At 45.8% G+C, this 72,089-nt stretch overlaps 3 protein-coding genes across 3 annotated transcripts; all 3 read right to left on the reverse strand.

The window, feature by feature from the left end:
- Positions 1–60: 60 nt before the first annotated feature.
- LOC124163020 (protein GVQW3-like) lies at positions 61–546 on the reverse strand. The gene has a single exon (XM_046539803.1). It carries the CDS (start codon positions 544–546, stop codon positions 61–63), a length of 486 nt encoding a protein of 161 aa, XP_046395759.1.
- Positions 547–10,984: 10,438 nt separating this feature from the next.
- On the reverse strand, positions 10,985–27,296 carry LOC124163021 (nucleolar protein 58-like). Its single transcript, XM_046539804.1, has 6 exons — positions 27,212–27,296; positions 21,560–21,819; positions 21,381–21,480; positions 20,728–20,789; positions 20,434–20,661; positions 10,985–11,209 (listed from the first exon to the last, which is right to left on the reverse strand). Exons 1-6 carry the CDS (start codon positions 27,294–27,296, stop codon positions 10,985–10,987), a joined length of 960 nt encoding a protein of 319 aa, XP_046395760.1.
- Positions 27,297–37,072: 9,776 nt separating this feature from the next.
- LOC124163022 (piggyBac transposable element-derived protein 3-like) lies at positions 37,073–38,986 on the reverse strand. The gene is made up of 3 exons (XM_046539805.1): positions 38,966–38,986; positions 38,534–38,692; positions 37,073–38,052 (listed from the first exon to the last, which is right to left on the reverse strand). The coding sequence occupies exon 3, from the start codon at positions 37,991–37,993 to the stop codon at positions 37,073–37,075; it is 921 nt and encodes a 306-aa protein (XP_046395761.1). The 5' UTR covers positions 37,994–38,052; positions 38,534–38,692; positions 38,966–38,986.
- Positions 38,987–72,089: the final 33,103 nt, after the last annotated feature.

The raw sequence follows: 72,089 nt of genomic DNA on the forward strand, positions 1-72,089 counted from the left end.
TTTCGGTCTTGGCGATTTCACGGTGTGCCATTCGGAGCTTTGCTGTTTCGACTCTGGGTCTTACTCAAATACCCAGGTTTCATCCTCGGTGACCACTTTGTCCAAAAAGTTGGGTTCGACTTGCAACCGTTCGAGCATTTCCTGCGCAACTGCCACGCGCCGCTGCTTCTGATCGTCCGTGAGCACTTTCGGTACAAGTTTAGCACAGACCTTCCTCATCATCAAATCTTCATTAACCATTTGAAACACGGTACCGTAGTTCAAATTCATTCCATCCGCGATGAGTCTAATGTTCAAGCTTCGGTCACTGTTCAAAACTTCCCGCAATTTGGCTAGATTTTCTTCGTTCCGCGACGTTGCAGGCCTTCTGGCACGATCATCATCTTCGCGGCCATCTTTAAACCGCTTATGCCACATAGCAACCATCGCACGTGACATCGCGTCTTCTTTGTAGGACTGTTGAAGCAACTGAAGCGTTTCCACGCCGTTCTTGCCTAGTTCGACACAGAATTTTATGGAATAACGCTGCTCCTTCAAACGCTGCATTTTCACTCTCGCGATGTTTCGACGTGATCAACAAACACTTTGCGCGTGATGCTTTCACTCCAGCGTTTCGCCGGCAATTGGCGATGATGGGTCGCTTACCTGAGACCCCCCTCCACCCAGCCAGGGCCACGTGACCGGTCTGGAAGCGCTCCGCTGCGCGAGAAAAAAATCAGTCTTGAAACTTTATTAACACACCCTGTAGTTTCTTAATTTTAGCTGACATTTGACATTTAGCTGAAAATTTTGTTGAGGCATATGTTAAATCACGCATTTAATTCTCGTTCGAGTCAGCTTTTTTCAAATTCGTTTGAACATTCAGTACCTAATATAAATTTTACTGTCTATTGACATGAGGAAACATTTCTGTTTAATGAGTGGAAATGGAAAGGTTTTCACCTGACCGAAAGGATCCATTGCACACTGTTTCAGATGTGGAGGCATGTTACTATCATTATTGATGGCAATTTTCAACACAGTGCCAAGACACTAAATAACCAGTTGTACTGGAAGTGAACACAGAGAAATTATCAAATCAATAATTACAAATTCTCCAGTCACAAAACATACACGACTGTCATTTGAGACTTTCTGTCTGCTTAAATTCCTACTTGAATATACCTAGCATAGCCACGCTAATATAAACTTAAGCCACTCTAATATAAACTTCAGCCACATTGTAACTGGAGATTTCGTACACCTGCAGTGCCTCCTGATTATGTTTTTAAGCCAATTTAATTAGGCTTCCCCAATTATGTTATACTTCCACATTTTTCAAATGTCTTGCTGTAACCATAGTCCACCACTTTGCTGCAAAAATCTACCACTGCGTCCCTCGCAGCATAGTTCTTGAGTAATTTATTGATGCTAAAGGTTATCAAATAATTGCGTGCAATTTGGCTTCCTATTCTCCTAGTTACCTTCACTATGTGCACTAGTCTTCCATTGGCACTCTCAAATGGAAACAAACTGTATACCCACAGAGGACCCATTTTTAATGCCTGTGTAGGCAAATGGCTGAGTAAATGTACATTATAGACCATGTTTTCTGAACCATATAGCATTTGATAGTCATCCACAAATCTTTTTAAAACGAAATCAGCTTCCTCTGCCTCCTCATGACTGATGGACCCTTTGAATAAAGTATAAATAGATGCCACCAATGTTCTAAAATGGTGAAAATACAGTTCCGGGAGGACATCTTTTAAACATGGTAAGCCATAGTACAGTAAAAACCCCCGCCACTCCTTTGCCTTCCAGTGGGAACGGTCACCCATTGGTCTAGGTTTTGGCATGATGGAGGGGGGTGTAATTCCTTACAGTATCTTGTTCACAGTCTTACTTTTAATCCTAACCCTTGTTAAATGTTAGCACCATTCGTGTACGCAAGAGAACTTATTACAGGTTTACCGGTATCACTAATAGCGTTATCAGAAGTAACTCCCGCAAATGAAACACTTTTCTTCGACTTAATGTTGTTCACAGCGAAATTCTCCCAAATTTTAACATTCTCAGCTTTCAGATATTCAATATCGTCAGCCATATTGGCGATAGAGAACTTGTTTACGCGGCAGTGAAAACACTTCCAAAACAAAAAATTGGCCTCATTCAAGGCTTTTAAATGGATTTCACTCATTCCAGAGCACGTTGAGTGAACTAAAACCACAGTAAATTAACTTTTCACTTGAAAAAATGGGATTTTGTCAGGAGCCAAAGATGTAAAAAATCTAAAGATGGAAGAATAGATATGGGACGATAACCATTGGTATCACTCTTTTTCCCTTCGTTATATATTGGTCTGACATTAGCTACTTTGAGATTTGATTACATGGTGCCATAGTCAACATTTAAGTTAATCCGGTGGGCAATTACAATATACATTGCTAGCGAGGATAGATCTTTTATTCGAATGTTTATGTCGTTATAAGTTTTTAGCAGTTCCTGGTACATGTATTCTGGGTCACTCTTTCCATCATCTGGCTCACCCTTTTGTAGCGTATGTAGGTGGTATTGGTACTGTAATGGTTCAACGTCGGTTGCCCGGATGAAAACCGCGAATACCACCCATAAATGATAAATCTCCTTAAGTTGCCAGTCAGGACGATTTATCGAAAGATTTAATTTAGCATTACAATAAATGCGGGGGATTCCCGTTCGCAGCTTGTTTCGTGGTGAAGAGATCAAAATTGTAGTAAGGCGCTTGACGACTCGGCGGCAGGTGAAGGTAGATAAATTGATTTCGTAGGAATACCTAAAGAAATGCAAGGACCTTTTCATTCAGCATTTGCACAAATATATTCAGAAATAAGAAACATCTTACATGAAATTTTTAACCTGATGAGTGAAAATGATTGGGTTGGTGATGAATGGATGAAATAATAAATGATTTATGCAATGGGCATTTGAAATTACCATGAAACAATTAAAAAAATATATCTAACAAAAGCATAAATGTATGCCGTTTAGCGAACTTATTTCAATTATTAGACTTCGTTACAGTTATTGTATCTGGGAAGTAATAAGTCTGTCCCAATTACACATTTAAGTTCCATTGCTGACTAAGTCTGAGCATAGTGAGAAAAATCACAGGCGTCGATGAATTGCACAAGGTGCCTTAACAGTGGCGCATTGCTGCATACGGGGACAAGTACTCGGACACAGGGGTGGTATCACTGGGGTCGGGGCAATATAACTTAACGTGGCCTGGATGACCACCGGATGACTCCATTCCTTGGTGCCGTGGTTCGGGCTGGACGCAGGCTCGTCTATCTTTGTGCGGTCTCCTATTTTCTCGGAGACAGCAATTTGCGCGGCCTGGCTGCCCCTGGAACCTCCATGGCGACCACCGTTGGATTCTGGAGTTGATCGTCCGACTTGGTTTCCCGTCGTACGCCGCTCGCTGCCTTATGTCTTCTGCCTCGTAATTTCACTTTTCTCTTGGTGCAACCACTTTCTGGATATCGCACAGTCAGTAGCACTATTAAGAATTCTCTCCTTTTCTTGCGGTGCATTCGGCTTATATAAATCTCCGAGGGAAAAGAGGGGGTTCCGACGCACACGCACACACAAAAAAGAATGAAAATAGGGGGATACCTTGGGCATTCGTCATAGCTGACCTTCACTCACACCGACTCACTCACATTCACTCCACCTTGCATACTTGGGTAAAAGAAAGGGGGGAGAAGATAGGAAACGGGTGAGGATGGTAAACGAGGGGGTGAAGGCCAGGGTTGGGACGGCCGCGACCGTCACAGTACTCACATCAGAAGTGTGACAAATGGCTGTGACCCCGCACGGGGGGAAGAGAGTAATCTCTTCCTTTGGGGAGCCGCGCCCCCACGGACCCGAGCCCACCGAGGAGACAAGCTCGTTAAAAAACCCCATCGCTCGCTCGGAGAGTGTCCAGACTGCATGTGACTCTGCTGTTCTGAGTAGCCGTAACATCTGGCGTCCAGAATCACCCACGTGTTTGCCGTGCGTGGAGACCCGTACATGGGGGAGAAAGAGATCCTGGTGGGTGAGTTCTCCGGCACCCAGCTGGGCGTCGGAAACCCGGTATGTGCCGGAGTTCAATACCCCACTTCGGCCCTGGATTCCCCGCAAAACGGGCGGCCGAGAAGAGCCCAGCTCGGTCAATCGGCTCCTGGCGGCTGGGGAGCTTGGCGGCTCCTTCCGAGCGTACGCCAGGACGGGTTAGTGCTGGAGATATGGGGGTCTCCGTAGGGCGGCCGAAGGCGTGTGGGTTCGGAGGGCCCCCGCGCTGGAGGTTCTAACCCAAAGAGACCCTCTATCGAAGGTTCCTATATCCCTCGGGTAGCCCTGGCGACCACACTGGATCTCGGTGTGGCGTCCCGAATGTGTGGCTCCGTGGTGGGTGGGGAGCCCAGGGGATGAATTTCTGTTTTGAGTCCATGGATAACAACTTTCTTCCTCCAACGAAAAGATCCCGTCCGGAAGTGGGTGGGGGAGAAAGTAAGTCTACCGCTTGTCGGAAATTCCTTGTTATGAGATGTGCTAATGATGGTGAGACCCTGACAAGTTCAGTTCAACAAAGTTTATTCCACGAGACAACATACATAAAATATGAACAATAACAATAACAGTAACAATATATACAACAATATCTCGTGGAGCTGTTTAGGCTCACGCCTCTTCAGCACTACTGGGGTTGAACACTGGTACGGGAGTGGTATCGGCCCGGCATTTGCCCTAAGGACGGCGGGAAACCCGTAAAACCGCCGTCAGGCCACCACGGTACAATAAACTATGAATCATTAACGTGCCAAGGATAAAATACGCCAATATGATAACAATAATAGAATATATACATGTATAACAAAATAGTCTTTCATCTGATTTCACTGGATGTCCAAATAAATAGTAATAAATAATAAATAAATAAATAGAGAGGTAGATAGTCTCTACTCTGTCACTGGTTTGGTCGCACTGGTATCACTGGGGGATCACGGGGGGAGTGGGGGCTGTGGGACGGTGTCGTCCTCGCTGGGGTGGGGGCTGGGTGGTTTGGTCTTCCGCTTCTTTTGCCTCCGTTTCTTGGGTCGCAGAGGGAGCCCTGGTATGATGGTCATCGTCGCGGGGGCGGGAATCACTGGTGAAATGGATGACGACGGAGGCAGTTTGACGTCGGGCAGGAATAGGTGCAGGTGGTCGCTGATGAATCTCGGAGCGGAGTATAGCTTCTGCTTGATGGACCTGGTGACGACTCCGTTCCCAGGAAGCATGATGTCTTCGAATAGTCGTGGGTTGTGCTCTGCAATCCTCCCTGCGGCGTTGCTCCGTAGCCGGCATAATCTGTGGAGGAGAGGCTCGATATTAGTTATGTTATAGACTTGCTTCCTGTTGGTGCGTGGGTGCAACAAGAAGGTCTGCCGTAGGACACGCCTTTCAAACGAGGCGTATCTCTGTAGGGAATCGTTGTACGGGAGTACAGCAAGTGCGGCGTACCCCATAACTGGTCTAATTGAAGACTTGTACAGGAGCAGGCCGCACCTCTCTGATACCCCGCGTCCCCTTGCTCGAACCGCGCGTATGCGATTACTCCTTCTGTTGCACCTCGCCATGATGTTTCCGACATGCTTCCTGAAAGTGAGGTTTTGATCGATTAGCACTCCCAGGTAGGTTGCTGTGGTGGACTGGTGGATCCTTTGGTTCCATAGCGTCACTTGGTGTTGTTGATGGTGCTTCTTCCCAAGAGGTTTGATGATGATCAGCTGCGTCTTCTTTGGGTTTTGCCTCACTCTCCAGTCCTTGAACCACTTCTCAAGGCGCGACAGCATGTTCTGTAAGTAGTTCTCTGCCGTCCGCGGTGTGAGGGCTGTGTAATCCATAGGGCTGTGTCGTCGGCGTATTGGATTACTTCCACGGGTTTTCTTTGTTTCCTGTCCGTGGGTATGTCGTGGCAGTACAGCGAGAAGAGTAGGGGGGACAGCACGGTGCCCTGAGGGACACCGGCTTGTAGGGGGAAAGCGGAGGAGAGCTGGGGTCCGACTCTAACCCTCGCGCTTCTGTTTCTGATGAAACAGTTTATAAGCCGCAGGAGGTCCTGTTCCATCCCGGGCAGCTTCTCTAGCTTGTACATAAGCCCGTCGTGCCACACGCTGTCGAATGCCCTTTCTATGTCCAGGAACAGTGCCGCTGTGTATCTGTTCCTGTTGATCCCTTCTGCTGCCGTGCTGGTTAGGAGAGTGAGGGGATCCGTGGTGCACCGGTGTGGTCTGAATCCATACTGTAGTTGTGGTAGGGCTCCGTTTTCTTCCAGTAGTTTGGTCAAGCGCTGCACTATAATTCTCTCGAACCACTTTCCGACGGTGCTGGTTAAGCTGATAGGTCGGTAGTTTTCAGCTTTCGAATTGTCCTTTCCAGGCTTGGGTATCATTACCATGGTCATTTTCTTCCAAGCCTGGGGACAGTATCCTAGTGCAAGCGCTGCGTTGAAGATATTCCGTAGAGGTGGTAAGCACGCTGGTGAGTGCATCAGATGTATGGCCTTTATACCATCGTCTCCGGGTGCCTTGTTTTTCCTCGGTTTAGCAGATGCCATGTCTTCCTCGGTGATGCTTCTGAGAATGCCCGTTCTTTCTTGTTCCTCAGGTATTTCTTCCCGTGGCAGGAATCTCCCCCTCTTCCATCTGGCGTGGAAGGCACAAGTTTCCATGTTCTTATTATTGAACAGGGAGTCTTGCATCGGAGAGTAGACGTCCTGCAGTACTCTCCGGAATTCTTCTGCCTTTTCTGCTGGCTCTGCTATCGGGTTGTCATCGGGACCCTTCAACGAGGTGTGCGTCTGAGTCAGCTGTCCCGTCAGCATCTTGAATTTTCTCCAGAACGCACCCCCGTCCCGGTAGTCGAGGTGTTTACAGGCATTTTCCCGGGCTTTTTCTTTTACTTCGATGGCATTTCTGCGTATCACAGCGTTTTGCCTGTTCCACTCTTGTTTGACCGCCGGGTCTCTGTACCGGATCCATTCTCTGTAGAGTGCCCTCTTTTCTTTGATGAGTCACTATATGTGGGGCGAGCGGCGGACAGGCGGTGTCAATTGTCTTCATCGGGATAGCAGTGGCGGCTTCGGCGAAGGCCCTCTCCACAGTCTCTATCGCTGCATCAACTTCCGTGACGTTGTGTAGCTCTCCGATGTCTCCTGTTTTAGCCTGTACTGTTCTGTTGAAGGCTTCCCAGTCCACCTTCTTCCAATCTGGTCTCTGGATGACGTAGTTCCCTCGCTGTTTCACCCACCTGAAAGAGAAAGAGAACGGGAGGTGGTCGGATGTAATGCAATCGTCTACGTTGACCTGTCCGCATAGAGGCATAAGGTCACCCGTGACGATTGCATGATCAGGGTTGAATGCTCCTCTCCCTATGGAAGTGGGGGAAGGGATGTCCAGCCGCACCATGGGACTGCGGAGGAGAAAAGAGAGGAGTTTGCGCCCATTGGCGTTAGTAGCGTGGTCCCTGAAGGCGTGATGGCGTGCGTTGAAATCCCCGAGGAGTATTGTGGGTTTCTTGCTGTCAGCGATGAAGTCCAGGAGCTTCATCGGTAGCGGCGCTCGTGGTCGACAGTAGAGCACGCAGATCTGCACGTCTCTTTGTCCAAGTCGCGCAATCGCCATCACTGCGTCGTTCCCTTCTGGCAGGCAGTTCTCCGGGATGTCTAGTTGTTTGGCGATGTCAGAGCGGATCAAGATTGCGACTCCACCGGATCGTGGTTTAGTCCTCGGGATGGTGAACTCCTGGAAGCCAGAGATTTTAATTTTAGTGGAGGGTTTGAGGAAGGTCTTCACCAGCCCCATGATGGCGACCTTCCTGCTCCTCATATGTTCCCGGAGCAGTGACCGTTTTTGGGCCACGGCTCCGTTGATGTTTAGGAACGACACTTTTGGGGACTGATTCATGTTAGTTTCCTAGTCTCGGCGCGTCGCTCCCGCGTAGGTCTTCCATCCGAAGATGGTCCTTGCCGCTACCCTGATGACGTCCGCAACCTCCTCTGCGACGCCGGGGTGAACGGTGTCCCGGATGACCTGCGACATGAAGCGGATCACCTGGCTCCTCGTCGCTGGCTGGTACCCTGGTTGTGCCTGTAATAGATCAGAAAAGAAATCTACTTCAGGGGCTTGGTCATGGCGCTGCTCTGCCGGGCGCTCAGGGCGAGCCGGGGAGACAGCGCGCTCACGTGTGCCCAGAGGCGGAGGGTGCCGGCCCTGGACACGAGTGGCACCATATTGCGGCGTCTGGGTGCGTGTGGACTTCCTGGTTCGGGTCGGGCGGGCCGGCTCGCATCGATACAGGCGGCCGTCAAGTGAGAAACCGCCGCTCAGAGTTCTCCCGCATTTCCTCCAACTGGCTGCTGGGACGATGACCCTCACGACGGTCGTCTTCCTCCGTCTCCGTGTGTAGATCCTCCAGGCCTCCTTCACGGGGATGTCCAACTCCAGGAGTCTCTCCACTAGGTGGTCCACTCTCGTGGCGTAGTCCACACCTAGAATGACAAAATGTACGAGTTCACTCACGGGTGTAGGAGATGGCGCGGCTGGGCGCCGTTCAGGGGGCAGATCGTATTGGAGTGGCTCCCCTATGGCATAGTCCAAACGTCTATATTCATGCCTCAGGGTCTCCACACCTCTACTATCTACGTTCACAATTGCGGTGCGCCGCTCCGTGTTGACGAAGATCCGGGCATTTGCAAGGTCCGGATAGGCCTGGCGCCAAGCTTGAAAGAAGCTGCGCTGACTGCAGGACCTTGGGAGACGGGCGATGCGAACTGGGAAGGTGCGGGTCGGGGGCGTGGCGGAGGTGTGGGGTGGTCTCGTGGCGGTGGGTGCCGTAGTTGGTGGGATGGTGCGAGTTGGGGCACCGGATGGCTGCCACCTCGTAACGAGGCTGAACGTTTGGCTCAGGATGGAGGGAGGGGTAGGCACTTGGAGAGCCATCAGGGATGGTAATGCAGCCACCGCAGTGGCCACGATGGTGGGGGTAGAGGTTGCCGCTGGGGTGATTGGTTGGAAGAGGGGGGGTGAGGCGAGCGACCTCATGGAGCTGTTGGGAAAGGAAGCCAAAGAGGAAGAAGCGGCAGGGGAGGTAGCTGCCTCGTCCGCTGATGGAGGGGCGTGAGCTGGGCTAGCCCTCGAACTAGGCCGCGCGGAGGGCACAGCAGAGTCCGGGGATTCAGGAGACTCGGCCTGTCCCCGCAGACGGCGGAGAAGAGATCCGGGCACCCGTTCCATCCGGCTTCGCAGGGGGGGATCCGGAGATCCGTGGTAAGGCCAGAGCCCTGGGGGAACCGCGAGACCTCAGGTTATAGATGGTCGGGCATGATAAGGGGCGGTTGGTGAGTCGCCCGGAGACTACTCGCTCCATCGTGCCGACTCTCAGATCTTACCAGGCTCCGTGACGCGGAGCCCGGCATCCGTGATGCGGAACAGTCTTGGAACAGGTTGGCCGTGACGCAGTGCAACCGAAGGCCTTCTCGTTATGCGAGCTAGTCGTCGACGGTCGTATTAAGCACCAAAAATACGGGCACCGATGCCGTTACGCGGCTGACCGGGGCCTTGAAGCAAGAGCGGGGTGGCTCTTATGCCAAGTCCCGCTTAGATCTGAGAGGCGCTGGTGCCTCTCAAATCAGGCCCCTATTCTTAGGCGCTGATGCCTTGTAAAACTTAGGCGCTGATGCCTTGTGAAAAACTAAGTTACTGGCCTTTGAAGCAAGGGCGGGGTGGCTCTTATGCCAAGTCCCGCTTAGATCTTAGAGGCGCTGATGCCTCTCAAATCAGGCCCCTATTCTTAGGCGCTGATGCCTTGTAAAACTTAGGCGCTGATGCCTTTGCGAAAAAAATTCGGAGCGAGGTGTAAGTACGGAAAAGGCCCTCTTCGGGTTCTTTCGGAAAGGCTACCAAGAACTTGTGGCTTAAGGCCCTGGTGTCAGGACCTCCCCTGACGGGGGAGGGCCGCCTAGCGCTGTGTTGTCCTCCCCAACCCCTGTGTACCTATTGGACTACTTGCCCGCAGACAAGCAGAATAGCCCCAACGATGATCGCTGCCCCACGGCTGGAGAACCCACCGCACGTTACGTGGGCGCCGTTAATGTTTGTGAAGGGGTGGTCCGTCAGCTGCTAACGAGTGCGTTAGCGTGCAAGCTTCAGGAAATGGTGACTCTCACCCTATGGCCAACGAGTGCGTCGGGGTAGGTCGTATGAGAGGTTTTGCGTGTACCAGCCGGCGATTGGAGGACCGAACCCTCTCCACTTGCAGACTTCGCTTGGGCAGATACTAGTTCCCCCGGGCGGGGGAATGCCCCTGCAGTCACAAGGGTGCAAACTTTGGGTTACCCGTAGGGCCCGCAGAAAGTTCCTTGCACTGGCCTAAAAGAGACAGGAGAGAAAATGGCCCCAAAAAGGACCAAGTAGCAAAGGAGAATAGGCTGCCTCCTTCCTCCTGGTGGTGGATTTTCTTCCTTCCTAGTCCGGTCCTTAGGTTGGTGGTCTTCCTTCCTGGTCCGGTCCTTGGCTCCTAGCCTTCGGTCGCGACTAGCGCTTCCTCAGGCGGTTTCCCTTGGTGGCGGTGTTGTCCTCCTTCCTTGGTCGGTCCTGGCTCTTGTCCCCTGTGGTAGAAGGTTAGCCGGCGCCCGACCGTATAGGCCCTTAAAAGGACCTTAAGCAAAGGAGAATAGACTGCCTCCCTCCTCCAGGTGGTGGACTTCCTTCCTTCCTAGTCTGGTCCTTAGGCTGGTGGTCTTCCTTCCTTGTCCGGTCCTTGGCTCCTAGCCTTCGGTCGCGACTAGCGCTTCCTCAGGCGGTTTCCCTTGGTGGCGGTGTTGTCCTCCTTCCTCGGTCGGTCCTTGCTCTTGTCCCCTGTGGAAGAAGGTTAGTCGGCGACCGACTGTGTAGGCCCTTAAAAGGACCTTAAGCAAAGGAGATTGGTGGTAGGTGGGTTAGCCCTGAGAGGGACTCTCCCTCCTTGGCACGCCTTGGCGGCTGTCCTCGGTTGCGGCAAGCGCTTCCTCGGACGGAACCTCCTTGGCGGGTGTTGTCCTCTCTTCTTGACGCGGGTCGTCGACGGTACGCTCGCCTCCTTGCCGCTGTCCCTCGATGAGGTGCTCCTCGGTGGTCCTCTCGGCGAAGTCTCCCTCGATGATCCACGAACTGCTGCTCTGACCCTGACAAAGGTGTCTCCCTTTCTAATAAGACGAGTTCTGTCGGCAGCGATACCCGGTGACTTAGAATCGGCCAAAAAATTAAGGGATGGATCACTGTTAATTAAAACCAGCAACGAAAAACAAAGCGAAAAGTTATTGAAAATGACAAAATTTAACGAAATACCCGTTAAGGTCCAGGTGCACCAAACACTCAATACATGTCGGGGAGTCATTTCGCATTAGGACCTGCTCTACGTCTCTGAAGATGAGATAAAGAGTGAGATCGCGTCTCAGGGTGTAATAGACTGCCGCCGTCTTAAGACAAAGAGGAACGGTGAGCTGATCAACAGCACGTCCGTCATCCTCGCTTTCTGTCGTGACAAACTTCCTGATAAGGTCTATGTGGGATACGAATCTGTTTCCGTAAGGCCATTCATTCCTAGCCCCATGCGGTGTTTCCAATGCCAGCGTTTCGGCCACATCGCTACTAGATGTGAGGGCAAGGCCACCTGCCCGCGCTGTGGCAAAGAGAAACACGAAGGTGACGCGTGCAACTCTGAACCAACCTGTGTGAATTGCGAGGGATCACATCCGGTTTACTCTCGAGATTGCCCCAAGATGAGAGAAGAGAAAAAAATAAAGGAGATAAAAACAGTGGAAAAGCTGCCATATAATGAAGGCCGGAAAAAATATAGAACACTCATCGTGCCTACGTTCTCCCGTTCGTATGCTGCCGTAGTAGATAGTGAGAAAAATAATAATACAGACCCCCGCACGGGGGGAAGAGAGTAATCTCTTCCTTTGGGGAGCCGCGCCCCCACGGACCCGAGCCCACCGAGGAGACAAGCTCGTTAAAAAACCCCGTCGTTCGCTCGGATAGTGTCCAGACAGCATGTGACTGCTGTTCTGAGTAGCCGTAACATCTGGCGTCCAGAATCACCCACGTGTTTGCCGTGCGTGGAGACCCGTACAAGGGGGAGAAGGGGATCCTGGTGGGTGAGTTCTCCGGCACCCAGCTGGGCGTCGGAAACCCGGTATGGTCCGGAATTCAATACCCCACTTCGGCCCTGGATTCCCCGAAAAACGGGCGGCCGAGAAGAGCCCAGCTCGGTCAATCGGCTCCTGGCGGCTGGGGAGCTTGGCGGCTCCTTCCGAGCGTACGCCAGGACGGGTTAGTGCTGGAGATATGGGGGTCTCCGTAGGGCGGCCGAAGGCGTGTGGGTTCGGAGGGCCCCCGCGCTGGAGGTTCTAACCCGAAAGAGGCCTCCTATCGAAGGTTCCTATATCCCTTGGGTAGCCCTGGCGACCACACCGGATCTCGGTGTGGCGTCCCGAATGTGTGGCTCCGTGGTGGGTGGGGAGCCCAGGGGACGAATTTTGTACGAGCGTATGGATAATAACTTCTTACCTCCAACAAAAAGATCCCGTCCGGAAACGAATGGGGGAGAAATGAAAATAATAAATTTCTTATAATGAAATGTCAGAAGGAAGGGGAAACACTAAAAAAAGTGTCCCCTTTCTTAATTCGTAAAGTCCTCTCTGCTACGGTCCCAGGTGATATAAAATCGGCCAAAAAGTTACGGGATGGATCCCTTTTGATCGAAACGGCAAACCAGGCGCAAAGTGAGAAGGTTCTCAACATGAAACTGATGCACGACATCCCAGTGACAGTGGAGGTTCACCGAACCCTGAACACTTGTCGGGGAGTTATAAGCCATTTCGACCTACTATATGTGGACGCTGACGAAATCAAACAAGAGATGGCATCCCAGGGAGTGTGCGACGCTCGTCGGATGACAACGAAACGGAATGGAGAAATAGTAAACACCACCTCTGTAGTGCTTACATTTACGTGTGACCGGCTCCCTGACAAAGTGTTCATAGGGTATGAATCAGTTCCCGTGCGACCATTCATACCAGCCCCGATGCGCTGTTTCCAGTGCCAAAAATTCGGCCACATCGCAACGCGATGTGAGGGCAAGGACAAGTGCCCGCGTTGCGGCAAGGACAAGTACGATGGGGACAAATGTGCTGAAGCGGCCTGCTGCGTGAATTGCGAGGGTACGCACGCGGCTTATTCTCGCGATTGCCCGAAAATGAAAGAGGAACGGAAGATTATGGAAATTGAAACTGTGGATAAAATATCTTACCTAGAGGCAAGGAAAAAGTTCAAAGCCCTTAGTGCCCCCTCTTTCTCGCGTTCCTTTGCCGCAATCGCCTCCGCTCCAGTTAAGAAGTGCACCATTTCTACACAGACGGAACCTGAAAAGCAGATAGATGTATTAAAAAAAAAACGAATGCGAGTAACAGCAACAATAAAAAAAACACCCCTAACACTTCCGTAGTGTCTCCCAAAAATACAGCAAAGAAAACAACCAGAAAACCTGACCAGCGAGAGAAAACTCCCTCTCCTGGTCCCTCCGGCAAAGGTATGGAACCGATGCAGGAGGACATAGACGAAGACCTCTGTATTTCGGACACAGAGATCGTAAAAGTCAGGAATAAGGGAAGGAAAAGTCGCTTGAAGCGATGATTCCACAGATTTCCGGGCTAATGCTGCTCCAAGTTTAAATATTTACATCTTTTTTTTCTGTTTTTATCTTTCACCTTTTTTAAACCTTTTTATGGCTTTTATATTACAATGGAATTGTAATGGATGTTATCGGCATAAGGAGGAGCTGGCTGTTTTAATAAATGATTTTAACCCTTTATGTATATGTCTACAAGAAACGCATTTTAAATCGACAGACCAGGGAATTTTAAAGGGATATAGTGTGACTAGGTTGGATGACTTGAGTGGGCGACGAGCCCAAGGTGGTGTAGCAAAAGCGGTCCGGGATACCCTACACACCTTCCGTGTGCGGCTAACCACCCCATTCCAGGCTGTGGCCGTCACCGTCCATGCACCCATGGAGGTAACGCTGTGCAACGTGTACCTCCCGGAAGATGCTCCGGTAAATGACAATAACCTTCAAGCCCTCATACGTCAATTGCCGCGACCCTATATTTTATTGGGCGACTTTAACGCTCATGATCCTCTGTGGGGCGGCCATTCTGCCCAACGCAACAGAAGGGGACGGATTTTAAGCAGCTTTTTCCGAGATTTTAACCTCTTTTTATTGAACAATGGCGAGAGGACACGCTTTAACTCCTTTAACGGAGAATATTCCTCCATTGATTTGTGCTTATGCACGAGCAGCATTTTTACAAGACTGAAACTGTCTGTCCATACGGATCTCTGTGGTAGTGACCACTTCCCGATTTTAATTAAATCTGACGAGATTAACAATACGAATTTTATCCGCAAGGGCAACTGGATTGTCCACAAAGCCGACTGGTCTATTTTTAGAAATTCTTTTAATTTCACGTACGATGCTCTTCGGGGCGGAACAAAGAACGTTGAGGTGCTAACCGCTAGCATAGTGGACGCAGCGAAACGTAGTGTCCCCTTATCTAAGGGCGCAATCCGTCGACCAGCGGTACCATGGTGGAATGAGGAATGCGCCGAAGCTATTAAGAAACGGAAACGTGCCCTCCGTATTTTTAATAAGTTTCCAACTGTCTCTAATCTTGCCTCCTTTCGACGACTCAGAGCAAAGGCCCGACTAATTATAAAGGAGTCAAAGAAGGCCTCCTGGATAAATTATGTATCCTCCATCAACCACAGGACTCCACTTGCACAGGTATGGCGTAAGGTGAGGAGCATTTCGGGTAGCAGCCAGCATCTAGGTATATCCTTCCTAGAAGTCGAAGGAAAGGTTATCACTTCTCCAGCTGCGATAGGGAACGTATTCGCCCAATTACTCGCCAAAGTGAGCAGCGACGAATGCTATGAACCTTCTTTTGCGATCCTCAAGAAAAGGCTCGAGAACGTCCCTATATCCTTTATGGAGCCTAAAACAACGGCAGACTACAATATGCCATTTACCATTTGGGAGCTGAAATCTGCCATCCAAGACTCCCACGACACGTCCCCAGGACCCGACGAGATCCACAATGCCTTCCTCCGAAATCTATCGGAATCGGCGTTGCTAGAAATCCTTGAAACTTTTAATCAGCTCTGGGCCAATGGGGATTTTCCTCCGTCCTGGCGGGAGTCCGTCATTGTTCCCATCCCAAAACATGGAAAAGACCGAGCTGATCCGAATTCTTACCGGCCGATTTCTCTCACCAGCTGCCTGTGCAAGTTAATGGAGCGAATGGTAACTCGACGTCTCATTTGGTGGCTGGAGCTTCGAAAACTCCTCTCTAGGATACAATGCGGATTCAGACGGAACCGTTCCACAATGGACCACTTGGTTAGAATTGAAAATTTCATCCAAGAAGCCTTCCTTCTCCGCCAACACGTAGTCGGTGTATTTTTCGACTTAGAGAAGGCTTACGACCGGGTCTGGCGACGTAAGATTCTACGCGTATTACGCGAGTGGGGTTTTAGAGGCTGTTTGCCCATTTTTATACAAAAATTTTTAACCAACCGTGTTTTTAAAGTAAGGACGGGACAGTTGTTGTCAAATTTTTACCCTCTTGACAACGGAGTTCCCCAAGGCTCCGTTCTGAGCGTGACGTTGTTCGCTATTGCGATCAACGACATAGCTCACTGCATCAAGGAGCCAGTGTTAGGGTCACTGTTTGTGGATGATCTCGCGATTTTCTGCAGATCATCTAGGGTCGTGAATGCATCGCGGATGGCGCAACTCACCATTAATAAACTTCACAAATGGACCCAAAATAACGGCTTCCTTTTCTCTTTGGAGAAAACAAAGTGCGTTCACTTTTCTCGCACTCGGGGCGTGCATGTAAATCCCACGTTACACCTAGGTGGTAGAAACCTCCCATTTGTGGAATCAGTCCGTTTTCTGGGGATGACCCTCGACCACAAACTCAACTGGAAGGAGCACATTAATTCTGTCAAGGTAAACTGTTTGAAGTCTTTGAACATTTTAAAGTTTTTAAGCCACGCATCTTGGGGAGCAGACAGCACCACCTTAATTTTACTTTACCGCACACTGGTGCGGTCGAAATTAGACTACGGCTCATTCGTGTATGCGTCCGCTCGCGAGACGTATTTGAAAGCACTTAATTCAGTGCACAACGCAGGTCTGCGACTATGCACTGGGGCGTTTAGGACCAGCCCGATTCCCAGTATATATACCGACGCAGGCGAGCCTCCTCTATGCTACCGAAGGACCTGGCTTCTTTGTAGCTACGTTTCCAAAATGTTAGCAATGACGAGTCACCCATGTTATAGTTTACTTTTTAAACCCCGTTTTATTAATGTTTTTAACCGAAGGACTAAAGCAACCAGACCAGTAAGCGTTCGTTTTAACGATTTTATTCGCGGATGCGAATTCACGCTACCTGAAGTGTATCCTGTTTCATTCTCGGAACACCCCCCTTGGATCACTCCCACTCCGGTGGTGAATATTCTTTCACGATCTCGACCGAAGTCTTCCACAACTCCCTCGGAGTACCAGCGTTCGTTTGCCATGTTCCGATGGAATCACCCCAACCTTACCCCCGTTTACACTGACGGTTCGAAAGATAACTCTGCTTGTGCATGTGCAGTGTTCTCCCCTATCCACGGGAACATCAGAGCAAAGCTTCACCCGATGTGCAGTGTGTACACGGCGGAGCTTTATGCCATAAGGACAGCTCTAGAAGCCCTAGGTGACCACGGCGGCTCCTTTGTCATATGCACTGACTCCAGGAGCTCGCTACAAGCCATCTCTGGCTTCTCACCCGTGCACCCGATCGTGCAAGAAATACACTCTCTCCTGCTGACCCTTTCGAGAAAGGGTTTGAATATCCATTTTCTGTGGGTACCGGGACATGAGGGGATAGCCGGGAATGAGATAGCAGACGCTATGGCCAAGGAAGCTCTGAATAACGAAGTTCTTGTCTCAACGCTGGTTCCCCACGAGGACTTACGAGCATCTCTAAGAAACGTGGTATTTGGAAAATGGAGGGAGTCATGGAGGATTCTAAATAATAACAAGCTCCGTGGCATCAAGGACATGGTAGCAGCGTGGCCCTCCTCAGCTCGTAGTAATCGGAGAGAGGAAGTAGTACTTACACGATTGAGGATAGGGCACAGCCCCCTGACCCATGCGTATCTCTTTACTGAAGAGAAGGAACCTCCCCAATGTGGGGATTGTAAATGTCCATTAAGTATTAGACACATCATGCTAGATTGTGTTAAGTACCGCGAAGCGCGAAGACGAAATAATCTAGGGGGAGACCTAAAAACCCTTTTAGGAGACCACCCTACCAACTTAATCTGTACATTTCGGTTTCTCAGAGAAATAAACATTTTTAATAAAATCTAATTATGTACACTTTCAACGAAGACATCAGATGCAGTAGATTACTTTATACATAACTTTTGTAATTAAATAGCACTGTAGTGGTGCAAAATGACCTTGCCGTCGACGCACCCTAAATCCAAATACTACTACTACTACTAGCACAGTAGTGGTGCAAAATGACCTTGCCGTCGACGCACCCTAAATCCAAATACTACTACTACTACTACTAATAATAATACAGACACGCAAGAGGAAAATAAGGCTACCAAGCCGGCAACTAAGAAGGGCAAACCGCCGGAAAAAAGGATGCTAGTCAGGGCTCTTCAAAGAAGAACGCAAACACAACACCCACCGTGGCCACGCAAAGCAGGCGTGGAAAATCTCAGTCCCCGGGTCCATCTGGTTCGCCTACGCGTAGCCAACCAGTCTATGGAAGAAGATGAATATATTTCTGAGTCAGAAATCATCCGGGCGACGGCTAAGGAGAGAAGACGCATTAAGCGTTGACTCTCCCTCTGGCAATTTTAAATTAATTTATCTATGTATTTAATTTATTTTTATCAATTTTTAATGGCTTTTATCATACAGTGGAACTGTAATGGTTTTTATCGGCATAAGGAGGAGCTAGACATTTTTATCAGAGATTTTAACCCGTCCTGTATATGTTTGCAGGAAACACGTTTTAAGGACACGGACAAGGGATATTTAAAACATTTTAACGCTTTTAGACTGGACGATACCAGCGGCCAACGAGCCCATAGTGGAGTGGCGGTTTTTGTTCGGGAGGGAATTTACACCTCCAGAATAAATCTTAACACACCTTTCCAAGCGGTAGCGGTGACGGTGCACGCTCCCGAGGCGATAACGGTGTGCAACGTTTACCTGCCGGAGGGTGCACCCGTCACCCGTTTTAATCTAGAATCCCTTGTTCACCAGCTACCTCAGCCTTTTATCATATTCGGAGATTTTAATGCTCACGATCGTCTATGGTGAAGCATCCCGGGACAGTGACCGCAGGGGACGTATTTTATCAAGTTTTATTAGTGACTTTAACCTATTTTTACTCAATGGCGAGAAAACCCGTTTTAACTCTTATAGCGGCGATTTCTCATCCATTGCCTTGTGTGTTTTATCGACTGGTTTTGGTCAATAAACTCAAACTCTCTGTGCATAAGGATCTTAGTGGGAGCGATCACTTTCCCCTTTTAATCAAAAGGAAGCAATATTTTGACCCCGATTTAGTAGACCAGGCCGTTAGACTGTCCGGAAAGCTGATTGGCATCGTTTTAACTCAACTTTTAACTTCGTGTGGGATAAAAACGACTGTGTAACAAACGTAAATCTTTTGACGTCCAGCATTATTCCAGCCGCCGAAATTAGCATACCACGATCTCGAAGCATCCTTCCAAGAAATGCGGTGCCATGGTGGAATGAAACCTGCGCAGAAACCATTAAAAAACGTAAGAAAGCTCTCCGAATTTTCAACAAGTATCCTACAGCAAATAATCTCTCCGCTTTTCGGCGACTGAGAGCGAAAGCGTGTCAGGTAATAAAGGACGCAAAGAGGACTTCTTGGATGAATTTTGTCTCCGGTGTCAACCACAGGACTCCACTTGCACAGGTATGGCGTCTGGTGAGGAGCATATTTGGTAGCAGCCAGCATCTAGGTATATCCTTCCTAGAAGTCGAAGGAAAGGTTATCACTTCTCCAGCTGCGATAGGGAACGTATTCGCCCAATTACTCGCCAAAGTGAGCAGCGACGAATGCTTTGAACCTTCTTTTGCGATCCTCAAGAAACGGCTCGAGAACGTCCCTATATCCTTTAAGGAGCCTAAAACAACGGCAGACTACAATATTCCATTTACCATTTGGGAGCTGAAATCTGCCATCCATGACTCCCACGACACGTCCCCAGGACCCGTCGAGATCCACAATGCCTTCCTCCGAAATCTATCGGAATCGGCGTTGCTGGAAGTCCTTGAAACTTTTAATCAGCTCTGGGCCAATGGTGATTTTCCTCCGTCCTTGCGGGAGTCCGTCATTGTTCCTATCCCAAAACATGGAAAAGACCGAGCTGATCCGAATTCTTACCGGCCGATTTCTCTCACCAGCTGCCTGTGCAAGTTAATGGAGCGAATGGTAAATCGACGTCTCATTTGGTGGCTGGAACGTCGAAAACTTCTCTCTAAGATACACTGCGGATTCAGGCGGAACCGTTCCACCATGGACCACTTGGTTTGAATTGAAAATTTCATCCAAGAAGCCTTCCTTCTCCGCCTACACGTAGTCTGTGTATTCTTCGACTTAGAGAAGGCTTACGACCGGGTCTGGCGACGTAAGATTCTACGCGTGTTACGCGAGTGGGGTTTTAGAGGCTGTTTGCCCATTTTTATACAAAATTTTTTAACCAACCGTGTTTTTAAAGTAAGGACGGGACAGTTATTATCAAATTTTTACCCTCTTGACAACGGAGTTCCCCAAGGCTCCGTTTTGAGCGTGACGCTGTTCGCTATTGCGATCAACGATATATATTTCAAATTCACATCCACGCAGGTCGCCACAGGCGAATATACATTCATAATAATATATAATAGAAATTGAAACAAAGGGATAGAAACATAAATACAGGACGATGACACTGTGGCGTGGAGATGGAATGAAGGCCGAAAACACATGGAAAAAAGTTCATGGTGAACTTGCATGGAGGTTAAAAATAAGTTAAAATGTTAGCGGTACCCACAACGAATAGATTGCACTGACGTATTGAACTTCAAGTGATACTATAACTATTAATTGTTTTCACACAGACTAAGGTAGCCTGTGATAATAGGAACTCAAAAAGTAAATACCCCAGGAAACATGCAATGAAAACAGAGCCAGGTAAACTTTTCTAACATTTATTTAACAATTTTCCTCTCCTCCATGGCAATTTTCTTTGCCTTCATTGCTAGCTTCTGCTCCTCAATTAAAAGTTTTCTTGACATCAACTCTAACTTCTTCTCCTTCAGCTCCAACCTCTTCTGCTCCTCCAGCTTCTTCTCCTCCCGCTTCTTCTCCTTCCGCTTCTTCTCCTTCCGCTTCTTCTCCTTCCGCTTCTTCTCCTTCCGCTTCTTCTCCTTCTCCTCTCGTCGCTTCCTCCTCTCCTCATCCCTCTTTTCTTCCCTCTCCTTATCCCTCTTTTCTTCCCTCTCCTTATCCCTCTTTTCTTCCCTCTCCTTCAACTCCACCCTCACGTTCCGCCACTCCCCCAGCAGCTCCTCCAACACCCCCTCCACCTTCCTCTTCTTGCTGGTCCCTGAACAGGTCAAATACAAAAATGTGGAATTAAGGCTCAAATCTCACCCACGAAAAGATTCCCAATAAACTTGACAATCTACAACAACCACTTTTGATTTGATGTCTTGAAATATGCTTGGCACACCGAGAACAGCATGGCAAAGCTGTTATAACAGGAACACATTTGTTGTACCATTAAGTAAAGCAAAATAACTAATTAATAATTAAAATGATAAAATAATTTCAGTACAAACTAAATCATATGCAAATAGCCATTAAATATTAAACATTTGCTTACAAATAGAAAATCTAGGAATTTGTTTGTTATAGATACTATGATGTAAGCTCCATTTCTTTAATTACTTGGTGATGGAAAGTCAGAAGATTAGTAGTTGATCTGCCTTTCGTTAATCCATGTTATTCAGGTCTTATACTTAAAGAAGACGTTACATTATCAATGACTAAGGACTCAAATATTTGTGCTTTTATTCATTGTTTGGCAGTTGGACAATAATTACGAATGGAACTTATATTGCTTGACTTGAGCATTATAACAATACATGCTAATTTATAGAAGACTTGATGAGCTATGTAAAAAGAATGAAGTTACCAGGACTCGTCGTCAAATTTTTAGGAGGTGGTGGACCCTCACTTCCTGCAGTGGCAGGAGCATCCACCCATGCCTTCTCTCCGAAGATGCTATCCATTACCTGTGAAGGTTCAGAAGCAGTTAATGATGAAGTCTTACACAATCATTACAACAAAAATAAAGTCACAACGTGAGCTCACCTCTAAGTATCGCCAATAGCACGATCCATTGCCAGGCTTCGCTTTCCTCGTCCTCACCTCCTTGTATGTGCGCTTGAGGCCACTGATCTTTGCCTGGCATTGGCGACCAGTGGCCGCTAGTCCTGCTTTTGAGGAAATAGCTTCTCCTATTTCCTCCCACACCTTATCATGACGCTTGCTACGGAAGGCACCCTCCTTCTCCCTATAAACTTCAAGGAGAAGCAGGGTGTCTTCGTGGCTCCAGGAGCATCCCAGGTTTTCTGGGAATGAAAGAAAATAGCCAGTATGAAAATACACTTTCCATAAAACAAATTATATATCACAGGTCAAAGGAAAATATCATTGACTTCAAGTAGGTATGGGGAAGAAGAGACAAATATCACAATAGGTATGTCTAGTATTCCTTGTATGCTTTTTTTTTAAGTAAGTACCTTTTATTGGTGGGCGAAGAGCCCAAGGTGGTGTAGCAATAGCGGTCCGGGATACCCTACACACCTCCCGTGTGCGGCTAACCACCCCATTCCAGGCTGTGGCCGTCACCGTCCATGCATCCATGGAGGTAACGCTGTGCAACGTGTACCTCCCGGAAGATGCTCCGGTAAATGACAATAACCTTCAAGCCCTCATACGTCAATTGCCGCGACCCCATATTTTATTGGGCGACTTTAACGCTCATGATCCTCTGTGGGGCGGCCCTTCTGCCCAACGCAACAGAAGGGGGCGGATTTTAAGCAGCTTTTTCCGAGATTTTAACCTCTTTTTATTGAACAATGGCGAGAGGACACGCTTTAACTCCTTTAACGGAGAATATTCCTCCATTGATTTGTGCTTATGCACGAGCAGCATTTTTACAAGACTGAACCTGTCTGTCCATACGGATCTCTTTGGTAGTGACCACTTCCCGATTTTAATCAAATCTGACGAGATTAACAATACGATTTTTATCCGCGAGGGCAACTGGATTGTCCACAAAGCCGACTGGTCTGTTTTTAAAAATTCTTTTAATTTCACGTACGATGCTCTTCGGGGCGGAACAAAGAACGTTGAGGTGCTAACCGCTAGCATAGTGGACGCAGCGAAACTTAGTGTCCCCTTATCTAAGGGCGCAATCCGTCGACCAGCGGTACCATGGTGGAATGAGGAATGCGCCGAAGCTATTAAGAAACGGAAACGTGCCCTCCGTATTTTTAATAAGTTTCCAACTGTCTCTAATCTTGCCTCCTTTCGACGACTCAGAGCAAAGGCCCGACTAATTATAAAGGAGTCAAAGAAGGCCTCCTGGATAAATTATGTATCCTCCATCAACAACAGGACACCACTAAATCAGGTCTGGAACAAGGTGAGGGCTATATCGGGAGCACGGCATGTTCACGGCGTTTCGTGCCTTGTATTTCAAGGTGTGACATTTCACACACCGAAAGAGATATGCGACGTTCTCGGGGAAGCGTTTGCCAAGACCAGCAGCGACGAGAACTACTCAGCAACCTTCCTGTCTATTAGGGAACGCTCCCCACACTTGAACTTCACCGAATCGCACGCAGCAGCCGGATACAATGATCTTTTTTCCTTATGGGAACTGAAGTCCGCCATAGCGGATTCCAAAGACACCGCGCCAGGAGTGGACGGTGTCCTAAACATATTTCTTCGGAATATACCGGAGAACGCGTTGATGGATATTCTCCATACCCTCAATCAAATTTGGGTTGAGGGAAGCTTCCCTACAGCGTGGCGGGAATCCGTAGTTGTCCCTATCCCCAAACAAGGAAAGGATAAAACAGACCCAAATAATTATAGGCCAATATCCTTGACCAGTTGTCTATGCAAGACCATGGAAAGAATGGTGAACCGTCGGCTCGTTTGGTGGTTGGAGCGTCGGAACCTTCTTTCCAATATCCAGTGTGGTTTCAGGCGAGGTAGATCCACCACAGACCACCTCGTGAGAACCGAAAATTTTATCCAAGAGGCTTTCCTTCTGGGCCAGTATGTCATAGCCGTGTTCTTCGATCTGGAGAAGGCGTATGACCGAGTCTGGCGCCAGAAGATTCTGAATACGTTACACGAGTGGGGCCTAAGAGGAAATCTCCCAATTTTTATCAAACATTTTTTAGCAGACCGTGTTTTTAAAGTAAGAATAGGTAATCATTTATCCGGACCTTTTACACAACATAATGGGGTACCACAAGGCTCTGTACTCAGCGTCACACTCTTCGCCATTGCGATAAATGACGTTACAGAATGCGTCAGAACACCAGTGATGGGCTCCTTATTCGTGGACGACTTGGCCATTTTCTGTCGATCGTCCACAATTGCCAGTGCCGCACGGGTCAGCCAGCTGACCCTTAACAGACTTGGGGAATGGTCGAATCGAAGTGGATTTCGTTTTTCCGCTGAAAAAACGAAATGTGTCCACTTCCATCGTAAGCGGGCACAAGTTCCTCCACCAGAACTTCGCCTGAGCGGCCGAATGCTACCTTATACGGATTCAGCCCGCTTTCTGGGTTTGATTTTTGACCGCCGCCTTAATTGGCGTGAGCACATTGAGTTTTTAAAAAACAAATGTTTGAAAGTTTTAAATATCCTGCGATATCTATGTAATTACTCGTGGGGTGCCGATCGCTCCACGATGCTTTTATTGTATAGAGCATTGGTGCGCTCGAAATTAGACTATGGATGTTTTGTCTACTCCTCTGCCCTTGAAAGCTATTTGAGACCTTTGAACACGGTTCACAATGCGGGGCTTCGATTGGCAACTGGAGCTTTCAGGACTTCTCCGGTCTTGAGTGTTTACTCAGATTCTGGGGAGCCCCCGTTGACTGCACGCCTAAACATCCTAATGTGCAACTATGTTGCTAAAATTCTAACAATGAGAGGGCACCCTAGTTTTAATATTATTTTTAACCCACGCTTTATAAATATTTTTAACAGGCGGCCTAGGGCAACTAGACCCCTAAGTATTACTTTTAATAATTTTATCCTGGACAGTGAGTTTATACTCCCAGAAGTTTACCCCATTGGGAATTCGGATAATGCACCTTGGCAGGTACCTTTTCCACAAGTCAGGTTTGTCCTCCACAAAAATCAAAAATCTTTGACAACTGCCGCGGAATACCAGCATAGCTTCAAGGAAGTAATGCACCGCCACCCCGACTTCATTCCTGTTAACACGGACGGATCGAAGTCGGAGCGTGCGTGTGGGTGTGCAGTGATCTCGTCTCACCATGGAACCCTCAAGGCCAAGCTCAGTCCGCTGTGTAGCGGCTATACGGTAGAACTGTTCGCCATAAAGATGGCTCTGGATAGTATTAAGTGTAGCAACGCGTCCTTTATGGTCTGCAGCGACTCCATGAGCGCCCTACAGTCCATTTCCAGTTTTTCTCCCAGTCACCCAATCGTCCAGGAAATTCAAAATAGACTACTTTCCCTTGCTCAAAAAAAAGTGAAAATCCGTTTTCTGTGGGTTCCTGGACATGTGGGTATTGCTGGAAATGAGAAGGCCGACTCGGCCGCGAAGGCAGCCAGCGAGGACGACGTTGCTGATTCTGTGCTGGTTCCATATGAAGATTTGAAGGCGACCACAAAAAGGATAGCCTTAGAAAAGTGGAAAGAGACTTGGCGCTCTCTTACCGGAAATAAACTGCGCGCAATCAAGCCGGTAATTTCAGCGTGGCCCACGTCTGTCAGGAGGAACCGCAGGGAGGAGGTCGCAATCGCACGATTGAGAATTGGGCACTGCGCTCTGACCCACTCGTACCTCTTCACCGAAGAGAGAATTCCACCCCTATGTGATGTTTGCGACTCTCCCATTACCATGAGACATCTCCTGACTGAATGTGAGAAATACCGCTCTGTGCGCCATCGGCTGAACATCGGAGGAGACCTAGGGCACATCCTAGGAGACGACCCTGATAGTGTCAGCCGAGTGATAAAGTTTTTAATAGAGACCGGGCTAATTAACAGTGTTTAAATTCCAACCTTTTTATAATTTGACAACCCATTTTATTTCTAAACTTTTATGAATGTTTAAATGTTTTTTTTAATGCATCTTGTAAAATTTTTGTTTTTATAGATTGTCTGTGGTGCAAATGACCTTAGTTGTCGAGGCACCCTAAACACAAATACTACTACTACTACTGCCCTCTGACTCATGGCTTTCTTTTTACCGAAGAGAAGCAAGCTCCTCAATGTGATGAGTGTAGGTGCCCTTTAAGCATCCGACATATCTTGACAGAGTGCGACAAATACCGTGACGCGCGAACACGGTTCAATCTAGATGGGGACCTAGAATCTATTCTAGGAGACCACCCCACCAATCTAAGTAGTACAATTTTGTTTCTCAAGGAAATAGGTCTTTTCAATAAAATTTAAAAGCTTCCCTCTATTTTATGTAAACAAATTGCGTAGTAAAGATCCATTTATAAAGCGTCTTGAATCAAACGATTGAGTAGTGGTGCAAAATGACCTTGCCGTCGACGCACCCTTAATCTCAATTCTACCTACCTAACAAATCTCACCGGCGAAATCACGCTAACCACCAAGAGACACGACGAATGCCCAGTGGCAACTTCAGTTGCCAGCAAAGTTCCACAGTGTATAAATCACCTGCGCAATACACAAACACCGATATTTTCTCACAGTGGCATCACACATATATTAAGTATGCGCAAACCGCAACAGTGTTGAGAAATATGCACAATGTATCACGAGAAGCACGAGTGAACACTACAATGTCAACCTCCAAAATGACCACTTGGGTACCCTTCGCAGTCTCTCCCTCATAGATACCGTTAGCTTTAATGGCAGGGTAAGATGTTGACCTTGCTCAACAAAAGAGAGGGTAGGGAGCATAGAAAAGAAAGAATTGGGAGTTTACGACGAATATTGTTGGAGAAAATAATCTTCAAAAACGAGCAAAAGTGTTGGCAACTTAGGTTTGCAATTGGCACTAATGGGTTAAGAACATCTAGTAGCTCTGATTTTTCTTTAGAGCAATGAAGGAGGTCACAATTAAAGTCACCAGTGACAAATAGTAGTGGTTTGTAAAACGAGTTGTAAACATTTATCAGCATGCTGGTAAATTGATCAAGAAACACATTGAAATTACCACTTGGAGAACGATATACAGTTGAAAAATAATACTTGAGTCGAAAAATTGGACCTTGGTCATTCTACATTCAAACACCTGTTCAACATTGAGATAGCTATAAGGGAAGGTAACGGAGCAATAGCTTAAGTTAACAGAAATAAGAATTAAAACCACCATATTTAGTGTGGATCGGCAGAAAGCATCAGATACAACATTTCCGGGTAGCTGGAATGAGTCGAGTTCGTTAGCCGTGAACCAATGCTCATTAATACAAATCACATCAGGCTGGTGTTGAGAAATAAGCACTTCCATTTCAAGTAGCCTGTTCCTAAGGCACTGAATATTAATCTGAAGGACGTTCAGATTTCTATTTAACTCGCCGGCAAATTTGGTTGAGGTTTGGACAAATTCCCCAATAAACATATTTAGGCCAAAAATCAGGAGTTAGGGAGCCGCGCCCCCACGGACCCGAGCCCACCGAGGAGACAGCCTCGTTAAAAATCCCCCTGATACGACTAGGGTAGCGTCCGGACAGTCATGTGGGCATGAATGTCTGAGAGAGGCGATACCATCTTGCCTTAGCCCACCCACGTGTTTGCCGTGCGTGGCGACCCGTTTCGTAGGGAACGAGGATCCTGGTGGCTGAGGGGACATCCTCTTGCCCCGTTCACATTACCATCATTCCTTAACCAGCGTAAGATGACGTCAGAACCAACGCGCGTTCACACTTACCATGGTTAGACACTGGCGACATCTGATGAATGGTAAGTAAGTCCAAGTAAAAAAAATGAAATGACAGGTGCGAATAATTTGATTTGGCGGGAAGTAGGTAGTAACGCTGATAACATTGAAAATCGCATCATGGATGTTGAGGAAATTGTTGCGGTTATTGCGGTGATATATAATTTGTACGCCGAGTACATTAGAATTCGTGGCGATGGACTTGCCGTCCAGCGTCGTCGTGCATTGTTAATTGCTCCACTCTTGCGACGAATAAGGGAACGGGTGTACCGCAGGGTGTGGAAGTACGTCAACGCGCAATTCTTTTGGGAGAGAGATGTCACCCTCTGGCCCGAGGACAAGTTTCATTCGGTGTTCAGAATGGTCAGGGACACTTTTAATATGCTAAGTGTCGACCTTGGGCCGTGGTTGTCGAGGAGGGACAGCCGTTTACGGGAGGTAATTAGTGTAGAAAAGAGAATTGCCATCGCCATTTTCTTTTTGAAGTCAGGCGCTGACTACGGCACCATTGGCCTTACTTTCGGCGTGGGTAAAAGCACTGTGCACTCTATAGTCGAGGACTTTTGCACCGCAGTGCTCGCAGTATACATAGAAAAAATTCAGTTTCCGGAAACGGAGGAAGAGATGAGGAACAGTGCGGATGAATTCCTCACTAGGTGGCAATTCCCTGGAGTGCTAGGTGCTGTAGACGGTTGCCACATCCCCATCCGGACACCATCCAGAGATGGTGCCGATTACTTTAACTATAAAGGGTGGCATTCCATCATTTTGCTAGCAGTGGTTAGCAGTCGCTACCGGTAAGCATTGGCATTTTCTGGAACTGAATATTTCTTGGCTTGTCCGTTCTTCTGATGGGATGTTATAATTTTAGGTTCATCTTCACCCATGTTGGTTTCCCTGGTAGGGTTAATGACTCGGGGGTCCTGCGTGGAAGTTCCCTGTGGGACAAACTGACAGGCGGTGATATACCCCCCAATACCACCTTTTGGGGAATGGTGCATTTCCTCTTGCCGTCAGTTTACTGAAGCCTTATCAGGGGAATGTGGATGGAGAGCAGGACAATTTCAATTACCGGTAAGTGACCTCCCTGATCATATTTCCATGTGAGCGGCTATTCCATGGCATACCTTATTCATGTAATATGCATTTATCAATCTGTAACCTGTTATTTTTAACTATTTATGATAGTTTGTGATGAATATTTTATTTTACAAATTCGAAGGAAGTCCTTAAGTATTGTACGACTCTTTAACTAATTGAAGATACAGTCAGCATGGTAGATTGTAATCTGTAAACAGAATACCCAATTAACGGCAAGTTATTGCATCTACAGATTGTCAAGGGCGAGGATGGTGGTGGAGAATTCATTGGGCAGCCTGAAAGGGCGTTGGCGTGTTCTATTGAAGCAGATAGACACGGATGTGCCAAAAGCAGTTAAAATTATCAGCACCTGCTGCATTCTACACAACATCTGTGAGGAGCAGAGGGAGCTCTTCATGGGAGAGTGGGAGAATGAGGCGGAGATGATGGAAAACATTTACCCTCAACCCGATGCAAACCATCAGGGGATGGAGTATGTGGGTGGGATTGAAAAGGTTAAGTATAATGAGGCAGCTCACTTAACCTGATTGCTGCCACAATGAGGCAGCTCGCTGTGCAATCAATAGGGTGGTGGGTGGCTAATCGTGCTTATCCGTCCCTGCTTACTTTGGGTGAATGGTTTGCAGACTTAGTTTTGTGGGTACATGCATTGGAAGCTTGGGTTGGTGACTTTTTAGTCTGTATTATGCCTTTTATTGTACACTTTATGCTAACTAACTTCATTTATTTTTTTACTGTCATGTATAATTATTGTTGTCCTATGAAAAATATCTCTAAGTAGTGTGACGTTACGTCGTAAAATCTGGTTGATTTATCACGTAGGCCCAGACAAGGGAAATACTCCAACCGTCGGTCTCAAGCTGGATCAGGGAAAGACTCCACAAACAAGAAAAACAGCTCACAAGAAAAAGGTAGCCAAAAATAATTTACGAGTAATTACCGTTCGATATCTATTCAAAGTAGAGTATTCAAAAAATCAGAAGTATTACAGAAAACAATAATAGTAATTCATGATGCCAAAGGAAACATTACCAGCTAAAAACCAGCAGAATAATTGCACTAAATTTGCCATGTCTCACTAGACATGTGTCAACGACGACCCCACGAGCACAAGAGAGCTTGCCTATGCAGGACAAGACAGGATGTGAGGGGAGGGATTCTTCCAGGGAGTGGAGGGGTAGCCAGGTAGAATTCAACTACTGCCCCACTGATGCGTCACTGCCCCTGCAGAAACGGCCGCTCCGCAAAACACCATTCCCTGGTTTTGAGACAACAGCATACCAGCCAGAATTTTCCCCTCAACTTCTGGGTTGGAGACATCAGTTGAATCAGAGGGATATTCATTGGAACACATGGAGGGGAAGGAGATACTGGGGTGAGGTATTGGAGGGAGAGAGAGTTGTGATAGGACAATGGTAAAACTTCTCACTCCAAGTGCAATACTAAAGCCTTAGCACCGATTTCCCCTTGCTTGCCAAGGAGTAAGTATACCTCCGCAGTAGTCCTATATAAGTCTTGCATTGCAGGTAGGTTGGTTCGGGGCTGTTTCAGAGGCTGATTCCAGAGGCTGAGTTTCCAGAGGCAGGGTTTTCAGAGACAGGATTTTCCAGAGACAGGATTTTCCAGAGACAGGATTTTGCAGAGACAGGATTTTGCTACAGGCCTTTTGCGCGAAAAATCCTTTGCGCGAAAAAACCTTAGCGCGAAAAGTTCTTGGCGGGAGAAGTTCTGCGGATAAGTTCGGAGGAAGTTCGAGGAAGTTCGAGGAATTTCTGGGGGGGGAGGGGTACCAGAAATTTTTGGGGGGGGGGGGAACACTAAAAAATGCCACATCCTCTGTGGGAAAATGACCACAAAAATTGCTTGAACTTGTGGACAAAGACACGTCCACCAAGAACTGATTAATGCCAGGAAAACTTATCGAGGCATCACAGGTTCACTGGTTTTCACTGGATGAACCCCCACTGTTTAACCCCCCATGAATTTTACAAAAAAACATTATTCAGTGGTTAGAATTGAACTGAATATAAAAAAGTTAATTGTTTGAGACAATAGTTTTCAAGAAATATCACTGAAAAAATAGTTTTGACAAGAATATACATTTTTATCACTCTGTAAATGATAACTTCAAGAGTGATGTTTTGGAATTCAACAGAATTCATAAGTGAATAACATGGCATAATTACAAGAGTGAGACAAGAAATATTGCTGATTGATATATAGAGTAAATTATTTAGTTTTATATATCAAGACAAAGTTAACAATCAATATCTTATAATTTGATGCTTGTTCGGAGTACCAGAGAATCAAAATTACAAATAATTACCATTAGCGACAAGAAGGAACTGGGAAGATTATTATTGGTATAACACCAGAAAATCCTTACCAAACTCAATTGTTCCTTCTCTCATCAGAGATATTTTGTGGTTTTTAAAACCAAGTAAAGCAATACAATAACCAACCACTTAGTAAATGGGCAAAATTGGGTTGGTGAAGCAGTTGGGTTCATGAGAACCCTGGGTTGTCCCATTAGTTGGGTTCAACCACCTTATCTAAAAACAACGATTGACAAAAATGGGTTTTAACTTCTACCCATATGGATATAGCAACCCAAGAGAAAGTTAGGGTCGGCCAATAAAAAATATACCCCAATTTATATAAACATTAAGTACAAGGTTATTCTAATATACGGTTATTCACTAAATAATTATTGGTTATCAAAATAGCAGCAAAATAATCAGCATAGGATGTGTCTCACTTAATTGATATACATTGGCATTATTAATTCTCCATTTAAACCCTCCATGTTTGTGAATATTATCAGTCCATAATTAATCATCAATAAAGAATCCTCCAAAATTCAACAAGATTTACATAAATGACAATAGATTGCACTAATTTCCTCGATTTTTCCAATAATTATTAACAATTTACAAGGCATATGGTATTCATGTCAGATATTGATCAAGTACTGACTAAATTTAATCAAGATGTGTATATATATCTCTCAGAATTAATTAAATAAGTCAAAAAAAGAAGAATCATAGGCGATGCTAACAAAATGAGAACTGCATATTGCATCAACAAAAAGAAATCACTCTAAATTTCACTCTTCAATTAACAATAGAAATAGCTTGAAGAGCTACATGCTGTTTGCGACAATATGAAAGTTCATACTTGTCGGGCGATGAAGGTCGCAACTCAACGCCAAAAGCCACACTAAAACACAGTAGGCAGTCTTAAAATCAGCTGATCAATTCAATCACTCAGCCATCGATAGAATATCGAACACAGCAAAATCACGACACTTATCACTGTCAAGAATCACTAATTGTGAGAATGTCCAAAAGTCTTGGTGGAGGAAAGGTGACACAAAACACAATTGAATCTTAATAACTGGGGCCACCTCCACAGCTTATCTGGAAACGAGCCATCTCGGGGATTTTTCCCCAAGTTATTCTCCCGTCCTCTCCCTCCAAGCACCCATAGATCCTCCACCTTACCCCATCTCACAACCACAGTAGACCAACACTAAATTACATGAGTGAATTAAGCAGATGAGAATAAGCAAGTACAATACAATATTTCAGAACAATTTCAATTACAAGCATAGAAATAGACTTATTATTCATTATTCAAAACAATATTATTAGGAATCAAGAGAAATACAACACCGAAATCAAGCATCAAATAGTATTTGAGAAAGAAAACATTAGGATTCATTGAGAAAAAAAAATAAAAAAAATCAATGATATTTCATTCCTTTTAATTACTGGAGTTAGCAATGCCACCATGGTATGCCTTTAAATGAGAAACATGACAGATTTTCTCTTTCCCAGGAGAAACTTCCAGAATAACTGTTACAGGAGAGAGGTACTTTTTAAGGACAAAAGGTCCGTTCCACAGAGGTTCCATTTTTGCCATTTTCTGTTCACCTTTAGAATTGACAGGATGGTTTTTGCAGAGAACAAGATCTCCCACAAAGAAAGTGATTTGGGAGTGAGATTTATCATAGGATTCTTTATGCCTATTTCTGGCCTTTTTTAAATTAGCAATTACATGATTCAGGCAGACTTGTCTGTCATTATCGCTGAGATCATTCTCGAATAAAGATTTTGGAATGTCCCACTGATTAATTAAAGGATGCTTTAGTTCTCTGCCGAAAATTATTTTGGCAGGAGAATAACCACTGCTCTCATGAGAGGCAGTGTTCAGGGCAAAATTTAAGTCAGCCAACATAGTGTCCCACGTATGGTGGACATTATTGCACAAAATGGCAAGTGCAGATTTTAGATTTCTATGCAATCTCTCTACCTGATTAGAACAGGGATAGTATGGAGAAACAAAAATTTGCTTAACCCCCAGTTGCAAACACATCTCCTTAACGGCATGAGATTTAAAAACTTGTGCATTATCAGAAACCAAATATTTAGGGAAACCGAATTTCGGGAATACTCTTTGAGTGAGTATTGAAACAACCGAACCAGCCGTAGCCTTACGAACTGGCTCAAGAAAACAGAATTTAGAAAAACCATCTATAAGAGAAAGTACATATTGGTGTCCACCTTTAGTCAAGGGTAAAGGTCCCACAAAGTCAATATAAAGTCTTTCCCAAACTTCAGAAGGATTGTGCGACGATAGCATGCCAGGAGGTGGAGCATTTCTGGGTTTACAAGTTTGACACAGATGGCATTTTCTGACCATGTCATAAACCTCTCTTTTCATGTCCTTCCACCAAAAGTGTCTGCTAATCTTATCATAAGTTTTAGCCATGCCCAAGTGAGCAGACAGACTAGAGCAGTGAAAATATTGAAAAATCATAGGCCTCAAGACCGTAGGCAAAACAGCTCTTCCTCGCTTAATTTTAGAATTCCCATAACATAATAGCTGTCCCTTCAGAAAATAGTTTTTGTCGTTCAAGGAATTATTATTAATCTGATTGAAAATATCCTTTAGAACGAGATCAGTTTGTTGGTGTTTTCGAATGTCGACAAATGACAAAGGCAATTTATGTAACACACAAGAATAAGGAACAGCTGACTCCTTATGAGTGTTTGATTCCACATCTAAAGGACTATTTGTAGATGAGAATGGCTCAATGCGAGAAAGACAATCTGCGACAGAATTAGATGATCCTCGAACATGATGCACAGTGAATTTATAAGAGGATAATTTAAGCACCATCCTGCCTAATTTGCCCAACTGCTTAGGATGAGAGAAAAGCCATGTCAAGGCACCATTATCAGTGTACAAGTGAAATGGTTTTACTTGTAAGTAAACACTGAATTTTTGAATTCCAAAATGAATTGCGTGACACTCCAATTCATAAGAAGAAAATTTACGTTCATGTTCCGAGAGTGCCTTACTAGCAAAAGCCACAGGGACAAAATCGCCATTTACTTTGTGATTCAGAACGGCACCAACCGCCAAATTACTGGCATCGACAAATAAATGAAATTCCTCGTCAAATCGAGGGAAAGATAATACTGGTGGATTGGTGAGAGCTTTCTTCAACTGGCAGAAAGCCTCATTTTCAACGGCTGTCCATTGAAAAGGAACATTTTTACGTTTCAAGCGATTCAGTGGCATAGAAATTTCAGAATACCTTGGAATAAACTTGCAGTAAAACCCACAAAGTCCAATGAATCTGGCCACTTTCTTCACATTTCTGGGAACTGGGAATTGTTCAATTGGTCTCACTCTCTCAGGATCAACTTGCAAGGTTCCATTTGTGATGAGATGGCCCAGAAAAGTGAGTGATTCCACACCAAGCTTAACCTTGTCCTCGCACACCGTCAAACCGGCTCTGCGTAGTTTGTTGAGGACAGCATTAACATGAGATACATGGTCTTCAGCAGACTTGGAATAGATACACAAGTCATCAATATATGGATAGACACAGGAATATTTCAAATCGCCCAATACTTCATTAATGAGACGGCGTCACAAAAGCAGTTAATTTCTTAGAATTCTCAGATAATGGTATTTGATGAAAGGCAGAATTGAGATCAAGAACAGTGAAATATTTTGCATCAGCAAGATATTGGAATGCATGTTCAACAGAAGGTGTTGGATAACCGTCTGATTTAACAACTTTGTTTAACTTACGGTAATCGACCACTAGTCTTTCGGATCCATCTTTTTTAGGCACTAGAAAAGCTGGCGAACACCAGTTTGAATTGGAAACCTCAATCACTTTCTTATCAAGTAAAGATTGGATGTGTTTCTTCATTAAATTAGCCTTTGGAGGTGACAACGAATAAGGATGGGATCGAATCGGAGTTGAATCTAGCAGTTCAATTTCGTATGTCATAACAGATGTGACCCCCAATTCTTGAGAAATCACATCAGGAAATTTTGACAATAAGCCCTTCAACTTATCACACAACGTAATTTCAGTGGACGACAGAACAAGTGATTCGGACGAGTTACTAACTGGCGCCGATTTAAACGCTTCGCAATTGTCCGTAAAAGAAAAAAGAGAATTCGGGGCATTTTCAAAACTGACGTTCGTCGGACGAATAATCATCTTTGAATTACAGATGAAATCCACACCCAGTAACACGGGAAACGGGATTTTAGCTAGATAAAACACGTGGTTCCAAGAAAACTTGCCTATTTGAACCTTGAGTGAGACAGAGGAATTAATATGAAAAGGCTGCCCCGACACAGTGATTAAATCGACGTCAACATTCTTACGAATAACCTTTCTCCGGCAACATTTCAGAGAAGCATAGAAATCTTCATCACACAGTGAAACTGAACACCCAGTGTCAATTAAAGCCTGGCATGGCATAGAATGAAGATTAATAGATAATATTGGCAATCGAGTCGAACACTTGTCACGGACACTCATCAAACTCACAGCAGGCTGAGAAAATCGTCGTCTTTTGCGACACTCGTTCACTTTGTGGCCAGGTTTATGACAGAAAGAACAATTAATAGGAAAAGAAACTTCCCTAGACGCACTGGAAGAGGCAACAGAAGACGTGTTCCTAGAGATACGATGGAAAGTGTTGGAATATTCAGCACAGTCCATTAAATGTTTAGAAGCCTGCGTGATAACAGAGTCCAATTCTACAAATGTGTTAGGCTGATTTGAGAACATAATTGCAGATTTTGTTAAAGGATTTAACCCTTGAATAATGAGTCGCACAATAGAAGACTCGGAATACTGCAAACCCAGCACCTGAGTGGCATTACGCACAGAACACACGAAATCGTGGGGCGTTTCGCGAGGGAACTGAAATCTCTTAACTTTCGTAGTGATCAAGCGATCAAACTCTCTGTCACTAACAATTCTAGCCCAAACTTTTTCTGTGATTTGAGACCATGCGAGATTCAAGTTTAACCCTTTCAGTACCGACTCCAGAGTTTTGGTCAGAAACTGATGAAATTTATCCAAAGTGAGTGTTTATGACCATAGACTCTCCAGTATTTTTTTCATAATTTTTACAAAAACCATCTTAAAGTTATTGTTTGTCAATGATCATGGACAAAGTTTCTTGAGGGATAACGTATCTACCTGTTCTGAACTCTGATGATATGCAGACAGAAGTGGGTCACTGGTATTCACTTGTGTGGTTATCATTTGCTTTAGTATAAATAAGAGTCGATTCACATAATGGTAACAAAAACAATGAAAAATATTAAATATAAATGATGAAATTAAGGATCAGCATATGGGCATAATAGTACGTAGGTAAAATGAAAACAAGTTTTAGCATATAATTTGTACATTCATCTTTTTGTTTCAAGGTAGTGATTTAGGTAAAACATATGGCACAGAAATAGCATTGAACATCACATAATAGTATCACAAGTAAGGATACAAATATAATAATATCAAACGAAACACAAAAATGGATTGGGTACACATGTAAATGCTTCACTTGCACAGGCAAGGTTTATTTCAAATGAAACTCACGGAAGCAATTTCTGTCTTTGCTAAGGCAAAGGTAAATTTGGCACTTTTCACACCTAAAATGTGATTTCCCTTTGCAGCTACCGTTTTTGCATCTTCCTGCTTCTTTTTTCCCACAATGGATGGGAAGATGATCAATTGTGTCATGGCTGATTTCTTTGCTGGGCCGATATTCGTATTTTTGTTTCGGGGTTCCTTCATTTTCATTCTTACCGTCTGATCGACGACCACGTTTTCTACTAAGCAGTGGCTTATTAGCCATGCAAAGAGCCTCAGCCACCCGCACCCTGAAGTGCATTAAATCTAGTACTTGCTTTTGTGGTACTCCGCTTTTGATAGCATCTGCACGGTATTCGAGCCAACTGTTCACAATTGCTAAGTCCACTGCATGGAATATAAGACGCAGAGTCCACTTTTTTGATCTTATAAAAATTCTGTATATGCCAATCAGAAAATCCATTTTGTCTACCCCACCCATCGATGAATTGTATAATTTTATTACTTCTGGCCGTGGAATTTGAACATACTCTTTTTTGATGCCATCCCAGCGTCTTGCCAGGTCTGGATTTCCAACCCCTATAAAATTAGATGCGATATTTACGACCCTATTATCCATCCATTTCACGAAGGCGACGTCTTTAGTCTTACTAGTCACTTCTTCCATTTAACCTCTTTCTTGCTTTAGAACTTCTTTATCAGTCATTGTTGGAGGTTTCGATAATCTATTTGCTCGAGCTGTTCCGGCAGCCAGGATATTCTTATGCTTCAAAGCTTGAAGCATGTTGAAGTTAGTGAAATAATTGTCAAAATAGAGTTGGTGATTTTGATTACCAGTCTCATAAATTCTTTCACTCAAATGAAGAACTACCGCTCCTCCAAATCCAAAAGTTTTTTGTAGGCCTTCCTCTATTTCTGTTGTTTTCCCCTGGTAAATAATAAAGTCATAGCATAAACCACTTTCTCCACAAAGCATAAAAATCTTTACTCCCCACTTATAAGGCTTCCCTTTTATGTACTGTTTGACTGACAACGTCCCCTTGAATGGAACCATTTGTTCATCCACACAGAGTTTTTGTTCCAGGTCTAGTTCTTTGCACCTCTTCTGAACTGCTTGAAAAATAGGACGGACTTTGAACAAACGGTCCTTACACGACTTATCGTGCTCTAAATTATTAACTAGATGGAGATGATTCCAAAGCTTGAAAAATCTATTTTTCGTCATTGCATTGAAAAAATTAAGTCCCAATGCTTTATCCCAGTATAAATGCACCCGGGGAAATTTTAATGCACCCATCATTATATGGAGACCAACCAAAACTTGAAGCTCCTGGCCATTAGTAATGTCAAAATTCAAGGTTCCCTGCTGTAATGCATAAATGTTAGTGAATTCTGCCATTTCCTCAAACAGCTGAGTTGGTATATACCGATAAAAATACTTCACAGGACTCATAGTATCTTCCAAATCATTGTCATTCCCAGGAAGAGGCATCCAATTTGTGTCAACAACTGCTAATGGCCTGCGCTGCCACTTGATGCTCTTGCGGTCTGTAAGATTAACCATTGCGAAGGCATGACTACCCATCATGGGTTCATTTTCGGTCCCCACTTCTTCATTTTCTTCTTCGTTATCAAATTCATTCGTCACTGTAAAGGGAACAAACAATATTATATGATACAATATAATGGCCTCCTGAGTGATTTTTATGCAGTTTAAATAATTTAAAATAGTTACTTTTGGGAACTCATGCACATAGAATGATCAAATTCAATAATTTCATTTTCTTTATAATCTTTGAAGGGCACGGTATCAGGAGTGGTACCGATCCGTTCCAGTGTTATAGTGCATTAAAAGTATGAATTATAATAGTGAAAGCAGTAGGATATAATAAGGATCACTGACAGAAGGAAATAACAATAATGGAAACGTATTTTCAAATTTCCATCCATATGAGGATCTTGTCCACATTAGGATTTGTTTTAGCAAGGCCATGGTACTACTTTCCGTCAAAGATAAACATCTTCATTTGCAACTTATGCTATCATATATTAAAACTTTATAATTGCAACACGACACTGATTCATAAGTCACATAAATACATATGAGAGTAACAGATAAAATGGGTACCTGGGTCTTTTACAGGAGGCAATAAATCAATTTCATTTCCTTCGTTTCCCTCATCATCACTACCTCCTTCTAATTCTGACAGTTCTCCATTTTCAAGAATGTCCAGCACAAATGATTCAAATCGATCATCGTTTGCCTTTCTAGCAGTGCATAAGGTCCCTGTAAAAGTAAAATCATAAAACATATAAAGCTGTAATCCATTAACGTGAACCACCATAACATAGTGCTCACAACAAAATGCTTACCTTAGATACTGCTGTCCTCGTTCAAGGACAACGGTATTCATTAGCATATTATGGTAACTAATATTAGAGAATATATCACAAAAATGCTTCCAAATATTAAGTGAATATTTAGGAAACAAATAAACTTAATTCCAAGAACTTGCAAGAAGTATAACTTACAAAAAATATTGGAAATATGAAGACTTACCACGTTGTTTACTGGAACTAGTTGCCAACGATCATATACCCTACGGTAAGATTCGGCACTCCACGTTAAAAATCGCGTCGTAAGTTCGACGGTAGTGGTGCCAACCGATCCTGCGGCGACTGCGACTGCGGCGGAGAAATGGGATGGAAGGTCCTCAAGGAGGTGGCTGGAATGGGTAGAAGTGCAAGGCGTGGGGGGGGGGGGGGGGGGGGGGGAGAGTGGAAAAACCAAAGGAGGTAAAAAGGTTGGAAATTGAAGGGTTTTTTTTCCAGGGTTAACAAACTTTGAACATAGAAATGAAAGCATTTGAATACACGTGGCGGTCTTCTTATCTTCGGGTGTTGTTTCCGAGGGCCATCGGTGAATGGTGTGGAAGGGGGGGGGGGGGGGGGGGGGAAGACGTCGACTGTGCCCGTAGGCTGCCGTGCGGATTAGTAGGGGGCCTCGAGGACGCGTTCTTCTGAGGGTGTGTAGGTGGGGGTGGGGAGCGGGGGGTCGGCGGTTAGGATTCACTGTATGGTTCTTGTGGGATCTCATTCACGTCGAGTGGGCGATAGGAGGGGGGGAGGTGGGATTGTAACACTTCTGGGAAACGCACTATTGGATCTCAATGGAAAGCAAGGGCGATTTTGAAAGGTAGAGGTTGTCGTTGAGAAGGGAAACCTGGGAATGTTTACGTTGGTGGATCTCTAATTGTTCCAAGGCGTCTAATTTCCTCCCTTTGGTATTTTTATGGAGAACTTTGGTTGCGAAGTTTGGATTGTGGCCGCTCTCAATGATGTGTTTGGCCACCATCGAAGTTGGGTTACTATGGGCGATGCACTTCCTATGTTAATTGAATCTCGTGTTGAAATCTCTTCCTGTCTGACCTATATATTGCGCATGGCACTCGCAACACTTAATCTCGTATACACCACTCAGTTTTTCACTTTCGAATAGGTCTTTGTGTTTACACAAGAGTCGGGATAATGTTGTGGGGGTGTAAAAGGAAACTGAATTTTTCCTTAAGGATTTGGTTGGCAATCTTGTAGGAGAGATCTTTGATGAAGGGAATTCTGCACCATTTACGGGGTTCACTTATCTGCTGTGGGGAGAGAGAGGTGTGGAGGTTCACTGCTTGTTGTCGTCTTTTTTTTTGCAAGCAAAGAGTCGAGTTCCACACTGTATCCATTGTTAATTGCTATTGACTGGCTGGCCAGGAATTCTTTATGGTAGTGATTGTTATTCATAGGAATGTTGATTCATCTATGGATTAGGGAATGAAAACCAGCTAGTTTGTGTGAAATAGGGTGACATGAATCCGCTGGGATGACCTGATCTGTGAAAGTAGGTTTTCTGTATATTGAAAAGACATGGTTTTGTTTTTTAATTTCCACAGACAAATCTAAGAAATTTAATTTTTTGTCAACTTCCAGTTCCATTGTAAACTTTATAGAGTTATGTAGTGAGTTAATGAGCTGGAGAAAACTATCTAGCTGTTTGTTGGTGCCGGTCCAGCAGCACAAAATGTCATCGACGTATCTGAACCAGTAGAAAATGTTTTGGCAATACTGTGGGTGTGACTTGAATAGTTATTCTTCTAGGTGGTCCATGAAAATCTCGGCTAGTATGGGCGAAAGTGGTGATCCCATGGTTAGACCTTCATTTATCTTATAGAATTGTCCGTTAAAGCGGCAATAATTTTGCTCCACACAGATTTCCATTAATTGATACAGCTCTTCTATGATCAGTGGGTGGATGTTTGATTTAGATAGTATTTCTTTGGCTAAGATTTTTTATCTTAGTGATTCCATTGATTTCTAGTGTTGTTCGACGATTGGTAAAATAATCCCTCGTCTGGTTAAAAATTGTCTTCGAAACTTTCTGCGTCAGTAATTCGTTTAAAATATTTGGCCACCACGCGTTGTCGAATGCACCTGCAATGTCTAAAAATATACCCAGTACGTATTTTGGCGATGCATGTTCGGCTATGGAGATAACTTTTTGAATGGCGTCTACTGTCCCTTTGCCAGGCATGAAACCGTATTGATTTTGATTAAAGTATTTCTGCTGCTCGAGTTCGAAATTGAGTAATTTTGCAACCATTTTTTCGTAAATTTTTCCAAGCACTGGAAGGAGTGTGATGGGTCGGTAGGCCTTTGGATCTTCGGGGTCTTTATTCGGGTTTGGAAATTTTTTTAATACACCATGTTTCCATTCCGTGGGGAAAGTTTCACTTGTAAGTAATTTATTGTAGATTTCCAACATTTCATTCATGGTTTGGGGATTATTTATTTTATTTCAACTTTGATTCCGTCGTGCCCCGGGGATTTTTTATTTTTCAGGTCTTTAATGATTTCAGTCAGATCATTTAATTTAAAGGACGTTGCACCTTCACCAGTATTTAGTTTTTCTTTTGTTTTTGCGCGTATTAGTTTTTTATCATTTGTTTCACGATCAGAGGGTAGGAGCGTGTTTAATAGAAGCATTATTGTTACTTCAGTATTATTCGTAAATTCGCCGTTGGTTTTTTTCAGTGTGCTTGGTGTTATAGATTTATTTTTATTTCTTAGAATTCGGTAGGCACCACCCCAAGGATCTTCGTTGCCAGCACTGATAATTTTTTCCCTACTTGTCTTTTTAGCAATTTTTATTTCATAAGCGTATTTATTTCTTGCGTATATGTATTCGTTTCTCCATATTTCCAAGTTATGAGCCTCAATGATTTGTTTCTGACTGAATTTCTTTTTCATTTTTCTACACTGTTTCCTTAACTTTGATAATTTGTTATTCCACCACGGTACTTTTCTTTCCTTTAGTTTGATTTTGGGAATTGCTACTTCACTGGCTTCCGTTATTATTTTCGTAAGGGTATTCACTTTGGGATCTGAGATTAATTCACTTTTCCTGGCATTTATTTCCTCTTTGAATTTTCCCAATTTGCTTTCGACAGATTATAAGTATTTCCGGATGTAGGAGGAGGTGAGTTGATTTGTTTTTCAGTATGTACTACGAAGGTTATTAAACGATGGTCACTTAAGGATTCCTCCTCTTGAACGTTCCAGTCGCTGACTCTATCTATGAGACCTTTGGATAAGGTCACATCAATATTCGAAGTAAAACCATTCGGGCTTTCATACGTCGTTAAGTAGTTAAAATCATTTTCAATCGTCATTTCGTAAAATAAAATAAAATCTTGTAGCTTTACTCGTATAGTAGGTATAGTGCGACACCCAGGTTTCATCTCCAGTGACTATGGACTTGAGAAAAGGATCCCCTTCCATTCTGTAGCGGCCCAAAAATTCACGAGCTGCAGCCACTCGTTGTGACTTGTGTTCGGGCGTCAGCTCTCTCGAAACCCATCGGGCGCAAACTTTTCGAAAATCGAGTTTTTCCGAGACAATCTCATGAATGATGGATCGTGAGATCTCAGGGAGACACTCATGGAGTTTGTCCACAGTGGAACGGCGATCTTCACGTACAGCACTGTCGACTTTTGCCACAAGTTTGTCCGTGACAAATGAGGGTCTGCCTCTTCCACTTTCGTCCTCAAGTGAATGTCTTCCCACCTTAAATTCACGAACCCATCTCCTCACCATTGATTCACTCATTACACCCTCTCCATACACAGAAACAAGCTGTTGATGAATTTCAACCGATTTGAAACCACGGGCATGAAGAAATTGAATCACTCCGCGCACAACAACTCGAGACGGAACAGGCACCGAGGTGGCGGGACGCGACGTCGAGGACTCCATTTCAACGAGTTGCTGTGACTCTGTTTTTTAGGCTACTGAGCCTATCTCCCTCTCATTCTATTCAGAAGATTCCCCTCTTTTGTACAATGTAGCCACATTTGTCAAAAAGTGCCTCTAGCGATCTACACACCAAAATGGAACTTATTTTCTGGATGACCCCCGTAGCATGAAAAAACGTCGTTGAACGTCGTCGTCGATGAAAAAGCGTAAACCAGTGGAAGGAACACTGGAGTTCCCAAACAAGGAGAAAACTAAAGCGTGAAACCTGACGTTTCAAGGTGGGCCTCATCTGTCATGGGTACGCGGAGAGAGGAGGTTGTCATAACAAGACTGAGGATAGGAAACTGCGCCATGACTCACTCTTATCTATTCACGGAAGATGTTAGCGAACTATGAGAGGTGCAAATGACCTTGCTGTCGACGCACCCCAAAAAAACGCATCTCTGCTACTACTACGGAAGATAAAATCCCGCCTCAGTGTAATGTATGCGACTCCGTTATTAGTGTAAAAAATTTCTTGACAGTGTGTGACTTATACCAGGTATGGCGAAATAGAATGGACCTTGTCGGAGTATTAAAGGACATGCTCCGTGACGACCCTGAGTAACTTAGCCACACAATTCATTGTTACCCTTTTTAAATATTTAACCCAATTCTTTGGTTCCTTGCAAGTATCGAAGTAGTCTTTTAGCACAATTCCAATGTTGAGCCCCATAATAAGCATTAAATTGACTTAGGTAATTTACTGCTTGCACAATATCTGGCCTAGTCCATATACTTAAGTACATTAACGAACCTATTAGAGATTGATAGGGTACATTTGGTTTAGGACCAGCATTTCTTTCCAGACAAATGCCCTTTTCCATTGGTGTTCTAACAGGATAACAGTCCTTCATATTAAACCTTTCTAGGATCTTATTTAAATAAGATCTTTGAGAAAGCTTGACTTTCCCATCTTCACAATATTCCACTTCAATACCTAGAAAATTTGAAAGTTTTCCCAAATCTCTGCAATCAAAATTCTTTTGAAATGTCAATTTTACAGTTTTCGCTTCATCCTGATCATTAGAAATAATAAATACATCATCCACATGCACAGCAATAATAGTTATAACATGATGAGTCTTATGCTTCATATAAACACAAGGGTCACCCTTTGATCTGACATAGTTTAAACACATTGATATCTCATGTAACTTGGCATTCCAACATCTAGATGACTGTTTCAATCCATAGATAGCCTTTTTTAATAAACATACCTTTTCCTTATTGTCAAGATCAACATAACCCTCTGGCTGTTCCATATACACTTTTTCTTCTAATTCACCATTTAGAAAAGCCGTACATACATTAATATGTTTTATAAATAAGTTCATATTTACAGCTAAAGACAGAATTAACCTTAAGCTTTCAGCTCTAACAACAGGAGAGAATGTGTCGATATAATCTAAGCCCTGCATCTGAGTATATCCTTTTGCCACCAAACGAGCCTTATATCTATCAATTGTACCGTCAGGACCAGTTTTTAATTTGAATACCCACCTATTTTGTACAACATTCACATTTGTAGGTCTAGGAACTAAAATAAATACCTTATTCTTTCTAAAGGACGACATTTCCTCATCCATTGCATTTTTCCAGTGAGCTTTATCCCATTTAGCTAACGCTTGTTCTCGCGTTTCGGGTTCATCATTCATGCTCTCCAGTTCAGCTTTGTACACCAAATAGTCAGAGTAATCACAGGGTTTTCTGTCTCTTAATGGATATCTACGTTCTCTTAATTCCGCAGAATTTTCAGTATTGTCATTAGAGGTCTGTGATCCCCCCGAATTGTCATCTTCGAGGTCTCTCTGGATTTCTATATCTATCTCTTTAGGCTTAGTTGGGACATGAATTAATATCTCCGAGGTATCAGGAGACCCAACAACACCCTCATTATCGCCTAGTAGATTTTTCATTGGAAATCTTTTTTCGTGAAACAATACACTTCTTTCCAACACTATTTGATAAGGATTTTTGGGATCAATTAAACGGTATCCTTTCTTCTCACTATCGTACCCCACAAATATACACACTCTACTTCTATCACCAAGTTTCTTACTTTTTTCTTTTGGAATTGAACATAAGCACTGCATCCAAAAACTTTAAGATGACCAACATTGACTTTCCTTCCTGTCCATGCTTCAAATGGAACCTTTCCTTTTAATGCCACTGTAGGAGACAGATTTTTAAGATAAACTGCAATATTAACTGCTTCCCCCCAGTACCTGTTATCAAGACCAGCTTGTTTTAGCATAGCCCTACTCTTTTCTAAAATTGTTCTGTTAGCCCTCTCCGCTACTCCATTCTGCTCAGGTGTTCCAGGGATAGTAGACTGCCGTTGGATGCCTTCATTGTTTAGAAACTCAGAAAACACTTTGGAAAAGTATTCCCCTCCATTATCAGACCTTAAACATTTGATAGCCCCCGCACGGGGGGAGGGGAGTTATCTCTTCCTTTGGGGAGTCGCGCCCCCACGGACCCGAGCCCACCGAGGAGACAAGCTCGTAAAAAAACCCCGTCGCTCGCTCGGATAGTGTCCAGACAGCATGTGACTCTGCTGTTCTGAGTAGCCGTAACATCTGGCGTCCAGAATCACCCACGTGTTTGCCGTGCGTGGAGACCCGTACATGGGGGAGAAAGGGATCCTGGTGGGTGAGTTCTCCGGCACCCAGCCGGGCGTCGGAAACCCGGTATGGGCCGGAGTTCAATACCCCACTTCGGCCCTGGATTCCCCGAAAACGGGCGGCCGAGAAGAGCCCAGCTCGGTCAATCGGCTCCTGGCGGCTGGGGAGCTTGGCGGCTCCTTCCGAGCGTACGCCAGGACGGGTTAGTGCTGGAGATATGGGGGTCTCCGTAGGGCGGCCGAAGGCGTGTGGGTTCGGAGGGCCCCCGCGCCGGAGGTTCTAACCCAAAAGAGACCCCCTATCGAAGGTTCCTATATCCCTTGGGTAGCCCTGACGTCCATTCCGGCTTGCGGGTGGCGTCCCAAATGTGTGGCTCCGTGGTGGGTGGGGAGCCCAGGGGACGAATTATGTTCTTACTTTCATGGAGACGATTACTCTTCCTCCACCAAAAAGATCCCGCCCGGACACGGGCGGAGGAGAAAAGTCTTTTGAAAGCTCGAAGCGTTTTTTGTCTATGAAATGCGCCAAAGAAGGTGACACTCTGAAAAAGGTGTCTCCCTTTTTCATTAAAAAAGCTATGCAATCGATAATTACTGGAGAGCCAAATTCGGTGAAAAAACTAAGAGATGGTACCCTACTAATAGAGACTGCGAACAACATCCAAGCTGAAAAATTGCTTAAAACTGAAAAATTACACGACATCCCAGTTAAAGTCGAGATCCACCGCACTCTAAATACCTCTAAGGGAGTAATAAGTCACTACGACCTTCTTTACGTGGAACCAGAAGAGATCAAGAGAGAGATGGCCCCCCAGGGCGTCATCGACTGCCGCAGACTGACTACGAAGCGAAACGGTGAAGTGATAAATACCACGTCAGTAATTCTCACGTTCGCTCTAGACAAACTGCCCGTTAAAGTCTTCTTAGGATACGAATCTGTAACTGTGCGACCATTCTTCCCTCAACCGATGCGCTGCTTCCAATGCCAAAAATTCGGCCACATCGCACCGCGATGTGAGGGCAAGGCCACCTGCCCGCGCTGCGGCAAGGACAAGCACGATGGGGACAAATGTGCGGAAGCGGCCTGCTGCGTGAATTGCGAGGGTACCCACGCGGCTTACTCTCGCGATTGCCCGAAAATGAAAGAGGAACGGAAGATTATGGAAATAAAAACTATGGAAAAAATATCTTACCTGGAGGCAAGGAAAAAGTTCAAAGCCCTTAGTGCCCCCTCTTTCTCGCGTTCCTTTGCCGCAATCGCCTCTGCTCCAGTTAAGAAGTGCACCATTTCTACACAGACGGAACCTGAAAAGCAGATAGATTTATTAAAAAAAAACAAATGCGAGTAACAATAGCAATACTAAAAAAAACACCCCTAACTCCTCCGTAGTGTCTCCCAAAAATACAACAAAGAAAACCACCAGAAAACCTGACCAGCGAGAGAAAACTCCCTCTCCTGGTCCCTCCGGCAAAGGTATGGAACCGATGCAGGAGGACATAGACGAAGATCTCTGTATTTCGGACACAGAGATCGAAAAAGTCAGGAATAAGGGAAGGAAAAGTCGCTTAAAGCGATGATTCCACAGACTTCCGGGCTAATGCTGCTCCAAGTTTCAATATTGACATCCTTTTTTTTCTGTTTTTATTTATCTTTTACCCTTTTTAAACCCTTTTTATGAATTTTATATTACAATGGAATTGTAATGGATTTTATCGGCATAAGGAGGAGCTGGCTGTTTTAATAAATGATTTTAACCCTTTCTGTATATGTTTGCAGGAAACGCGTTTTAAAGATACAGACAAGGGATATTTAAAACATTTTAACACTTTTAGACTGGACGATACTAGTGGCCAACGAGCCCATGGTGGAGTTTCGGTTTTTGTCCGGGAGGCTCTTTACACCTCCCGAATAAATCTTAACACACCGTTCCAAGCGGTAGCGGTGACGGTGCACGCTCCCGAGGCGATAACGGTGTGCAACGTTTACCTGCCGGAGGGTGCACCCGTCACCCGTTTTAATCTAGAATCCCTTGTTCACCAGCTACCTCAGCCTTTTATTTTACTCGGAGATTTTAATGCTCACGATCGTCTATGGGGAAGCACCCCGGAACAGTGCAACCGCAGGGGACGTATTTTATCAAGTTTTATTAGTGATTTTAACCTTTTTTTACTCAATAACGGCGAGAAAACCCGTTTTAACTCTTATAGCGGCGATTCTTCCTCCATTGACTTGAGTATTTTATCGACTAGTTTGGTCAATAAACTCAAACTCTCTGTGCATAAGGATCTTAGTGGGAGCGATCACTTTCCCCTTTTAATCAAAAGGGAGCAAAATATAAACCCCGATTTTATTAGACCAGGCTGTTGGATTGTCCGGAAAGCTGATTGGCATCTTTTTAACTCAAATTTTAACTACGTGTGGGATAAAAACAACGACTGTGTAACAAACGTAAATCTTTTGACATCCAGCATCATTCAAGCCGCCGAAATTAGCATACCACGATCTCGAAGCATCCTTCCAAGAAATGCGGTGCCATGGTGGAATGAAACCTGCGCAGAAGCCATTAAAAAACGTAAGAAAGCTCTCCGAATTTTCAACAAGTATCCTACAGCAAATAATCTCTCCGCTTTTCGGCGACTAAGAGCGAAAGCGCGTCAGGTAATAAAGGACGCAAAGAGGATTTCTTGGATGAATTTTGTCTCCGGTGTCAACCACAGGACTCCACTTGCACAGGTATGGCGTAAGGTGAGGAGCATATCGGGTAGCAGCCAGCATCTAGGTATATCCTTCCTAGAAGTCGAAGGAAAGGTTATCACTTCTCCAGCTGCGATAGGGAACGTATTCGCCCAATTACTCGCCAAAGTGAGCAGCGACGAATGCTATGACCCTTCTTTTGCGATCCTCAAGAAAAGGCTCGAGAACGTCCCTATATCCTTTATGGAGCCTAAAACAACGGCAGACTACAATATGCCATTTACCATTTGGGAGCTGAAATCTGCCATTCATGACTCCCACGACACGTCCCCAGGACCCGACGAGATCCACAATGCCTTCCTCCGAAATCTATCGGAATCGGCGTTGCTGGAAATCCTTGAAACTTTTAATCAGCTCTGGGCCAATGGGGATTTTCCTCCGTCCTGGCGGGAGTCCGTCATTATCCCCATCCCAAAACATGGAAAAGACCGAGCTGACCCGAATTCTTACCGGCCGATTTCTCTCACCAGCTGCCTGTGCAAGTTAATGGAGCGAATGGTAAATCGACGTCTCATTTGGTGGCTGGAGCGTCGAAAACTCCTCTCTAGGATACAATGCGGATTCAGACGGAACCGTTCCACAATGGACCACTTGGTCAGAATTGAAAATTTCATCCAAGAAGCCTTCCTTCTCCGCCAACACGTAGTCGGCGTATTTTTCGACTTAGAGAAGGCTTACGACCGGGTCTGGCGACGTAAGATTCTACGCGTATTACGCGAGTGGGGTTTTAGAGGCTGTTTGCCCATTTTTATACAAAATTTTTTAACCAACCGTGTTTTTAAAGTAAGGACGGGACAGTTGTTGTCAAATTTTTACCCTCTTGACAACGGAGTTCCCCAAGGCTCGGTTCTGAGCGTGACGTTGTTCGCTATTGCGATCAACGACATAGCTCACTGCATCAAGGAGCCAGTGTTAGGGTCACTGTTTGTGGATGATCTCGCGATTTTCTGCAGATCATCTAGGGTCGTGAATGCATCGCGTATGGCGCAACTCACCATCAATAAACTTCACAAATGGACCCAAAATAACGGCTTCCTTTTCTCTTTGGAGAAAACAAAGTGCGTTCACTTTTCTCGCACTCGGGGCGTCCATGTAAATCCCACGTTACACCTAGGTGGTAGAAACCTCCCATTTGTGGAATCAGTCCGTTTTCTGGGGATGACCCTCGACCACAAACTCAACTGGAAGGAGCACATTAATTCTGTCAAGGTAAACTGTTTGAAGTCTTTAAACATTTTAAAGTTTTTAAGCCACGCATCTTGGGGAGCAGACCGCACCACCTTAATTTTACTCTACCGCACACTGGTGCGGTCGAAATTAGACTACGGCTCATTCGTGTATGCGTCCGCACGCGAGACGTATTTGAAAGCACTTAACTCAGTGCACAACGCAAGTCTGCGACTATGCACTGGGGCGTTTAGGACCAGCCCGATTCCCAGTATATATACCGACGCAGGCGAGCCTCCTCTATGCTACCGAAGGACCTGGCTTCTTTGTAGCTACGTTTCCAAAATTTTAGCAATGACGAGTCACCCATGTTATAGTTTACTTTTTAAACCCCGTTTTATTAATGTTTTTAACCGAAGGACTAAAGCAACCAGACCAGTAAGCGTTCGTTTTAACGATTTTATTCGCGGATGCGAATTCACGCTACCTGAAGTGTATCCTGTTTCATTCTCGGAACACCCCCCTTGGATCACTCCCACTCCGGTGGTGAATGTTCTTTCACGATCTCGACCGAAGTCTTCCACAACTCCCTCGGAGTACCAGCGTTTGTTTGCCATGTTCCGATGGAATCACCCCAACCTTACCCCCGTTTACACTGACGGTTCGAAAGATAACTCTGCTTGTGCATGTGCAGTGGTCTCCCCTATCCACGGGAACATCAGAGCAAAGCTTCACCCGATGTGCAGTGTGTACACGGCGGAGCTTTATGCCATAAGGACAGCTCTAGAAGCCCTAGATGACCACGGCGGCTCCTTTGTGATATGCACTGACTCCAGGAGCTCGCTACAAGCCATCTCTGGCTTCTCACCCGTGCACCCGATCGTGCAAGAAATACACTCTCTCCTGCTGACCCTTTCGAGAAAGGGTTTGAATATCCATTTTCTGTGGGTACCTGGACATGAGGGGATAGCCGGGAATGAGATAGCAGACGCTATGGCCAAGGAAGCTCTGAATAACGAAGTTCTTGTCTCAACGCTGGTTCCCCACGAGGACTTACGAGCATCTCTAAGAAACGTGGTATTTGGAAAATGGAGGGAGTCATGGAGGATTCTAAATAATAACAAGCTCCGTGGCATCAAGGACACGGTAGCAGCGTGGCCCTCCTCAGCTCGTAGTAATCGGAGAGAGGAAGTAGTGCTTACACGATTGAGGATAGGGCACAGCCCCCTGACCCATGCGTATCTCTTTACTGAAGAGAAGGAACCTCCCCAATGTGGGGATTGTAAATGTCCATTAAGTATTAGACACATCATGCTAGATTGTGTTAAGTACCGCGAAGCGCGAAGGCGAAATAATGTAGGGGGAGACCTAAAAACCCTTTTAGGAGACCACCCTACCAACTTAATCTGTACATTTCGGTTTCTCAGAGAAATAAACATTTTTAATAAAGTCTAATTATGTACACTTTCAACGAAGACATCAGATGCATTAGATTACTTTATACATAACAATTGTAATTAAATAGCACAGTAGTGGTGCAAAATGACCTTGCCGTCAACGCACCCTAAATCCAAACACTACTACTACCATTTGATAGCTTTGCCTGTTTGCTTCTCCACCAGTTTTTTATACAACTTAAAATTTTCAAATGCCTCACCTTTCGTTTTAAGTAAGGCTACAAATGTGAATCGTGTCTTATCGTCAATGAAGGTTGCAAAATATCGATGCCCTCCAAAGGATGTTTGGTCTAGTGGGCCACAAACATATGAGTGTATAAGGTCTAAAGTGTTTTTTGCTCTTTGAGCCCTTCCCCTTAGAAATGGAGCTCTTATTTGTTTGGCCCTTATGCAGCTATCACATTCAATGTCTATGCACTCTGGATTCAGGACAAGACCATTTACTAGACCCTTTGACATGCGGATCATGTTACTCCTACTTAAATGAGCTAACCTTTGAGAAGAAAGACTGACTTTTATTACTGAGTCAGACGAACATCAAAAATACAAAACAAAAGAACTGCGTAATTAACAAAAATGTTCTTAATCTTAACAACATTCACACTCTTCCGTAACAGGGAAGCTAAATACGGTGAATTATAAAAATTATCCACCCATAGATTGTACCCTTTAGAAAATAATAGCTCCATGAGATGGACTACTATCTTCGAGCTTTTCAAATTGTCATCAACATTTGTACTACATATAATATCTTACCCAGAACCAGTATATACTAAACAATTCCATAGATATCCACTTTTTGATTCGCAAAGTTCAAACGTTTTGATTCTAAACATTGCCGCCTTCTAAGGTATATATTGCTTGAAATCTAAGCGACCCTTCTAAAGCGTTAGGGATTCGTCAATACAATCATTTTCATCGGGAACATACAACGTTTGGAATTTTGATCTAAGAAAAGAAACTATTGGGTGCACCTTGAAGATCTTTTTAGGTCCAGTAAATTCTCCCTCCGCGTCGTTATTTACAAAGTGCAAAAATTTTGAAATTAGCTTAAAACGATCTAGTGACATCATTTGGAGTTTCCATGAATGGATCACTCGTAAAATAAGATTTTACCGATGGCTTCTGTATAATTCCCTTAAGTATAAATATTCTCAACATGATGTACATTTCCTCCCTCGTGACATCTCGCCAATTATTTATTCGGGAATGTGGGGTTGGAATAGACTTTGCAATAAATTGCTGCGCATACCTATTTGTTTCACTGCACATCAAATCTATCACTTCGCTATCAAATATTTGCAGAAAACTGTCCAAAATATTGTTTACCAGTTTTTGCGGTCTTGATTGCCCAAACAAAAGGAATTTTCGATGGCCGATAAGTGTTGCCGACTCTATTCCAGGAAAATGACGTCGGTAAAGATGCACTTTCGTCGGCTTCGTCTTCAAAATCATCTAGAATAACTTCATCCTGAGCGTAATCCCGAACACCAACAACACTCAAATCACTCTGGGATAAAATAGATCCCTTATCACGGTCACTTTCGTCAAAAACACGCAAAAGGTCTTTATCTGTAACGCAAGATCCTGTTGAAGCACTCGCCATGTCTCACGGGTCACAAATAACTAACTTCCTGAGTGAACAGAAGGCAAATTCCCACAGGGTTTTAACGAATAGACGAAGATGGCAGCATCGTACAACCTTTTCTAGTGTAGACCCAAAGAAAGGTAAAGAAAAAAACCGAGAGATGGCTTGAGGGAAGGGTCATAAATGGGACGAGGCAAGTGGACGTACCCCGTACTTCGAAACGCTGGAGGGACAGATAATAGGGTCCATACGCGTGTACGTCGAAACGGCTTGAGAGGTTAACTTTAGATGAATTCATGAGTTGTTTCTGTAACGTTACTTCACCAATTGATTTTGCAGCTTGTTGCATTGTGTCCATCGACTTTTCCACCTCAGAAACGGGATTCTCTAAAATATTTTCCACGAAACTGGCTTTTTTTGGGAATAGTTAGCTTCGTATGGGTCGCGAAGTTAAGCTTCAGAGCTTTAAACTCCGATTTCAATTCTTCTACGTTGGATGCCACGTTGGCAAGCCGGCACTTCCGACAACGGCAAGAAAAACACCTACAGCTGATAAACTTGGATTCACTCACTATGTGCAAACATATTTCATTCAAGCCTGAACATTTATAGTGATAAATATTATCACAAACGTCACACGGAATAACTTTACCCACCATCTCGAAGCTTAAATTGCACGACGTGCAACTGTGCAAATCCATCTCCGCCGCCATCTCAAACGTAAATTCTGCTCCTGGTACATTGGTTCAATAATAAGAAAAATAAATGTCTTAAATATTGTCCTCGATGCCTTTCATTCATATCCGCTAGCAGGATTTCAGATGCAACAGCACAATTATTGAAAAAAATAAATGTCCAATAATAAAAGTCCAATCCCCCGCACGGGGGGAAGAGAGTAATCTCTTCCTTTGGGGAGCCGCGCCCCCACGGACCCGAGCCCACCGGGGAGACAACCTCGTCAAAAAACCCTTCGCACGCTAGGATAGCGTCCAGACAGCATGTGACTCTGCTGTGCTGAGTAGCCGATACATCTGGCGTCCAGATTCACCCACGTGTTTGCCGTGCGTGGAGACCCGTACAAGGGGGAGAAGGGGATCCTGGTGGGTGAGTTCTCCGGCTCCCAGCTGGGCGTCGGAAACCCGGTATGGGCCGGAGTTCAATACCCCACTTCGGCCCTGGATTCCCCGAAAAACGGGCGGCCGAGAAGAGCCCAGCTCGGTCAATCGGCTCCTGGCGGCTGGGGAGCTTGGCGGCTCCTTCCGAGCGTACGCCAGGACGGGTTAGTGCTGGAGATATGGGGGTCTCCGTAGGGCGGCCGAAGGTGCGTGGGTTCGGAGGGCCCCCGCGCTGGAGGTTCTAACCCAAAAGAGACCCCCTATCAAAGGTTCCTATATCCCTTGGGTAGCCCTGGCGACCACACCGGATCTCGGTGTGGCGTCCCGAATGTGTGGCTCCGTGGTGGGTGGGGAGCCCAGGGGATGAATTATGTTCTTACTTTCATGGAGACGATTACTCTTCCTCCACCAAAAAGATCCCGCCCGGACACGGGCGGAGGAGAAAAGTCTTTTGAAAGCTCGAAGCGTTTTTTGTCTATGAAATGCGCCAAAGAAGGTGACACTCTGAAAAAGGTGTCTCCCTTTTTCATAAAAAAAGCTATGCAATCGATAATTACTGGAGAGCCAAATTCGGTGAAAAAACTAAGAGATGGTACCCTACTAATAGAGACTGCGAACAACATCCAAGCTGAAAAATTGCTTAAAACTGAAAAATTACACGACATCCCAGTTAAAGTCGAGATCCACCGCACTCTAAATACCTCTAAGGGAGTAATAAGTCACTACGACCTTCTCTACGTGGAACCAGAAGAGATCAAGAGAGAGATGGCCCCCCAGGGCGTCATCGACTGCCGCAGACTGACTACGAAGCGAAACGGTGAAGTGATAAATACCACGTCAGTAATTCTCACGTTCGCTCTAGACAAACTGCCCGTTAAAGTCTTCCTAGGATACGAATCTGTAACTGTGCGACCATTCTTCCCTCAACCGATGCGCTGCTTCCAATGCCAAAAATTCGGCCACATCGCACCGCGATGTGAGGGCAAGGCCACCTGCCCGCGCTGCGGCAAGGACAAGCACGATGGGGACAAATGTGCGGAAGCGGCCTGCTGCGTGAATTGCGAGGGTACCCACGCGGCTTACTCTCGCGATTGCCCGAAAATGAAAGAGGAACGGAAGATTATGGAAATAAAAACTATGGAAAAAATATCTTACCTGGAGGCAAGGAAAAAGTTCAAAGCCCTTAGTGCCCCCTCTTTCTCGCGTTCCTTTGCCGCAATCGCCTCTGCTCCAGTTAAGAAGTGCACCATTTCTACACAGACGGAACCTGAAAAGCAGATAGATTTATTAAAAAAAAACAAATGCGAGTAACAATAGCAATACTAAAAAAAACACCCCTAACTCCTCCGTAGTGTCTCCCAAAAATACAACAAAGAAAACCACCAGAAAACCTGACCAGCGAGAGAAAACTCCCTCTCCTGGTCCCTCCGGCAAAGGTATGGAACCGATGCAGGAGGACATAGACGAAGATCTCTGTATTTCGGACACAGAGATCGAAAAAGTCAGGAATAAGGGAAGGAAAAGTCGCTTAAAGCGATGATTCCACAGACTTCCGGGCTAATGCTGCTCCAAGTTTCAATATTGACATCCTTTTTTTTCTGTTTTTATTTATCTTTTACCCTTTTTAAACCCTTTTTATGAATTTTATATTACAATGGAATTGTAATGGATTTTATCGGCATAAGGAGGAGCTGGCTGTTTTAATAAATGATTTTAACCCTTTCTGTATATGTTTGCAGGAAACGCGTTTTAAAGATACAGACAAGGGATATTTAAAACATTTTAACACTTTTAGACTGGACGATACTAGTGGCCAACGAGCCCATGGTGGAGTTTCGGTTTTTGTCCGGGAGGCTCTTTACACCTCCCGAATAAATCTTAACACACCGTTCCAAGCGGTAGCGGTGACGGTGCACGCTCCCGAGGCGATAACGGTGTGCAACGTTTACCTGCCGGAGGGTGCACCCGTCACCCGTTTTAATCTAGAATCCCTTGTTCACCAGCTACCTCAGCCTTTTATTTTACTCGGAGATTTTAATGCTCACGATCGTCTATGGGGAAGCACCCCGGAACAGTGCAACCGCAGGGGACGTATTTTATCAAGTTTTATTAGTGATTTTAACCTTTTTTTACTCAATAACGGCGAGAAAACCCGTTTTAACTCTTATAGCGGCGATTCTTCCTCCATTGACTTGAGTATTTTATCGACTAGTTTGGTCAATAAACTCAAACTCTCTGTGCATAAGGATCTTAGTGGGAGCGATCACTTTCCCCTTTTAATCAAAAGGGAGCAAAATATAAACCCCGATTTTATTAGACCAGGCTGTTGGATTGTCCGGAAAGCTGATTGGCATCTTTTTAACTCAAATTTTAACTACGTGTGGGATAAAAACAACGACTGTGTAACAAACGTAAATCTTTTGACATCCAGCATCATTCAAGCCGCCGAAATTAGCATACCACGATCTCGAAGCATCCTTCCAAGAAATGCGGTGCCATGGTGGAATGAAACCTGCGCAGAAGCCATTAAAAAACGTAAGAAAGCTCTCCGAATTTTCAACAAGTATCCTACAGCAAATAATCTCTCCGCTTTTCGGCGACTAAGAGCGAAAGCGCGTCAGGTAATAAAGGACGCAAAGAGGATTTCTTGGATGAATTTTGTCTCCGGTGTCAACCACAGGACTCCACTTGCACAGGTATGGCGTAAGGTGAGGAGCATATCGGGTAGCAGCCAGCATCTAGGTATATCCTTCCTAGAAGTCGAAGGAAAGGTTATCACTTCTCCAGCTGCGATAGGGAACGTATTCGCCCAATTACTCGCCAAAGTGAGCAGCGACGAATGCTATGACCCTTCTTTTGCGATCCTCAAGAAAAGGCTCGAGAACGTCCCTATATCCTTTATGGAGCCTAAAACAACGGCAGACTACAATATGCCATTTACCATTTGGGAGCTGAAATCTGCCATTCATGACTCCCACGACACGTCCCCAGGACCCGACGAGATCCACAATGCCTTCCTCCGAAATCTATCGGAATCGGCGTTGCTGGAAATCCTTGAAACTTTTAATCAGCTCTGGGCCAATGGGGATTTTCCTCCGTCCTGGCGGGAGTCCGTCATTGTCCCCATCCCAAAACATGGAAAAGACCGAGCTGACCCGAATTCTTACCGGCCGATTTCTCTCACCAGCTGCCTGTGCAAGTTAATGGAGCGAATGGTAAATCGACGTCTCATTTGGTGGCTGGAGCGTCGAAAACTCCTCTCTAGGATACAATGCGGATTCAGACGGAACCGTTCCACAATGGACCACTTGGTCAGAATTGAAAATTTCATCCAAGAAGCCTTCCTTCTCCGCCAACACGTAGTCGGTGTATTTTTCGACTTAGAGAAGGCTTACGACCGGGTCTGGCGACGTAAGATTCTACGCGTATTACGCGAGTGGGGTTTTAGAGGCTGTTTGCCCATTTTTATACAAAATTTTTTAACCAACCGTGTTTTTAAAGTAAGGACGGGACAGTTGTTGTCAAATTTTTACCCTCTTGACAACGGAGTTCCCCAAGGCTCGGTTCTGAGCGTGACGTTGTTCGCTATTGCGATCAACGACATAGCTCACTGCATCAAGGAGCCAGTGTTAGGGTCACTGTTTGTGGATGATCTCGCGATTTTCTGCAGATCATCTAGGGTCGTGAATGCATCGCGTATGGCGCAACTCACCATCAATAAACTTCACAAATGGACCCAAAATAACGGCTTCCTTTTCTCTTTGGAGAAAACAAAGTGCGTTCACTTTTCTCGCACTCGGGGCGTCCATGTAAATCCCACGTTACACCTAGGTGGTAGAAACCTCCCATTTGTGGAATCAGTCCGTTTTCTGGGGATGACCCTCGACCACAAACTCAACTGGAAGGAGCACATTAATTCTGTCAAGGTAAACTGTTTGAAGTCTTTAAACATTTTAAAGTTTTTAAGCCACGCATCTTGGGGAGCAGACCGCACCACCTTAATTTTACTTTACCGCACACTGGTGCGGTCGAAATTAGACTACGGCTCATTCGTGTATGCGTCCGCACGCGAGACGTATTTGAAAGCACTTAATTCAGTGCACAACGCAGGTCTGCGACTATGCACTGGGGCGTTTAGGACCAGCCCGATTCCCAGTATATATACCGACGCAGGCGAGCCTCCTCTATGCTACCGAAGGACCTGGCTTCTTTGTAGCTACGTTTCCAAAATTTTAGCAATGACGAGTCACCCATGTTATAGTTTACTTTTTAAACCCCGTTTTATTAATGTTTTTAACCGAAGGACTAAAGCAACCAGACCAGTAAGCGTTCGTTTTAACGATTTTATTCGCGGATGCGAATTCACGCTACCTGAAGTGTATCCTGTTTCATTCTCGGAACACCCCCCTTGGATTACTCCCACTCCGGTGGTGAATATTCTTTCACGATCTCGACCGAAGTCTTCCACAACTCCCTCGGAGTACCAGCGTTTGTTTGCCATGTTCCGATGGAATCACCCCAACCTTACCCCCGTTTACACTGACGGTTCGAAAGATAACTCTGCTTGTGCATGTGCAGTGGTCTCCCCTATCCACGGGAACATCAGAGCAAAGCTTCACCCGATGTGCAGTGTGTACACGGCGGAGCTTTATGCCATAAGGACAGCTCTAGAAGCCCTAGATGACCACGGCGGCTCCTTTGTGATATGCACTGACTCCAGGAGCTCGCTACAAGCCATCTCTGGCTTCTCACCCGTGCACCCGATCGTGCAAGAAATACACTCTCTCCTGCTGACCCTTTCGAGAAAGGGTTTGAATATCCATTTTCTGTGGGTACCGGGACATGAGGGGATAGCCGGGAATGAGATAGCAGACGCTATGGCCAAGGAAGCTCTGAATAACGAAGTTCTAGTCTCAATGCTGGTTCCCCACGAGGACTTACGAGCATCTCTAAGAAACGTGGTATTTGGAAAATGGAGGGAGTCATGGAGGATTCTAAATAATAACAAGCTCCGTGGCATCAAGGACACGGTAGCAGCGTGGCCCTCCTCAGCTCGTAGTAATCGGAGAGAGGAAGTAGTACTTACACGATTGAGGATAGGGCACAGCCCCCTGACCCATGCGTATCTCTTTACTGAAGAGAAGGAACCTCCCCAATGTGGGGATTGTAAATGTCCATTAAGTATTAGACACATCATGCTAGATTGTGTTAAGTACCGCGAAGCGCGAAGGCGAAATAATCTAGGGGGAGACCTAAAAACCCTTTTAGGAGACCACCCTACCAACTTAATCTGTACATTTCGGTTTCTCAGAGAAATAAACATTTTTAATAAAGTCTAATTATGTACACTTTCAACGAAGACATCAGATGCATTAGATTACTTTATACATAACAATTGTAATTAAATAGCACAGTAGTGGTGCAAAATGACCTTGCCGTCGACGCACCCTAAATCCAAACACTACTACTACTAATAAAAGTCCAATCAATTTTTCAATAACTCTAAGGTAACTTAGATTTGTTTTGATTTTTGTAAAAATTATGCTAAATGAGCGTTTTTTCTTGTTGTTCATTGGGTGTACTACTTTTGTGATTTTATATTAATCTTTGCTGGGCATTGAAATATACTGTTTTGTACAGTGGCGGAAAAAATTAACGCAAAGCTCATTGGCGTCTAATAGCGGCCAGTTCAGGAACTACTTGAAGACGTCCGTCTTCCGAAATTTTACCCTCGTAAAGCTCTCATACAATTTTGAAAGCTATGTGACCCCTATACCGGGGAAATAATCATATCCGTCGTATTATGACGAAGCACTAAGATCTAGCGACAAATTCATCCCCATTATCTCCGAAGTATGCTTCGCCCACGAATCACCGAAAATGGAGGTTGCTCTCGTCGGGACATCTGTGAACGCAGCCGACATATTGGACATTGAAACTGCCTTGAATTACAATCGTTCCGGTGGTGTAGTGGGTAAAAGGTCATGTAAGAAATCCGAGGTTCCTCGGATCGAGTCTCACTGACGGATGATTAGATGCTGCGCTCACACTGGCCATTTCTCTGATCTTAAACTTCGCAAAATATTCAGTTTTTAAGAAATAATTGTCTTAGGGCCCTAAATATTTTAAAGTTTTTAACCCACTCCTCATGGGGCGCCGATGCGTAAATGCCGGCCTCTGCAGGCTGGTAGTGACTGGCAACTGGTAGTGACTAGCCGCGGCCGGCGCGTCCGGTACTCTTGAATCAGCCGACTCTTGGCGGTCGGAACGGCAAACTTCGGGAAACAATCGCGCAGCCAAATCCGGCCGCCACAAGCTTCTGCTCTGCATTTGCGCACAAATTCGACGACATTTTCCTCTAATTCATTGAATCTGCCGCATCGAGGCCCCCGAAATGATTTCCGCGATGTATTAGCGCTTTGCAAGCGAGGTAACTGCTCTTTCCAAAGTCGCACCGACTTTCTTTCCACGCCAAATTTTTCTACCGCCACATGAATACTATGATTTATGGCGTATTCTGCAACGGTTATTTTAAATTGGCATCGAAACTCCGTCTTTGATGGCTTCTTCTCTGCCGCAGGGTTGATCCTTGTCTTTCTACTCGATCCATCACTTCACTGTTAAGCGTAAATTTATATTTCATAAAGAAAATATCGCGGAAATAATTGCGAAACATTATGTGACGTAATTTATCTATCCTACTAGCCCTGGCGAATTGAATATATTCCTCAGCAAATTTATCACACTTTTGATGCTTAGTCGCTGGTCAAATTCAGTAATGCCGGCTCTTCTAATTGTTGAACACATTGGTTTAAAGCCGTTGAGTATTGCGCCTTTTCAGAAACAAAAGCATCAACTATTGCGAATTCTTGTTCTGTGAAGGCGCTAAAGGCAGTGGTTGTAAACACGAACCGCACGGACACATGGACGTATAGTAGCTATGGACGCAATGAATGCAAAAATCGTCACTTAAGTTTCACTTTATCTGTTTATTTTCCGCAACGATTTAAATCGTGTAACTATTAAATGAGTTCTAAATTGCGACGGGTACATATACTATTGATTCAATTCTAGTGTTCGATGAATGTAATGATAGCGTTAGTTTAGTTTTGATTTTAATTATTTATTGTTTTGCGTCATTAAGTGATCGGTGTCGATTGAATTATTCCAATAATACTTTTCCAAGAAAAATAACGGCTACCCGATGGATTCCGTGAATACGCATATTCGATATGCTATTTGAAAATCGGAAGAATCGTATCTGAGGAGGATAAGGGTATTTACACACATAAACGCGGGAATCAGGAAAACAACAACGATTTATTGGTCGTCCAATACAAAGCTATGATAAAGACGAGACAAGCCGTTGAGCGCGGTGAAGGCATCCTTCACGTAGGACGGATAGGGCGTGACTGTCATGGCGCTGCCCTGTAGTGGCGTGGGTCGTCGTGCCTGCCACCTGGCGGTGGCGTCAGTGAGGCATCTGAACAATTGACGACCGGTCGGCGCTCGATTCGTATCGCGATACCCCCTCGGCAGAACCATGCTACCTAGGAGCATAGGATATGAGAAAAAGGGGGGATTAGAACATGATAACGCATTCGAACATGATAACGCATTCGAACACAGCTAAAATTCGTAATCCCGCAAATGCTGCTGGAAATGCACGCGGCGTCCAGCCCGCGTTTGCCGCTCCCCGTCTCTCTGCGGCGGCGGTTGAGGCTGGATGGTGACGTCGTCCGGTAGGGCTGCTGCGGGGGGCGTTCCCTCGGGTTGTGGAGCCGCTGAGGGCGTTACCTCGGGTTGTGGAGCCGCTGAGGGCGTTACCTCGGTCGATGGATCTGCTGGGCCCTCATCCGATGCGTCGGAGGCGACCACGTAGGCCGGTTTAAGGCGGTCGATTGCCACTCGGATGTCGCGGCTGCCGCAGCGAAGGAGGAAGTGTTTGTCCCCTCTCTGAAGGGCCTTGTATGGACCCTCGTATGGCGGCTGCAAAGGTTTTCGTACGGCATCGTTCCGGACGAAGACCTGTGGACAAGTAGACAAATCACGAAAAATTAAAGTCCGCCTTTCAGCGTGGCGGGAACCAGGACGTGGGCTCAGTTTCTGGATGTGTGCCCTCAGCTGCACCACGAAGTCGGTCGGGTCCTCCACCCTTGGGGATGTCGTCGGGGCGAGGAAGTCACCTGGCAGGCGCAGTTGGGCGCCGTACACCAGCTCTGCCGATGTCGCTCCCAGGTCCTCTCTCCAGGCCGCTCGGAGTCCCAGGAGGACGTCTACCCACCCGTCCGTGGAGTGGCAACGGATGGCTGCCTTCAGCTGGCGGTGAGCTCTCTCGACCATCCCGTTCGCTGCTGGATTGTACGCTACCGTGCGTAGATGAGAACATCCCACCAATTGGGAGAGTTGGTGGAAAAGCTGGCTCTCGAACTGCCTCCCCTGGTCGGTCGTGACACGCAAGGGCGTGCCGAAGCGGGAAATCCATCCGGAGACGAAGGATCGTACAACGGTTTGCGCTGACATGTCGGGTATCGGCATTGCCTCCAGCCAGCGTGCGTACCCGTCGACGGCTGTCAGGCAGTACGGGACCCTGGGAAATAGGCAAGGGACCAATAATGCCCATGTGTATATGTTCAAATCGGGACGCAGGCAAGGGAAATGAACCTACGGGCGAAGACACGTGCCGAGTCACCTTACAACGTTGGCACTGTAAAAATTCTCTTGCCCATTGGCGACAGTCCTTTTTCACAGAGGGCCACACGTAACGGGAGGCCACTAGTTTTGATGAGGATTTGACACCGGGATGGGCAAGGTCATGGAGGGAGCATAACACACGCTTGCGTAAGGAGGTTGGCACAAAGGGGCGCGGGGAATTCGCGGATGTGTCACAATACACGCTCACTTCTAATCCTGGAATAGGCACTTTCACTAGGCGAAGGGACGTGTTTGAATCAAGAAGTTCCCGCAGCTCCAGGTCAGTCTCTTGCGCCTCGGCCAACAGCTGATGACACTTTTCAGGGTTCTGTTTGTGATCTTGTCTTGAGGGACTTGTGATCGGTCAATACACAGAACTCACGGCCCTCTACCATGTGGCGAAAGCGACGAATAGCACAATATATCGCTAAAAGCTCCCTGTCGTATGCACTATATTTCATTTCCGTCGCACTTAACTTCCGGGAATAAAATTTTAGCTGTTTCCAACCGTCTGTGGTGTGCTGTTGGAGCACAGCACCAATAGCATCCGCCGATGCGTCTGTCATAAGGGCAAGGGGAGAATTGTGGTCCGGGTGGGCGAGTAGCGTTGCGCTCGCGAGAGCGTCCTTACACTTTACAAAAGCACAATCTAATAATGGCGTCCACACTATTTTCACTTTCCCTTTCTTTTTCCCCTTCAACACCTCATTCAGAGGCGCCTGCGTCTCTGCAACATGAGGCATGAAGCGTCGATAAAAGTTAATCATGCCGAGAAACTGCCGCAGTTCTTGCACCGTAGCGGGCTTCGAATAATTCCTGATTGCGTCCACTTTCTCGGGCAGAGGCTGTGTGCCTTCGCCAGACACCAAATACCCAAGAAAACGCACTTCCTTCGCTCCAAACACACTTAGCCGGGTTCATCACTACACCATACTCGTCCATCCGCGAGAAAACTTGGCGCAAGTGCCGTACGTGCGCTTCTTCGGAAGAAGAAGCGATTAGAATGTCATCAATGTACACATAAGCAAAGTCCGCGCAACACCTCGTCCATAAAACGTTGGAACATTTGCACCGCGTTCATGAGTCCAAACGTCATCACCGGGAACACAAAAAGGCCGAATGGCGTTGTAATTGCGGTCTTTTTAATGTCGTCATCGTTCATCGTTTACGCGCGCACTAAATCGATCGTCGAGAACACGCACTTTCCGGCAAGGGACATCGAAAAATCTTCAATGTGGGGCACAGGATATCTATCCGGGATAGTCCTCGCATTCAGCGCCCGGTAGTCACCACACGGTTTCCTCTCTCCCCCCGTCTTTGGCTCCATATGCAGCGGGGACGACCAGGAGCTTTCGGAGCGCCTGGCGATGCCCATCTGAAGCATGCCATCGAACTCCTTCCTGGCGACGCGGAGCATCGCCAACCGGCGTGGCTTACACGATACGGAAGGGCCTGGTGTGGTACGAATGTGGTGCTCCACAGGGTGCTTGCGTCCTTTGGGTGCCCCCGTGGGACGGGATATTTCCGGGAACTCACGCAACACATTTAAGTATGTACAATTGCCATCTTGAAATTTAAACGAGTCACTAATACTATATACACAATGTGGCACTGCCCTGCCGTTCACTGAAAGGGACGTTAGTCCGTCGAGCAGCCTGCGGTGGCGGATGTTGACAAGGAGTCCGTAAAAAGACAAAAAATCGGCGCCAATAATGGGCTTGTCGACATCAGCAATGATAAAACGCCACTTAAAGTCTCGTCGTAGGCTCAAGTTCAGACACAAAACAATCCAAACGTATGTTTTAATAACGGTCCCATTAGCCGCAAATAATTCGTATGTAGTCACTAGGGGTTTACCTCGAACCCGTGCGCGCGGATAAACGCACAAATCCGACCCCGTATCCACCAGGAACTGAGTTTTCGTAGCGGCGACGGTAACAAAAAGGCGACAGGGACTAGGGCAACCATCACTTGCCGCCATCAGCGACCGCCCTCCGCGTTTTCCGCCGCGTAGTTGCACGGCTCCCGGCACTTACTCGCTCTGGCGCCAAACGTGTCGTGGTACCAGCACCACGTTGGGTGCCGCTGCGAAGATTGGCTGCGGGGTCTCGATTGGCGTCCCCTGGAGCGGGGACGGGAGCGACGCGCGAAGTTGCTCGCAGATCCTAAGGCCTGCGATAAGGAAGATACCTGGCGGGCAAGCTCTTCCATCCTCCTCGTCAGAGCTTCCACTTCCGGCGTCATCGAGGCGCTGGCCACATGCGGTCGGGGACCCACCTCGTGGATTTTGTCGGCTAGGTTGGCGACGCTGCTCAACTCTACCGACTCTTGGGTCGCCAGGATGGTCTGGGTGCTTGGGGGTAACCTGCTCATCCACAACGATCGGATGAATTCGTCCGGTACCGGCGAGCGTCCGCAGGTGGCGCAGAAGCTGCGATGGCTTCCGGTCCCCCAACTCCTCGGGCTCCACCAACTGCCGAAGCCGCGTCTCTCGAGATGCGGAGAGGCGATGAAGAATCTCGCCCTTCAACTTTGCATAACGACCGGTTCCGGGAGGGCACGTTATCACGTCTTCTACTTCAATGGCGCACTTATTATCTAACTGCGCCACGGCATATATGAACATAGTTTTGTCACTGGTTATTCCGGCGAGGCTAAATTGAATTTCCAATTGCGCAAACCACAACGCTGGTCTGTCGGGCCAAAAGGGAGGTAGTTTCATGGACACACGATTTACCTGAAGAGCAGAATCAGCGTCGGAAGGTGGAGTCGCCATCTTGGCCACGCGGGGCGAAAACTTTCACTTGAGTAAATAATCACTCACGGAAAAACGATCACGTCGGCTGGTCACCAGTTGAGGAGGACAAGGGTTTTTACACACATAAACGCCGGAATCGGGAAAACAACAACGATTTATTGGTCGTCCAATACAGAGCTATGATAAAGACGAGACAAGCCGTTGAGCGCGGTGAAGGCATCCTTCGCGTAGGACGGATAGGGTGTGACTGCCATGGCGCTGCCCTGTAGTGGCGTGGGTCGTCGTGCCTGCCACCTGGCGGTGGCATCAAAGAGGCATCTGAATAATTGACGACCGGTCGGTGCTCGATATAGTGGCGCGCGATTCGTATCGTGCCGCCACATATCTTTACAACATTTGTGGTGATATTGTCATAATTTCCAGTAAAACTTGGCAGTATTTACTCATCCCTCCGATTATAATCCTCATAAATATATTACAATAGAAAGACTACGAGAACATTTGCCATTACGCCGTTATTTATAACTTGATGGTCACCTTTGGTATGCTAAACTGGATTACACTCGAATATAGCCTTAATTTCCTCCGCGATTTTTGGAAAAAAATGGGGGATTTTATTCGGAGATATACGGTACTTTAAGATTGGAGTAACAACTTATATTTTTTTCGGCGTGTCTGTTGTTTCCTAAAATTTTTAATTTAATTTTGAAAATTTCAAACTAATGTAAAGGTTTAGTTTTTGGTTCAAGAATTTTGAAAAAGATCAGGACGGTAAACCATAATAGTAGACACAATTTAAAATCAAGAAAGAAATTTACAAAAATAAAAACTGGAGATATGGTTAGAAAACTAAAAGTCGTGCTCCAATTTTTTTCTGGGGTTATTTTCCATTGTTGAGGCCTGAAACTTAGGGTAAACACAATTTTGGATGCACTTTAAGTGCATGTTTTTTATTTCTCAAAATTTCGGGGGGCACTTTTCACCATCTTAACGTGCTAGTGTGAGACTCCTGATCACTAAAAGGGGAATCAACACCGATTTGGCAGGGATTCTGTGAAGGAAACTCAGAGACACTCTTTACAGGTTTTTATTGTGATCACTCTCAGCGACGATACAATAACTACTGCCACTGCCACGCGCTGTCTCTTCGCAGCTCTCTCTCGGCGCACCCCTCCCCCTGCCGCAGTGCTTGTCTTTGCAGTTCCCCATGGTAGGCTTCGCATGGGAGAGCGGAAACAATGCGCTCCCGTGGAAATGAAGAATGTGATGATTCGGGGAAGGGGGTGAGGAAATAGAAGGAAGGAGGAGGTGTAGGTATCTGATATGCTTACTAGCTCAGATGCTAGAGGTGGAGTGGGTAATAGTTGGGATGGGGTGCAGGAAGGTGAAAACGGAAGCCGAGCTGACAGAGGTGATCCTTACATCACTCCCCCTTTCAAACGGCATTTAGTCAGTGGACTAAATGTCGAACCTGTGAAAATAAAAAAATGCAACAAACCCTGCGAAGCAATAAAATAATCCCCACCAAAGGTGCTACCTCTACCAAGTATCAATTCACATTTTAAAAAAAATCATTATTTCCCAACTAGACAACATAAAAACAATAAATTTTAAAACCAGAACACAAAAATCACACAAATTTCTAATACACCTTTGTACTTCACTTGTACCATCAACCCAAACCCATATAATAAAAAAAATCATTATTTCCCAACTAAACAACATCAAAGCAATAAATTTTAGAACATGGACACAAAAATCACATAAATTGCTGATGCATCTTTGTACTTCATTTGTACCATCAACCCAAACCCACAATCACTCTCACTCCCTCCCTTTCATTGCATACGAAAATTCCAATGGAGTCCAAAACAAAATTATAACCAAGTCACACAGTTACTCTAGTCCTTCCACAACTTCACAAGGGGTTAATTTTTTAAAATACAAATAGTGCCATGCGATGAGAAGCACCCACATCAAAATTACCACGCACAGCACCACCCCACACATTTTGCCTCAATTCTCTTCGTTCACTCTCACTGACTATCCTTTGCTCTCCTTACTTCCGCGGCCGCAGCTGATAAGGCAGCGGCTGCGCTTCACCTTCGCTATCTGGAGCACTAGGCGACTCCGTTGAAGGACGGGGATCGACCTCTCGTAATCCCAACGGCTCTGGAGACGTAGGGATAGGTCGGGACCTCAGGAGATAAGGACTTCTCTGTGGCTCAGCTGTTCGGCCTTCCTCTCCGTCGCTCGTCGCCTCGTCGCAAGATTCCTCCGTGCCTTCCTGCAGTGAAGTCTCTTCTGTTACCTCTTCGCTCGATTCTTCTTCTAAATGGGGTCGAGGGGGGGTGGTTCCGGGGGAAGAGGAGGGCAAAGTATTGTGGGGGGGCTTGCTTCCGATCACATCTACTGGCAATAATTTTGCTGATACGGGAGGGGGGGGTTTCCGGGGCCTTCCTCGCCGGCGTTCTCCACGATGAAAGAATCCACTACTAGGCGGATTCCCTATATGTAATTTCAAGCGATTTTTGTGCACTAGAAGGGACCTATAGGGGAGCTGTATCCGCACATTGCAAGGGGATATTACTTCCGTCACCAGGTAAGGGCCCTTCCATGGGTAATGGAACTTCTTCGCGCCCCCTGTCTTTATGCACTGATCACTTAAATATACATATTGACCACGCTCATACTTTACGTCCTTCGTGCCTCGATTATATACTGCGGCCCTCTCGCGCCGGCTCCGCTCGTCATTAACTCTACATTTCTCCCACATTGTCTCCAATCTCTCTTTCAACTCTCGAAGATACACGTCATTAAACTCTCCTATTTCCGAATTATAGCACTCAAAGGGCGAACGCATGGTACATCCAAAAACAATTTCATGGGGGGAATAACCGGTACTCCGATGGGTGCTTGTATCATATGCCGTGACAGCATAAGGCAACCAGACATCCCAATCTGTATTTTTTTCATTTACATAATGGCTAATAATACCTGCAATAGTTCTGTGTACTCTCTCCACCTTGCCGTTGGACTGGGGATGGTAAGGGGACGTACGAAGTTTGGAAATTTGCAACAGCGCACAAACATTTTTGAAAAATTCGGACATATAATTCGCACCTTGGTCTGTCAAGACTTTATCTGGTACTCCGAATCTCAAGACCCACTTCCTTACGAATGCTGAAGCAATTGTCTCCGCCCTTTGGTCCGGTAATGGGACCATCTCAAGATAGCGGGAAAAATTATCAATGATGGAAAGAATATATTTATTACCCTGGTCACTGCATGGAAGAGGGCCAACAGTATCCAACGAAACGAAATCAAACGGCCTATCTGATGAGGGTAATTCCTGCACAGGTGCCCTCGTTTTCCCATAAGGGCTGCGGCGATTGCACGCAACACAACCCTTCACCACTTCCTTCACATCCTTTGTTACTCCGCGCCACCAATACCGCGATCGTACCCTTTCCAATGTTGGTCGAACCCCCAAGTGACCAGATAACGGATGATCGTGAAAGTTTTGTAGTATCCCTTTTCTCAACACTTCGGGAACCACTACTCTTTGTCCACCATCGGTCTCCTTGTACAAAACTCCCCCTTTTACCAGGAACCCCTCCTGAGTGCGTAATTTTTTACACTCAGCGTCCGAATTCTGACAATCAATTAAGTTGTCACACGGTCCTATTTCAACCGTCCGCACCTTCCGACTTAATGCATCAGCATTCGAATGAAGCTTCCCTGGCTTGTGAACGACCTCATAGTCAAACTCGCTTAATTTCAATGTCCATCTCACTAAACGGCTATTAGGGTCCTTAAGGCTAAACAACCACTTAAGGGCTGCATGATCCGTCACAATTTTAAATCTCCTACCAAACAAATAACATTTAAAATGGCCTACAGCCCATACGACTCCAAGAAGTTCTTTTTCCGTCGCTGAATAATTAGTTTCCGCGTTATTTAATTGTCTAGAGGCAAAGGCAATGGGGTGTTCCTCTCCGTTTATCTCCTGCGAAAGAACTGCCCCGAGGGCGTAATTCGAGGCATCTGTGGAAACAATAAAAGGTTTACTAAAGTCAGGATAAACTAAAATTGGGCTACTAGTCAACGCGGCCTTAAGCTTTTGCATTGCCTCTTCGCAGTCATTCGTCCAACTGAAAGTAACTCCCTTCTTCAACAATCTCGTTAAAGGTTTTGCTATGCAAGCATAACCTCTCACGAATCTTCTGTAGTAATTAGCCAAACCCAAATAGGACTGCAATTCTTTCGTGCAAGTTGGAGAGGGATATTCGCTCACCGCCGAGAGCTTCGCCGGATCGGGAAAAATCCCATCTTTAGTAATAACATGACCCAAATAATTAACTTTGTCATGAGCAAAGTGACATTTATCATACTTTAAGGTCAATCCAGCCACCCTCAACCTCTCTAAAACGCCTCCCAATCGCTTCGCGTGCTCTTCGATCGTGGAACTAAAAACGACCACGTCGTCTAAATACACAAGGCAATGCGCTGGCTTAAGCCCGCGGAGGACACTATCCATAAGACGCTGGAAGCTCGCCGGCGCGTTTCGCAAGCCAAAAGGCATCCTCGTATATTCATAATGCCCCCCTTCCGTATTAAATGCCGTCTTAGGTCGGGACTCCTGGTCCATTGGGATCTGATGGTACCCGCTCGTCAGGTCCATGGTGGTAAAATAGCGGCAGTTCCCGAGATAATCTAAGGTTTCCACTATATTTGGGAGGGGGTATACATCAGGAATAGTAATTGCATTTAACGCTCTGTAGTCCACACAAAACCTATACGATGCGCTTCCATCCGCCGACTTTTTTGGCACAACAACAATTGGGGCGGCCCAAGGGCTAACGCTCGGCACTATGACTCCTGCTTCTAGTTGTTCTTGCACCAACCTCTCCACTATTTCCCTCTGATGGTACGGTGTTCGGTACGCTTTTTTATAAATTGGTTTCTCATCAGCTGTTGGAATATGGTGTGATACTAATTTCGTCGGCGGTGGGAGGCCCTTGCGAGAAAACAAATCCTCGTACTCCTCGAGAATCGGCACCAAACTTTCGCGTTCCTGGTCATTTAGATGGCTTAACTTTTCTGAAAAATTAATTTTTTCCTCACAACATCTCACAGCATGCACTCGCCCCCGATCGTCTTTTGCCTCTACTTTAATGTCCTCCCATTCGGTGGCGGAGGCTAATATTGTTCCCTTCCTTAAAGTTACTTCTCCTGCATTAAGATTAGCCACCCTCACCACAATTTCCCGGTTTTTATTCACTCTCGATATAGTCCTCGCAACAACACACCCCTCTAAATCACCAAACTTCGATTCGACTAAAACATCTGTGCCGGCTGGGACATTCAAATCAGGGACCTTAAAATTAAATAGTTTTTCGCACATTCCCGGCAAAATTTCTGTTTCTACCAACCGGATAGGGAATTCCGCGCCACACCACTCTCTCGCTCGCTTCAGCCGCCCCACGCTAACTTCTTCCTCGTGTCCATCCCTCAAATACCACGTATCCTTCCCTATAGAAAGGGTTCCCCGTGTAACGTCTATACAACAATCAAATCTTTCTAGAAAATCTAAACCTAAAATCCCATCGTACCCACCTACCTCGTCCACTACTTGCATACGGCATACATACCGAAATCCCTTAACTAAAAATTCTACGTCCTTCTCCCCTACACTCTTCACCACATCACCAGTAATTCCCTTCACACGATAAGGAGACCTTTTCACGCCCTTCAATCCGCACACATTACTGCACACGAGAGATACCTGGGCGCCAGTGTCGCAAAGAAACCTGGCCATCTTTCCCTCGACGCTCACCCTCGCCACCAGGTCCGTGGGTCCTCCGCCCCTCTCCACCCTCGGGAGGAAGACATCTAGTAGGGGCCGGAATTGGCGGCGTTGCCGGCCCCGCTGTCGTTTAACCCCGCCTGGCGCCTTGGTCTGCATTCCCGGGCAATGTGGTCCACGCCTCCGCAATTGAAGCACCGCCTCGGATTGCGGCACTCCCTCGCCATGTGTCCGGTCTCCCCGCAGTTATAGCACTTCCCTTCTCTCGGGGTCCGGAAGACGTGACGATTCGCTGGTTCCTCCCGTGCTGGGCGCCTTTCTACCTCTTCAATCCTGATGGCGGCCTCGACAGCCTCCTCGAAACTTTGGGGCGACGCCAATCGGCACTGCCTGCCCACCTCCCCCGACAGGCCATTTAGGAAGGCGTCGAGGGCGCGCTGATCTGCCTCATACCGCGTCGCGGCGGCATGCTCTACGGAGCCAGTGGCGTCAAACGTCTGGCTGTTGACCTTTCGTACTCGGTCAGCGAAGGCCTCTAGGTCCTCCTGGGGGCCCCTCCTCATGTTAGTCAACAGCTCCCGGAAGAAACGAGTACTTCTTTTCGTCCGGTACCTCAGGAGGAGTTGCGCCTTCAACTCCTCGAAAGTCTCGGCCCCCCGGCATTCCTCCTTGCTGCGGTAAAACTCCGCAGCCTCTCCATTCAGTTTCAGCACTGTTGCGCTGAGTCTGTCGCCGTCAGAGAGACACCCCAGATCAGCCGCGCGTTCAATCTTGTCGAGGAAGGCCGCAACCGACTCGCCCGCTCTCCCAGAAAAAGCCTCGACAGCCGAAAGCAGGCCAAAATTCTTCCTTCCCCCTTCCTCTCCCGTGGCTGCCCCTGCCCGTCGGAGCCTTTCATTATCCACGCTCAGCTCAAGGAGTTTCTCGTTCAATTCCGTGATGGCCTGTTGTAATTCCATCTCCTGTCCCCCAAGGCTCACTCTCCCCGCCATCTCGTCTTTGAGTTTCCTCACAAAATTTGCCAAATCCCACTTCTTGACACCAGTGTAAGACCCCTGATCACTAAAAGGGGAATCAACACCGATTTGGCAGGGATTCTGTGAAGGAAACTCAGAGACACTCTTTACAGGTTTTTATTGTGATCACTCTCAGCGACGATACAATAACTACTGCCACTGCCACGCGCTGTCTCTTCGCAGCTCTCTCTCGGCGCACCCCTCCCCCTGCCGCAGTGCTTGTCTTTGCAGTTCCCCATGGTAGGCTTCGCATGGGAGAGCGGAAACAATGCGCTCCCGTGGAAATGAAGAATGTGATGATTCGGGGAAGGGGGTGAGGAAATAGAAGGAAGGAGGAGGTGTAGGTATCTGATATGCTTACTA

Source organism: Ischnura elegans, chromosome 7 (genome assembly GCF_921293095.1).
Source record: "Ischnura elegans chromosome 7, ioIscEleg1.1, whole genome shotgun sequence".
Taxonomy (NCBI): Eukaryota; Metazoa; Arthropoda; class Insecta; order Odonata; family Coenagrionidae; genus Ischnura; species Ischnura elegans.

Coding starts and splice junctions, on each gene's coding strand:
- LOC124163022 (XM_046539805.1), bottom strand. CDS start 37,993: ATGATGGGTAGTCATGCCTTCGCAATGGTTAATCTTACAGACCGCAAG.
- LOC124163021 (XM_046539804.1), bottom strand. CDS start 27,296: ATGTCCCCTCAGCCACCAGGATCCTCGTTCCCTACGAAACGGGTCGCC. Junction 21,481..21,559: donor GCTATTGGCGATACTTAGAG/GTGAGCTCACGT, acceptor GAACCTTCACAG/GTAATGGATAGCATCTTCGG. Junction 11,210..20,433: donor AGCAGAAGCTAGCAATGAAG/GCAAAGAAAATT, acceptor CACCTTTGTCAG/GGTCAGAGCAGCAGTTCGTG.
- LOC124163020 (XM_046539803.1), bottom strand. CDS start 546: ATGCAGCGTTTGAAGGAGCAGCGTTATTCCATAAAATTCTGTGTCGAA.